The 72,089-nt window shown below is 34.8% G+C and overlaps 4 protein-coding genes, 2 long non-coding RNA genes and 1 pseudogene across 16 annotated transcripts in view; 6 read left to right on the top strand and 1 right to left on the bottom strand.

The window, feature by feature from the left end:
- LOC122293647 overlaps positions 1 to 545 on the top strand; it is a 3,501-nt gene extending 2,956 nt beyond the window's left edge. Inside the window, exon 2 of the mRNA XM_043102170.1 lies at positions 1 to 545. This exon is cut by the window's left edge and continues 2,689 nt beyond it. Coding sequence (XP_042958104.1) covers positions 1 to 545 — 545 coding nt within the window.
- Positions 546 to 19,368: 18,823 nt separating this feature from the next.
- On the top strand, positions 19,369 to 22,934 carry LOC122293428. The gene is made up of 2 exons (XR_006237274.1): positions 19,369 to 19,664; positions 20,768 to 22,934. It is a non-coding gene; the product is annotated as an uncharacterized LOC122293428 (long non-coding RNA).
- A 774-nt stretch (positions 22,935 to 23,708) lies between these two features.
- On the bottom strand, positions 23,709 to 24,335 carry LOC122293646 (annotated as a pseudogene).
- An 8,318-nt stretch (positions 24,336 to 32,653) lies between these two features.
- Positions 32,654 to 37,524, top strand: LOC122293389 (myrcene synthase, chloroplastic-like). Of its 4 annotated transcripts, none has more exons than XR_006237257.1 (3): positions 32,654 to 33,046; positions 33,136 to 36,320; positions 36,803 to 37,524. XR_006237257.1 is itself a non-coding variant. In XM_043101945.1 (3 exons), exons 1-3 carry the CDS (start codon positions 32,765 to 32,767, stop codon positions 33,588 to 33,590), a joined length of 630 nt encoding a protein of 209 aa, XP_042957879.1. In that variant the 5' UTR covers positions 32,656 to 32,764; the 3' UTR covers positions 33,591 to 36,691. The 4 variants fall into 4 exon arrangements, 3 of the variants coding, with proteins under 3 accessions (XP_042957879.1, XP_042957880.1, XP_042957881.1); XM_043101945.1 differs by lacking the exon at positions 36,803 to 37,524 and having other exon boundaries at positions 32,656 to 33,046; positions 33,136 to 33,394; positions 33,502 to 36,691; XM_043101946.1 differs by lacking the exon at positions 36,803 to 37,524 and having other exon boundaries at positions 32,658 to 33,046; positions 33,136 to 33,394; positions 34,623 to 36,691.
- Positions 37,525 to 41,875: 4,351 nt separating this feature from the next.
- On the top strand, positions 41,876 to 45,206 carry LOC122293388 (flavonoid 3'-monooxygenase CYP75B137-like). Its single transcript, XM_043101944.1, has 3 exons — positions 41,876 to 42,032; positions 43,163 to 44,109; positions 44,340 to 45,206. The coding sequence occupies exons 2-3, from the start codon at positions 43,171 to 43,173 to the stop codon at positions 44,970 to 44,972; spliced, it is 1,572 nt and encodes a 523-aa protein (XP_042957878.1). The 5' UTR covers positions 41,876 to 42,032; positions 43,163 to 43,170; the 3' UTR covers positions 44,973 to 45,206.
- Positions 45,207 to 53,142: 7,936 nt separating this feature from the next.
- Positions 53,143 to 57,997, top strand: LOC122295086. Of its 8 annotated transcripts, XM_043104120.1 has the most exons (4): positions 53,143 to 53,475; positions 53,616 to 56,066; positions 56,568 to 56,684; positions 57,236 to 57,997. In XM_043104120.1, the coding sequence occupies exons 2-4, from the start codon at positions 56,031 to 56,033 to the stop codon at positions 57,827 to 57,829; spliced, it is 747 nt and encodes a 248-aa protein (XP_042960054.1). In that variant the 5' UTR covers positions 53,143 to 53,475; positions 53,616 to 56,030; the 3' UTR covers positions 57,830 to 57,997. The 8 variants fall into 8 exon arrangements, 3 of the variants coding, with proteins under 3 accessions (XP_042960054.1, XP_042960053.1, XP_042960055.1); XR_006237844.1 differs by having other exon boundaries at positions 53,143 to 56,066; positions 57,228 to 57,997; XM_043104119.1 differs by having other exon boundaries at positions 53,143 to 56,066.
- A 5,233-nt stretch (positions 57,998 to 63,230) lies between these two features.
- Positions 63,231 to 67,691, top strand: LOC122294936. The gene is made up of 2 exons (XR_006237805.1): positions 63,231 to 66,331; positions 67,235 to 67,691. It is a non-coding gene; the product is annotated as an uncharacterized LOC122294936 (long non-coding RNA).
- Positions 67,692 to 72,089: the final 4,398 nt, after the last annotated feature.

Here is a 72,089-nt window from a genome sequence, read left to right as displayed (position 1 = left end):
AGATTTCGGCTTTGGCTCCAGTTAGACCTCATTTTCAGCTTGTGTCTTGGAAAAAACCTGCTCAAGGGTGGTTCAAGTTGAATACAGATGGCAGTAGCCTTGGTAATCCAGGTTCTTCAGGGGTGGGTGGGATTATTAGAAATGATCGTGGTCATTTGGTTCATGCTTTTTCTTCTCATATTGATTTTGGTTCTAATAATAGAGCCCAGTTGTTAGCTCTTCTGCAAGGTCTCAAAGTCTGTAAACAATTGGGTATACACTTGGTAGATATTGAATTAGATTCTCAAGTGGTTATCTCGTGGTGGAATAGGAGGAGATGTGGTGTCTGGTATTTGGAGGATTTCTGGGAAGATATTCTTGATATTACTGACTCTATGGTTTGCATGTTTCGGCATGTTTATAGAGAGGGCAATAAAGTTGCTGACTGGTTGGCTAAGAGAGGTGCAGCTGGTCACCATTCGGTTTGGAATGTTATTGGGGATATGCCTAGGTTTCCCAGAGGATTAATTCATTTGGATAAATTGGGTTTACCTTCGTTGCGTTGAAGTCATCGGATGTCGTGCTGGTTTGGTAAGGTTATTTCCTTTTTTGTTTTATTTTTTCTCCTATGCTAATGTTCTTTTTTCTTGCAGGTGGTTTCTATTTTTTGGTTTGTTCCTTGTTGTCGTGTTTTTTCTAGTTAGAGGCTTCTAGGTTTTTTTGACACCTGGTTTTGGGTTTTATTTGTTTTTTTTTTTTTTTGTAACCCCAGGTGTCGATCTGTAACCACGGTTTTCCTCCGCCATAAGTGAGGGTTTCTTAATAAAATTGGGACGGGGTCACTAATGGACAGGTGATCTTCGGCTCTTCTTTAAAAAAAAAAAAAAAAAAAAAAAAAAAAAAGGAGCCCAGGGATGGATGGAGAGTGTTCCAAGTGAGACATTGTTCTATTTTTAGAATAGTTCCTTACGCATTAGATAGAAGATGACGTAAGGTTATGTGTATGCATGTAGGTTGCCATCTGACACGCACATGAATGGACTGCATGGATTGAGTATGACATGAAGTCTGAGTAAGTATTACGTTCATACTCTTCTTGAGTTTTCTTTATACAAACGAAGAAGAAGAAAAAACTTTTTCTCTGAAAGGAAAATGAAACTTTTCTCTACGGAGACATGCATTACTTAAAAAGAAAATGAAACATAAGTTTTCAAGTATATGTATGCAGCAGCCCTCCTTGGGAGTCCCTTTTCACACATCCAAAGTATGTACATTTATGCATGTGAATGGATGTTATAAGTTGTACGTATTGTATGTATGTTCACGAAAAGAAACGGAATAAAGCTTTAAAAGACAAGTAAGAACTGTTAAGGACTGTAAGGACTGAAACTGCAACAGACTGATGTATGAAAACAACCCTTAAGAAAAGAAAGAAAACTAATTTTTTCTAAAATAACTCTCTCTTGTAAAAAAATCATTCTTTCTAAAACAACCTTTTTAGACTCTTTCTAAAAACAACTTTTAAAATAAAAGAAAGAAAACTATTTTCTCTTAAAGAAACTTCCTTTTAAAACAACTTTTACAAAATAAAAGAAAGAAAACCATTTTCTTAAAAATGACTTTTATGAACCGTAAGAATTGAAGAACCATAAGAACTAAAAGAAAGGTAAGAACTGTAAGTATTGAAATGAAAGAATGGACTGTAAAGGAAAAGAAAGGACTGTAAAGGAATGAATGGACTGAATGGATGATGTATGAAAATACATAACAGCCACATGGACTGGAATGGAAATGGTACCAATGAATGGACTGAACGGAGCAGATTGCAATACTGGGTAAGTAGTACTGGTAGTGCACCCAGTGCTGCATCCTTGACAGAATGGATTCCTAACTCGTGGCCACGGGTGGAATCAGGTCCAAAAGACCGCTAACCTCAGCACACGGGGCATAACAGTGTGCTATGACCAATGAAAGTGATAAGAATGAATGGATGCATGTTAAAAAATAATGCATGTATGTATGGATGAAAGGAATGCAGGAATGTACGTAAGTAAGAAAAGATGAACGCATGAATGTATGTATGCATGAATGTAGGTAAAAAGACATATGCCGAACACACTCTTTAAGAAATGAAGGCAGTGATGCGTGGGGAACTGTTTTAAAGAATGAAGCATGTTTTTAAAGAAAAACCTCACCTCGCAAAGTTTTCAAATGAACTAAAAGACGTATGCATGCTAAGTAAGATATGTATATACGGAATGATAAATGCATGACTGAAAATCAATGTTATTATATTTTAACTGTATGTAGTAATGCTTACGAGTCATCGACTCATTTTAGTTTTTATGTGTGCCCTCCCAGGAACAAGATGAGCATGATAGGTCATACGGGCACAACCCAAGGGGAAGAGCACGAAGGCCTAGGCAAGATATTTTGTATGAGAAACTTTAATTATAAAAATTTAATGTTTTCTCCTGTAATCTTTTAATTAAGAAAAATAAATTTTATTTATAACATGAAGTCTTTTGTATCCTGGCATGAATGGAAAAGAAATTTTAAAGGAATCGTAATTCTAGTCGATTTTTATCAAAATCGTTTTGAAAAGGGCCTACCATAAGGACGGGCATTACATGCGCAAGGATAAATTTTCTCCACAATGCATGTATCTGAATCCTAGTAGATATTACTAGAAAATGGCCCAATGGAATCAAAACTTTCTGAGTTTTTCATTGCAGCACGTGGAGACATGAAGGAAGTTGGACCACTCAATCTCCACCAAATATTCTTGAGATAATACAACTTTTAAATCAAAGAAGTAAAGACATATATCTATACAACCAAACAAATAGGGGTGGATTGTGATATGCATAAAAGAGTCAAGACATCAAACATGTAAATGCATCAAGTAAGGCAGTTATCTTTTTATCTAACTCTGTTCCTTGTCTTAGCTAATAAAAAATTGGGTTTAATTCACACCAACGAAACAGTGCCTTACTAATTTCTTAGCATGCATGAAATAAGTCAAAAGAAACTATGAATTAGAGATTTCAAAAAGTGAGTACATTAAATTGGGTTCAATTTACAGTACCTGCATTTCAATACAATTTCTGTGCTAAATCTAATCGTTAACTGCTACAACTGATTCCGATCCATTTTCTTCCTTTTACTGAAAGTTACATGATAAAGCTAATTTGGGTAGCTGCAAAAAAACATTTTGAAGTCTTATTGGACGTGAAGACATAAATTCTACCACTTCAACATGAGAAGCATTATGCTTTTGTTGAAAAGCTTGAAATAGAACTGTGAATGCATTACTCTTTGTCAGCATCAATGTTGAGGTCCGCTCGACTAAACTTCGTCTCAACATCTTGGAGTTACATAGAACAAAATGTAAGGCATTCAATGTTCATGTAGGCCTCAGCTATTGAACCTTCTGGGCGGGCTTTATTCTTAACATATTGCTTGAATTTGCAGAGATACGTCTCAAATGGGTACATCCACCTATATTGTACTGGACCCTCACGTATGGCCTCACGGGATAAATGGATAGCTAGGTGGACCATGACATCAAAAAATGAAGGAGGGAATATCATCTACAGTTTGCATAGAATGGTGATGATATCAGTTTGGAGCTGGGATAGGTGATTCACATCCAGTGTTCGAGCGTACAACTCTTTGAAGAAAGTGCTAAGTTTAGTCAAAGCAAAGGCAATGTCACTTCTTAAATATCCTCCAACAGCAATGGGAAGTAGTCTTTGAAGGAAAACATGACAGTCGTGGCTTTACAACCCTGAAATTTTGCAATCACTTAGAGAAACACAGTTCAAGATATTGGAAGCGAACCCATTTGGAAACTTGATATCAGACAGCCACTCATAAAATTTATTCCTTTCAACTTCGTGTAATGTGTACAGTGCATGTGGCATTGTTACACAATCACCTTCACGCCTCAAATGTAATTCTTTTCCATAGCCCAAGATCTCTAGGTCATGCATTGAATTGATATTATCCTTAGTTTTTCCTGGACTATTCATTAAAGTGAATATGATGTTATCGGCAATATTCTTCTCAATATGCATAACATCTAAATTATGCCGAAGTTGAAGTATTGACCAATAAGGTAATGTAAAGAATATGCTACACTTTGTCCAGTTCAACTCTTCAGTAGTACATTTTCTCTTCCTACGAGATTTGCCAAGCAGAACATCCCTAATCATCTACAATTGACTTTGAATATCATCTTCTCCTATATCCCTTGGTGGCATGCAATGATCTTCTTTACTGTTGAACAACCCTTTCCTCCTTCTCCATATGTGATATGGCGGTAAGAAATGTCGGTGTCCCATATAACAATGTTTTCGGCCATATTTCAACCAATTAGAATCCATGTCGACAATGCAAGACGAACAAGCCAATTTTCCCTTTGTTGACCAACCAGAGAGATTCTTGTAGGCAGGGAAGTCATTGATTGTCCACAATAAAGCAACATGCAACATAAACGTCTTCTTAGTTGAGGCATCGTATGTAGATACCCCATGCTCCCAAAATTCAAGCAATTCATCGAGCAACGGCTACAAGTAAACATCAATCTTTTTCCCTGGTGACCTTGGGTGAAGAATAATCAGAGATGTCATGAAGAATTAGTTTTTCATGCATGACCACGGCGGCAAGTTATACAGGATAAGGATCACTGGCCAAATGCTATGAGATTTAGCCAAGTTGTTGAAGGGAGTGAAGTCGTCACTTGCCAGACCAAGCCTAACATTGCAAGGATCCGTAGCAAACCAACTATGATGTTCATCAAATTTCTTCCAGCACTCAGAGTTAGTCGGATGTCTAATACTAGTATCTTCTATTATTCGTTGCTCTTTATGCCATCTCATATCACCTGTTATCTTTGCAGACATAAAGAGACGCTACAATCTCTGTTTCAATGGAAAATGGCACAACACTTTTTGAGGGATAACGCATGACCCGTGTGTATTTGACACCTTCCAGAATAAGATATAGTCGTTGGGGCATGCATGGATTTTGTTGTACTTGAAACCCAAACCACGCTCCAAAGACCTTGACTCCTCGTATGATTGTGGCAAGAGCGCATCAGGAAAGTTAGACTACAATAGATCAAGGAGCATGTCAATTGACTTAATTGACCATCCACTAATCAATTTGATGTGTAACAACTTGACAACAAATGACAGCTTTGTAAATTTTGTACACCCATCGAAAAGAGGACGTCGGGTATCCTCTAGTAGCTGGTCAAAAGTAGTTGCTAGTGAATCTTCAAGTATTGGTGGCCTATTTGGCGCAGGAGTGTTGTCTTGTGGCACATACATATCATCGATGTAATCATCTTCTGGTATAACCACATCACCAATATTATCGTCACTGACTCACAATGTTGTCTCCTCCTTCCCATGAAATATCCACTGGGTGTAATTTGGATCAATCCCTTTGATAAAAAAAAAATGGGTTTCCACCTCAAATATAGGCAGCCAAAGATTGTTATGGCATGTACGACATGGATATTGAATGTGATCCCTTCCACTTGCATGGTTTCGTGCTTGTGTGAGGAAATTTTTAACCCCTTCAGTATATGCAAGTGATAAAAGTCTATCGGGCTCGTTCATCTAATTTTTGTCCATCTACAAAAAGATATGGTGGGAAAGGAAGTTAGATAAGGAGAGACTGTCAATATATATAGTTGATGAAGTCAGATTTGAAATTAACACGGATGAAATGTGGAATAATAATATATGGTCGAAGGAATTGAATGGTGGAGCAAAATGAAGGCTGAATTATATTTTGTTTCATGTGATTAAATGAATGGTCTCAACATGTTATTTGTTGCTATAAAGTGTATGGTTCATCCCTATAGGACTAGCAAGTGTATAGATTTGAGTTCAGGTCATACGAGAAATGTGGGTATGTTACAAGTAGTTGACACATTCCACTATGAGTTAGTGGAATGAGTGATGTTATGCGGTTGTACATTAGACATCGAGTATAGTAGAGCCCTCAAACCCGATGGTACTCTAATCTTGATTGAGTGATTAAAAGAATCGTTATCAGTTGGATATATAAACTCACTATATGTTGTTAGTTGAGACCGGAGAATAAATGTTTAACTTGAACAGCATTTATGAAGGTGGCTAACTAACTATCTCATAAGGTTTCTGGTCATGTATGGTTTAAAGGATAATTGGCTGGCTAAACATAAATGTACCATATGAAGATAGGGCAATTGAAAAGTTAAAAATCTAAATGGGTCTTGTTTATGACATTATGGGAGTGTATATGGTCAAAAATTGGTATCGCATAAATTGCAATCTGCATTAAGGTGTTAAAAGTTTGATGATGATGCTAGCTGCGTAGTCTCTAGTTGTCTATATAATAATTTATCAAAAATAACCCCCAATATTATATTGTTGCTGGTCTGTACTAAGCAATGGCCAAGACTATCATGTCTACACATTGTAATTAGTAATACATAATAAAGCATTAACAAATGTCAATTCAAAATCGCTATGCTAAATTAAGATAATTCATCACATTGTCAAGTGAAGGGAGATGCATTGATATGATCATGTAGTGATCCCTGTAAATAGTTACCAATTAGAACGAAGAGTTATTGCAAAACAAGAGCAAGAAGCAGGGTTCCATTAATTGAAAAAAGAGATAAAACATCCATTTATGTTTTGAGAATTCTTGAAATGAAAAACAAGGATTTGCAGCTGCAGATGCAATCGTTACCTTCAATACCCAATTAAAAAAGCTTAAGCTCGCCCCTGGCTGAAATGGTTCACCAACAATTCTATCGGGCTCAATCAATTCCCATTAAATCAAAAGCACTCGATGTCCGTCCTACAATTTGCACCCAATAATCCTACTAAATTTCAGTTAAAACTCAATATTAGAATATAACACAAACAAAATCATGAAAAAAAAAATTAAGGAAAAAATTATTGGAGTAATGGTTTTAATCACAATCTTAACTACATAAACCAACTAGGGAAAATCAATTACAAAGCACTATTCAAACCTCCTCTTCACTTAGGGAAAATCAACTACAAAGCACAACCTCAGCCCACTAAACTTCTCTCCATACTTAGCACTAAGCCAAAACTTTAAAACTCCTCATTTCAAGCATGGTGAAGGAATTCATGAGCATGACTAATAGCATGCTTAATGTCCAATAAAGGCCATTGAGTTTATTCATTCCTACTAAAAAAAGAACATGGATTAAGAATGTACAAATGATAGGAATTTACTTAGAAATGGAAGGGAACAAGTTAGTGTCATAATAATCTGGAATTTTCACAAAAAATTGCAGTTTGACAGCTTTTTAGTAACTTGTTGGAACCAAATTAATTGAAGAGCTAAAGCTCAAAAGATGGCTGGTTCTTGTCCCTTGTTTTAAATACAGTTTTTCATACTAAAAAATAACTTTGGTTGAGCAAAAGATGCAAATGAAAAAAGGGGATGAAATGGACTAGTTGAAGCCCTAAAACAGAGTGCATAGAATTTGCTGCACTACTGTGGACAGCTAGCAGTTTTAGTACATTCATGCTCTTAAATATCCCTCATTTAACCACAATCTCAACTACATAAACCAATCATACTAGAGTTGAAGAAAAGTTGAGAAGAAACATCATATTTTTTGTGAAAGCATAGCATAAACAACAAAAGGAGCTTTTGGCAAACCAGGAAATTCTAATTGAACCTACCAGATTGAATAAAGTCATTGGTTGCTTACTTAGGCTATTAATCTTGAAGAAAAGTGTTCTCAAAGTACATTCCCATGATCTACTAGTTTAACACATAGTCATAAAAGGGTTAAAGGCTCTCAAAACATTCATTCAAACTCAATATTAAAAAATAGAAGATCTTCTCAATATTAGAAAGAGTAGAAATAAATATCAATATTCAATAAGCCCACATTTCAAATGATAGCAAACAATTACCCCAAAACAGACCCACAACACAGATGAATAGAAAAGAACCACAACTCAGATGCACAAAATAGAACCACAGCTGTCATGTGCACTAAAATCCCACTGCACTAAAACAAAACCACATAGCAGATTAAGTTTGCAGTGCAAGATATCACAAAGGCTAGTAGAATGCATAAAACATAAGCTAAAGGCCACTTCTCTTTCTTTTATATTTTTTATATAAGTTTTAGTAATTTGAAATATAAAATAGTTGTCAAACACATGTAGAGGATCTGAAGGCATGAACCTTATAGTTAAAAAAAAATAGAGAAATGCACTAAAAATATTAATAAATATTGATGGGTGGAAGCTCATCTAATATTCTAATGGGAAGCACTAACTTTAACAATATTTAGTAATATTATTAATCTCGAATGAATGTGGCAGCTTCTCACTACATGGGAGTTTTAAGCGATCATCATAAAAGTCAATATTTAATATATACTGGTTTTGTTTTGCTTGCCTTTAAATCATTCGATGGACTTAATCCTAGGTCGATGATGTATATGAGGCCGACTATTAGCACAGACCCTTTGTCCCTACCACAAATAAAAAAACGTAGTATATATGTAAAATCTTGCAGCTTCAAAAACAAAAACAAAAAAGAAGAATAAAAAGGAGAGCTTGACAGAGTAGGAGAAGGATGATTCAAGTTAGGAGATCCATTAGTACTCTTTTTAACTTACAAATCACATGTTTCACACTTCTCCTATCAAACCCCCAGTACTCTTTCTCCCATATCATGGTCAAGCTTTGAATATTAAAAAAAATATTTGTATGTGTGTGAGAAACATCGCTTAATTGTTAAGGCATGTAGAAGTCGATATAGATCAATGAAACAATATACATACATACATACAAACTGAAAATTAGTTGGTGAAAGGTTGCACACAAAAGTCAGTAGATATATAATTTCAATGTCCAAAGAAAAAGGGAAAAAAACCATTCAGAATCAATTAATACTGCCAACTATTTTTCTCTATTGCATTTAGAATGTAGATATATAATTTCAATGTCCAAAGAGGTAAATCTATAGATATATTGAGCCAACATCTTAATAATATCAACTTTAACTGGTAAAGAACAGACAAGAAACTGAATAATTAAACAATTAGAGCAATGTCAAATACATCACAAAAGTCAATTTAAATTTATGTAAACTCAGCAATTTATAGATGCTTGTGATTAAATTAGTTACACACAAATGTAATTTACAGCAAGGATTAACCTGTGTTCTAGAAATTTTGCAAGATAGGAGCTTTGTGGACAAATTAACATAAAAGATTAAACAGTAAAGTATATTGTTTATTAACTAATCAACATTTCAATACACTGATATGGACATATAAGAGAGGAAAGACAACAAAGAAACTAAAAATTTGGGAATTACTTAAAATGTTACATTTGATAAAATAAACAACAATTGTGTAAGGACAAGTCGTCAATTGGTAAATGGATCAATATGCAGCTAAAAGCATAGAAGGGTCAATTGGCAACAATGTAGAGGCTAATTATACTCTTAATAACCTACCTAGTTTTAAAGTTGTACTTTAATCTCTAAGTATTTATCCCAGTCACAACAGATAGGTTAAATCATAATTATCTACATGAAGTGGATTGATTTTTAAGCAACAGAGAAGCAATCAGCCATCAGGTTTTGTACCATAAGATTTAAACCCAAAATCTACTTCTTAATCACAACACCAAAAACTATTACCAGTTGAGCTAGCTGAAACAGTCTCGCAAACACAATAAAAACAAATGTAGTTTTGGACTCTGTCCTAGAATTCTTTAAAGCGAGCAAGAAATTCTCAAACAATAATTCATTTATCTCTAGAATTCTTTAATAAATTGAGAATTTAAAAAACCACATCTGGAGAAGGCCATCACGGTTATTAAGAAGTACATGAACATATTTGAGCAAATCTAGAATGCTCAAAAGTACAGTAAAAATTATCTACACTCCACTTGCCAAGACAATGGCCCCACTGGAGCATTAATGTAGTTATAAATACACTAGTGCATTAATGGAAAGCAAATATAGTGTACTAGCTCCTCTATTGTAGTACACATCATCATGGGCAGATGCCATTCACACATTCATACCTGCTCCTCTATTTAAGAATAATATCATCTGCCATTCTCTTGAACTCGCAGGAAAAGGGTTGAACATCTACAGCTATATTGTAATAAAGCTCATGTCACACAGAAATCTTAACAAAAGGTGTTTAAGCAATAGATAATGGCTTACTACAAATCTTAACATTCAATTGAATAGGAATAATCGTTTTCAAGTGATGAGATCCTATTCCAAGCTCTTACATTTATTGACAAGAATAAGAATGGGTTTATCATTGAGTTTCATGAATTAAGAGAGAGTATGGTAGAGGATGACTTTCATCCATTAACAATGCTATGGTTATCTAATGCATCTCATGTTGGATGAGAAGTGGGATAAGATAATCAAAACAAACAAGATACTTGACAACAAATTAATTGAGCCAAATATCTCCATTTATTGAACTAATTATTATGTCATTCAATGTGTTTATAGTCACAAATATTATGGTAGAATCAGCTATGATGAATTTAAGGCAATGATGAAAACAGGCATGGACACAAAAAATGGCAGCTTGGCAAATGTCCTAGGGCATTTCTAACTGCACTAAGCCTCAACATGTTCACTCACAAATCTAGGGAACTAAGGGTAAAGTAATCACTTAGCTACCCTTCTATTGAACATCATCGTAACTATTTTCCTTCCTCTTCAAAACAATGAAAACTCCCAAGGAAGGTCAAGTGTTTGCAAAAACCATTCATTGATAGGCATCATGAACAGGTTGATTTTGACTCTTTAATGTCCAAAACAACAGGGACTTTAATATACAAGCATTTGTACGCACTTGTTACAAATAAAGAGAACTCTCACTCTCACCTATAATTGAGAATTATTCTAAAATACCATCTTCATGATTTTCTGCTTTAAGGAAGAAGAGAAGAATTTATGGAGGCATTGATGAAGAGAAAGATTCTAATAAGAACCTTATGAGCAGACCTATGCAGTAAATTTAATTTAATAAACTTAATATTTAACTACATACACATTTTCTTGGAGGATGAAGTCTGCAATACAATAATCAAAAGTGATCCAAACATTCTATTACCATGTGATAATCTGTTTCTCTTTTTTCTTTAGTGAGCTCAACTCAATGCTTACTTTCGTACTATGTCTAAGTTCATTTTTCATATTTTTTTCTCATTTTCAGGAAGTAATCTCGGCATCATGACCAATTGGTTTAGGCTTATTCCTAGATGTCCTTTTAGAGGATAGGCATTATACACCAAAAATCATTTGTTCAAAAGCATTATTCACTCTGACCTTGAAGTAGGGGTTGTTATTTGCCATTATCTAATTATTTACTCTGGAGAGAATGTGGAAGTTGTAATATCCCGTATTTACGTGTATTTTAACTAAGCAAATTATTTTTATTTATTATAATTATGGACATACTTGTTTCAAGTTTTATATTATTTTAGTGGTATTATTTAATTATTTCTAATTGTGGAATTTAATTCAAAGTATTTTATTATTATTAATATTGTTCATCATTTAAAATGCTCTATATTTTAAATTAGTTTATTGTTGGATTTTATTATTTTATTTTAATAAGTCACTGTGTTTAAATTACTTTATTTAACTCACCGTTTTAAAATTTATTTTCATTGGATCAGTTTTGAGACCCTAAGTTGGAAAATGCTGGATCTCATTTCTTTTCCTTCCTTTTTATTTTTTCCTTTTCTTTTTCTCTTATATTTCTTTTCTCATTTTCTTTTTTCCCTTCCTTCTCTTTTTCTTCTCTGCCTTTCCCACGTGAACACGACACCCCTCCCTTCTCCCCCATCAGTTTCTTCTCCTCCGCCCAGCGCTATCGTGTGCTGTTCGTGAGCCACACCACCCAGCCCATCTTCTTCCCCACCTTCCGGCGACCACCCCTCTCTATTTTCAGCCCCAACTATGCCGCCGTTAGCCCCTACGCCCCATTTCAAGCCGTGGCATCTATGAGCTCCAACGCAACCATCGCACCACCATCAGCCACCACCTCCACACCACTTCATCACCTTTAGCAACCCAAACTGCCCTTCCCCAGCCCTGATCCGCCACCGGTGAAGCCCAACCATCTCACTTTTCGATTTGGCCTTTTAGGCTTCAGACCACCCTTTACGTAGCCACCCACGGCCAACCACCACTACCTTTAGCTTCACTAACACCCCTAAGCCCTACCCTAGCCTTCCCTAGTCTTCGTTTGTCTCCGTTCAAATTTGGGTATTCTGAGACCCATAGCCATAATGCATTTTGAACTATGACATTGCTTTGTCATCGCCTTTTGCAGCTTATTGATTCTCCAAAAATTATATTATAGCAATGTAAGTATTTTCTGAATAACCAACTTTGAGATTTAAATATATTTTGCATTAACAAATATTCTATGAAATTGGTTGGTTGTGCCAGACTAAGTCCAAGAAGTCAGGGGTCGGTTGGAATGTAGAACAAAGTTGTTTGTGTGATTGGTTGATGTTGTGATTTGTTGGTTGTTGCATATTTGTTTTGTGTCATACATTGCATAGTGCACGAATGTTCATGTTTATAAAATGAAAACTGGGTTTTCACATAATTGCATGCATGTTCATGTGTATATTTGACAACTGGGTTTTCATGTAATAAATGATTTTGGGTATGTTTGAAATAAACAGATTGAACGGTTTGAGAGAAAGTTGCTATAGGGTTGGTAGTAAGTAGGGATGGTGGTGGAGTCCTACTTGTGATTCCCGCCTACGGTGCATGCGGTAGGGATGGTGGTATAGTCCTACCTATGGTGCACATGGTAGGGATGGTCGTAGAGTCCTGCCTATGATTCTCACCTACAGTGCTCTGATAGATTGAAAGAGAGGTAAAATGAACTGTAGGGATGTTGGTAAGCAGGGAAGGTGGTAGAGTCATGTCTGTGATTCCTGCCTACATGCACGCAGTAGGGATGGTGGTAGAGTCTTGCTTGTGATTCCTGCCTACAGTGTAAGATGGATATTTGGGTCATTTTTTGGGAAAATGGCAGATCTGTTTTAATATATTTGTTGAACCATAGCCATAATGCATTTTGAATTGTGACCTTACTTTGCCGCAGCCTTTTGCAGCTTATTGATTCTCCAAAAATTATATTATAACGGTGTAAGTATTTTCTAAATAACTGGCTTTGAGATTTAAATATATTCTGCATTAACAAATATTCTATGAAATTGGTTGGTTGTGCCGGACTAAGTCTGAGGAGTTGGGGGTCGGTTGGAATGGAGAACAAATTTGTTTGTGTGATTGGTTGATGTTGTGATTTGTTGGTTGTTGGATATTTGTTTTGTGTCATACATTGTATAGTGCACGCATGTTCATGTTTATAAATTGAAAACTAGGTTTTTACATAATTGCATGCATGTTCATGTGTATATTTGACAACTGGGTTTTCATGTGATAAATGATTTTGGATATGTTTGAAATAAACAGATTGAAAGGTTTGAGAGAGAGTTGCTATAGGGTTGATGGTAAGCAGGGACGGTGGTAGAGTCCTACCTATGATTCCCGCCTATGGTGCACACGGCAGGGATGGTGGTATAGTCCTACCTACGGTGCACATGGTAGGAATGGTGGTAGATTCCTGCCTGTGATTCCCGCCTACAATGCTCTGATAGATTGAAAGAGAGATAAAATGAACTGTAGGGATGGTGGTAAGCAGGGATGGTGGTAGAGTTCCGCCTGTGATTCCCGCCTACAGTGTAAGTTGGATATTTGGGTCATTTTCTGGGAAAATGGCAGATCTGTTGTAATATATTTGTTGAATCCAAGATTTCAAATTTCATGTAATTATATATCTACACAATGATTTTGATGATAACAAATAAATTCAAAGAATAAAGGAGTCTCAAGCTCAAGTTGTCTACACAATGGAGTCAAGCACATCAAGGAACTAAGCATGAGCAAGAAGGGAACAAGTTCACATTAAAGCTCATAGAGTAATGTTGTAAATGTCTTAAAATTTCAAAATTAGGATTAAAGCTCAAAATTAATATTTTATCATAAAGCATTAAAATACATTTTCCACATGTGCATAACTATTTTGAAAATTTTGAAAGATGATTTATTGTCATCTTTTAAATATGCATGACATAATTAAAGTTTTGAATTTTAAAAATATTGAAGATGATTGATTGTCATCTTTCACATGTGCATGCTTTATTTGATTATTTTCAAAAGTTATTAATGCTTTATTTGAATATGAAGTCTCATATGCCTATAAATAGATCATTTGAGAGCTTCAAATTTACAATACCAAGAGCATACAACATTCATTCAAAGCTTTCATTCTCTCTTCTCTAAACATTGAGCCTTAACCCTTGTTCATTTTGATAGAGATATAGTTTGAACTGTATTGTTTTTATTTCACTCATTGAGGAGTGTTCTCTGATAACCTACCCACTATCAGCTCTTGTATCAGTAAAAGGATGTGTATAAACCTTGTGCATGTAGAAAGTGTTTTACACAAGGAATAGTTGAATTACCAAGTGTAAGGTGATTGCAAGTGTAAAGGGTGTTCTACAAGGATCCTTTGTAGCGGTATTGTTCAAAGGCGTAATAGGTTTCTATCTTCAACTGAAGGAGGTTGAATAGTGAATTTGGAGATCCTCAAGGAGTAGCTTGAGGCGAGAACGTAGGCAGTGGAGCCAAACCTCGTTAACATACTAAGTTTGCTTCTCTTTTACCCTTACTCTTTACATTTATTGCTGCTGCGTATTTTATTTATATTTTATATTGTATATTTGATTTATAATTTTTAAATACAATCCAATTTACCCCCCTCTTGTGTTAGTCATCTGGGCAATAGTATTTGGTAGATATACAAAAATTAAACCGAAAGGAAGAACATGCTTTCAGATTCAGAGAGTAAAAAAATTATTATACAAACAAAAACCCAAAATTTTTGGAAAGCAAGCTATGCATGAAGAGGGAGTGATAGAAAAAATAGAAAAGATATACTTGCATGGAATATATTCCCTAAAAGTCAGCCTCAGTCAACAATACTTGACGCCTAAAAAATGAACTCCAGAATTAAAATGGAGGCACTGTGCAAGGATTTTGTAGGGGAAGGAAATGTATGGCTAGCTTCCGCAGGAAGACAATCAAGTGAGAAAGCTGCATGCAAATTGGGGTAACTAATGGGTGGATTTGCAGGTAGGTAAAAATGAAGAAACACAAACGAAGGGGAGAAGGGTGTGGGAAAATGGGACTTCGAAAAATGGGCAAGTAAGAGCGACGGAGGAGTTGATGCAATGAAGCCTTCAAATGGAGATCAAGTCGTCGCAAACAGGGGTGACCAACGATTTGCAGGTGGAAGAAAATGGAGTCTGATCTGATGGGTTTTGTCGAAGTGGAGAAGGGTACTATTGGGGTGGAAATATGTTGGGGGGAAATAAAAGTTTGGACTTTAGCACCCCAGACTGCATCCCAACGATAGTTACAATGTCACAACAAGTTATTTCATATTGTGACGCAAGGAATTGTTGCTGATACTAAATAAATCACTGCAAAAAATTCTGAAGTGTAGCCCTTTATGGAATTTGATGTTTGATGTTAAATAAATATGGCGAATTGAAAATCGTTGCAAAAAGTGGTCATTTGCAACGATTTTATTTACAATGATTTAAAAATCGCTACAAAAAGTACTTTTTGTTGTAGTGACTAGGGGCAAAATATGAATACTCCATTTGTATACTAAGAGTATCTTAGATCATTTGTGAATAGTAATGAAATATATAGTTCATAAATAATTGTGAAATAATAGTGAATAGTATATAAATAGTAGTGAAATAGTCTGAAAAAGTCTAATAACAATTATTTTCCCAAACAAAGAGAGTTAAAATAGAAGGTAGTCTATATCATACTCTCATACTTAATTCATGAGTAATTAAGATAAATCTGAATCAGAGTAAATGTAACTTCCAAAGTCTTCCTTTAAACTCCACACATCCTCTCTCATTCTCTCCTCCCTCTGATGTACCACACAAGCCCTCCCCTTCCCATCTCTCTTCCACTGCAGCATCGCAGAGCCTCTTCATGGCCTTGTGGCCATCATTAGCCACCCCAATCGCACACACTCACGTGTTCGAGCATTTGACGTGCCCAATGGCTGCCGTAGGCAAGCTTTGTTGCAGTTGGATCTCTCGTCCTATAAATAGGCCGAGCCTCTCCCCTTCGAAATCAACTCAAAAATTACCTCTTCTCCTCTCAATCATTGTTCCATCCTATTCCTCACCCTTAAATCTCCCTTCCTATAGCCTTAGGAAGCCTTTCAACCCAACGTTGCCATGCGTCATTGTGAACCACCACCATCATCTGCATTCCAGTGGTCATATAACCATTCCTGGCCTTCTCCTTCCCACCTCGAAACAACCCAACCTGTGAACTAAGGCCCTTGTTTGGCCATTGCCCCGTCAAGCTCCGCCACCCTCCACTGCATGAATTACATCCTCCGCCCTCTACCATGTTAGATCTGCCACCTGTTAATATTCTCCTAGTCGTAGATCACCATCAATCTATCAAGATCAGCCCTTGTCACCGTGCTTTGCCCCTCTAGATGCCACAACAATAAGCCTGTTTGCCACTTACCTTGTATATTATTTTTAGGCCACATATAGTTTTGACTAACATTTTTCCCCGTCTAAGCAGTGACCCATGTGCGTGCACACTCGTAGATTTCTCTCGATTCGAGATGGATACATTAAGTCAGTGCACTTGATCATTGACAAACTGCATTTTCGTTTTCACAAGTAAAACTCTAGACTGGCCTTGGATTTCTAACACTAGGAAATTGTGTTTTATTGTAGTTTGGTTGTGTTGGATTTATGGGCCGAGGGCCCCTTGAAGTGTTGGGAATTATTATTGTAGTTGGTGATGGATTTGTGGGTCAAGGGCTGAATGAAGCATTAGGAATTGAGTGTAGTTGGAAATTGTGAATTTATTAGATTTGTGACAACTGTGATGTTTGTATAATGAGTTGTATGCTATTGGTTGTAATAAACCATGCCATCCAATATCTACCTGTCATGCATCTGCATTTCTTGTAATCGATATTTGTTTGGCATGATATTAAAATTATGGTCTATATTGGTTGTGCTGTGAAACTATGTTTTGGTGTAAAAAGGATTAAGAAATTATTTTCTGGGTGTTGTGTATCATGGCCCCAAATCGAGATAGCGTATCGTCTCGCTGGAGCTCCTCTGGTCACTCAGGAGTGCATAAAATTGAGTGACGTCCCTTGGACTGTCATTGGGTTACAATAGGTTCATCCAAGATGGTAAAGCTCTTGTTACGACTGCATGGCTCCTCTGTTGGTGGAGGTTAGAGGATGTCTGGTTATGTACATCCCGGGTGCGGAGCTGGACATCACTCGTTACGAAGTTATACGTATGGTCGTTACCCATGGTGTGACAGAGGGAGCCAGAGTATGTAGATGGTCCCTAGGGGAGACCATGGTGTACACCATAATTAAACAATTGCTGTCTAAATGGAAATGTGATTTTTGGCAAGTGGTTTAACTGATGAGTATAGTGGTTCCAATCAAATTCATATTGGTAACAATGCTAGTTTAACCATCACTCACCATGGCACATCTAAACCTTCTACCCCGAATATTCTTTTCTAATACATATATTCTTCGTGTCCCTCAAATCACCAAAAATTTACTTTTTGTTAATGAATTTACCATAGCTACTAATACTTTTTTTTTTTTTTTTAATTTCATCCCTCTTGTTTTTTTGTGAAAGATCGAGCAACATGGACCATTCTACTACACGGGCCAAGTAAGAATGGGCTTTACTCCTTTCTTGCTTCCAATAAGGATTCTCATTCCTCTACACTTGTTGAAAAACGAACCTTGCTTCCCTAATGGCACTCCATGATGGGTCATCTAGCTTTAAAAATTGTTCGTCGAGTCTTATCTTAGTTTAAATTGTTCGTCAAGTCTTATCTTAGTTTTATCTCCTTGTAGTCCCTTCCCTACACCCCGGCACTCAGACAGGGTACCCTGCCCCCACAAACCGGGGTGGGTGCCGAAGTGAAAAATCCCAACCCACGCACATGCGGGGTTGGGGGACAGGGAGGGGGCTACCCCACCCCTTAGGGGGAGGGTACCACCCCTACCCTGATTATTCTTTCCTTTGTGTCTTTGATTGCGCTTGTTTACCAACCTATGACCATATAGGAAATAGTTTTTCCATTCTAACCTGGGTCATCCTATTCTTAGTTGACCCAAAACCAGTCCCTATTGGTCCAAGGTGAACATCCTTCATAGTTTTTCCTTTCTACACTTAGGTCCATTCCTTCTTGCTCAATCGTGTAGTAGGCTAGAAGCTGAGCCCTTGTCGGTCCAATTAGAATAGTCAAGCAATGGCTTGCACATCCAACAAACCCAATCATCTCCTTCCTCACTCTCAACTTCACTAGAATCCACATCCTCAACTCAAACGTCTCCTCCTTTAATCTCAAATCCTCTTGAAACCTCTTCGTCATCACCTGAGCCTTCCACTCAACCACCTACTATAGATCCTCCACCTTCCCTACACACTATGTTCACTTGGTCAAAAATGATATCTCTAAACTCAAACACTACACTGATGGTACCCTTCAACATCCCCTTTCCAAAGCCCTCCTTGCTAAAACTAATTCAATGATGGTTGAACCAACGTGCTATTCTATTGCAGTCAAGCACTCTAAATGGAGAGCTATCATTAATTAAAAGTTTGATGCCCTACTAAAAAATGGCACCTAGAGTCTAGTTTCACTTGTAATACCCGAGTCTTACTACGTGAGTCTTTACGTCATTTTATTTTATAGCTTAATTTAAATATTTTCATGTAAAGATTTTTATTATTTTATTAATTCATTTTATTCTATTTTAAGATGGGTGGGTTTTTATTTTATGTGAATTATTAAAATAAGTTGAGAGCATGATTTTAATACACTTAATATATTTTCTCTTAAGTCCTTAACTTTAAATTATTTAAGAATTTGGCCCATTGATTTTACACCGTTGGATGTAGTAGTTAGAAGGAATATCTTTCTAAACTTAATCCTAGCCATCCAAACCATGCTTTTTGGGTAAGCTTTGATTAGTCTAAAGTAATTCTTTCTCCTTTCCGTTGGCTGCCTTGATGGCTTATGGGATAAGCTTACTTGAATTAATTAAGTCCTTATCTCCTCTTCAACCGTTGGTCTTGAGTCAAGGGTAGGTGAAGTAATCAATTCCATTGTACTTATCCAGTCCGTCCCTTCCCTCTCAATCCAAAAGAAGTTTGACTAAGTCTTTATCCTTGCTTCAATCCGTCGGTTTCTTTAAGCCAAGGAAATTTTTTTTTTCTCACTTCCTCGAGCCGACGCCTACTCTCATTTTCTCTCCTTCTTCCTTCATCTTCAAATTCAAGAGAAAATCAAGATTTCTTTCCATTATTCAAACCGTGTGATTCCCAAAAGGAAGAAAGAAATTTATTTTCTCCAAACTGTACCATATATCTCTTTTCCATACCATTTTGAGTTTTGCTCATAGTTGGGATTTCCAAGTTGCTTTCATCTTCCCAAAAGTGAAGAAGTTGGGGGTAAGAGGTTCTTAACTCATTTCTTAGTATGGGTAATATAGGGGTTTTGAAATACAAGAATTATCTGGTATATATGTATTCGGTTTTGAGGTATTATTAAGGCCAACCGAACCATGTGTGGTATTTGTGTTCAGTTTTGTTTTCTTTCATCTCTTTATGTTGTGATTTGGTATATATATGTGTATGTGTTCTGTTTTGCTTAGCTGAGTGTCTATAAGGCTATTTTGAGGCTGTGTTTCATGTATATACATATGTAAGGCTGTTTTGATGTTGTGTTTCGTGTATATACATATATGGGACTGTTTTGATGTTGTGTTTTGTATATACATATATATATACTCTGTTTTAAGTGATTAAATACATATATGAGGTTGTTTTGATGTTGTGTTTTGTATATACATATATATACTTTGTTTTAAGTGATTAAATACATATATGGGGCTGTTTTGATGTTGTGTTTTGTATATATATATATATGCTCTGTTTTAAGTGATTAAATGCATATATGGGGCTGTTTTGGTGTTGTGTTTTATATATATATATATATATGCCCTATTTTGAGTGACAAATTATATATGGGCTGTATTTTGTAGTGACTTTCATATATATATATATATATATATTTATGGACTGTTTTGGGTAATAAAGAGGGTTTTTAATAAATGAACTTATTTAAAATCTTAAATGATTATTGGAATAAATTTGATATGAGTATTTGTGTAGAGAGTTTATTTTGAAAGTGGTGTTGTGTTTTCTTCCTTAGGAGGCTAGAAATATTAGATTATTTTGGGTATAGGTAATCTTATAAACTTACTTTAAAAGGGGTGTTAAATGATTTAATTATAAATTTTGAGGTTAAGGATTTGAACTACTTAATGGGCTATTCTAGTTATTTCTATGTTATGTTTAACTAAATAATATGTGTTAACTAGGTTAAGTATTTTCTTATGTTATTATTATAAAGGTTAGACGAGAGATTAGTTAATTAAGATAACTTTAAGGGTAGAAAGGGCGTTAGATTGTAATATTATAGCTTTCTTGTTTAAAGGGAGGCTTAAAGGATATTGGATAAGTATTAACAGGCTTATTATTTATTGGAATAGGACTCATATTGACAATTGGAAGTATTGAGAAGCATAGAGGTAAATAGCTATCACCATGCTTCTTACACACAAAGCTCTCTTATGAAAGAATGTCTCTCTCTCTCTCTCTCTCTCTCTCTTCAAATGTTTTTGTAAAGAAATTGTAAATGTATATACTATGTACAAGCCTTTCTTGGTAGCCCCTATTAAGCACCCTATCGATTATGATTGTTTGTATGTGTATAAGGTAATGTATGCACGTAGATGCTAAGTCATAAGATTTTCATACATGCTCTCTCAATGTATTAACATCTTATTTATACATAGCACAACATGAAATGTTCTTTTTAAAAAATAAATGCATATGCATCGGACTAAAAAAAGGTAATGAAAATTTTTAACTACCTGAAAATCTGTTTATGGAGGAATGTTAAATAGAATGTCTACCAGGTGTTCCCTTTATTAAATTAAAAATTTAGAGTATACGCGTGTCATGTTCATGCTGATGTCATATTACTACAACAACAACAACAACAAAAAAGAAGAAGAAGAAGAAGAAGAAGAAAGGACAAGTATGTACGTAGCGATTCCACCCTACTCAAGGCGGGGTTATTACACTGCCCCTGCAACTTGAAATGTCATTGGTTGATCAAAATGGGTACATAGGATAAAAAGGAAAGCTAATAGTGAGGTTGAACTCTATAAGGAAAGTTTTGTTTCCAAGGGATATCTCCATCAATTTGGTATTGATTACTCCAAAACCTACAGTTCGATTATCAAACCAACAATGGAGATAACAATTATCTCCACTATTGTGTCTTCAGGTTGGTCAATTAGACAAATTGATGTGTGTAATGCCTTTTTGCATGGTACACTATTAGAGGAGGTTTTCATGACTCAAACTTCTGGTTATCTTCATCCACACTTTCCAAATCACACTTGCAAGCTACATAAAGCATTGTATGGACCAAAACAGTCCCCAAGCCTGATTTTCCCATATAAGCATTCCTTTATTGGAGTTGGGCTTTCATGGCTTACGTCCAAATACTTCTAGATTTATTCACAACTCTACTAAGTTCAATATGTATTTACTAATCTATCTCGAAGATATACTGATTACCTGCTCATACAAGCATGTCGTTGATGACTTATTGAATACTCTGTATTATGATTTTGAAATCAAGGACTTGGATAGTTTGAATTTTTTTCTGGGTCTCGAGGCACTCAACTCCAACGGCCAAATCCTATTATTCCATCAATGCTAGTATATCATGGATATTCTAAAAAATACCAAAATGCATGAGGCCAAGCTAATTGTTACTCCAATGGCTAGTTCCATCAATCTAAGTGCCTTTGATGGTGAGGGTTTAAGTGACACTACTCTATTTCGTATTACTATTGGGGCCTTACAATGTGTATTAGTAACTATCTCATATATTGCTTTCACATTCAAAAAATTATCTCAATTCATGCACAAACCAAAATTGTCACATTGGTAGACGACAAAGCATCTTCTTCGATGTTTAAAATAGACAGTTAGCTATGGTCTCTAGATTTGAAATCCATAAATACTATTCTACAAGCATTTTCGGATGTCGACTGGGCGAACTCCCATGATGATAGATGATCAACTAGAGGATTTTGTATGTTATTAGGATAGAATTCAATTTTAGGTAACTTCAAAAGGCAGGCTACAGTGGCTTGGCTGAGCACCAAGGTTGGGTATAAGGCGTTGGCCAATATAATAGCTGAAATTCATTGGCTTCAATCCTTACTCTAGGAACTTGGTATTAAACTCTCACAATCCCCTATCTTATGGTGTGACAACATAAGAGCATGCAACGTATTTGTTAGCAAATCTAGTTTTCCAGGCTCATAAAAAGCATGTATAAATTGATTTTTTCTTTGTCAAGGACATGGTTGCCAAGAAACTCATTGAGACCAAGTTTCTGTCTCTTAGCAGATATCTAAACATAACCCCCCCCCCTCCCCCCGGGGGTGAGATGTTAAGGATAAAGAATCCAATCGTGACAAGTCATCCAAGTTAAGAAGATATGCTCAATTAGACTTTATTATTTTTTCCACTAGTGTTTCCATTGTAACAGACTCTTAATAGAACTCCATAAACTTCCTATATATATATATATATATATATTTTTATGGAAATAAACTTCCTATATTAATAACACATGCCACACGTTATTATGTGTGGTTGATATTTTCTCAACAATCCCCAACATTGATTAGCTGAATATTTGGAATGTCGTAAAAGAAGTTGTTGGCAACTAATGAAAGAAACAAATCCCTTTTTACCAATTGCAAAATAAATATAATTAATGAATGAAAAGAGAGCGCGGCCTGCAGACTTTGAATTGAGGTTCTAATAGTAAAGGCTTCATAGTAGCCATCATACACTCCACTCTTATTTCTCTCTCTTTATACCACTAATCAAAGTTTTGGTTGCTTTGCTTAATGGTAAAAACAATTCCATTGCTAATGGTGTATATCATAACACACGATTGGTGGGCAGCAATGTGCATTTTAGCATACTCATGGAAAAAAATAATAATAATAATGGAGATGCTTTATCTATGTCAATGTTTCAGAATCGACGAAGATGATCATGCATGCAAACTTCATTTACATGATCATTACAATACAAAACACCAAAAAAAAATTGTTTACTATAAAGCCATGCACGTCATAAGGGCAAAAGAAGAAGAAAAGGAAACACCAAAGTAAGATTTTATTCATAGGACAATAATTGCTCAACTTTACATATAGGTGAGTGTACGTACAAGCCTCTTTGCAAACAAGCAAAATGGCATTATTTGGAAACCATCACTACATTGTCTATACTACAAGAAGTGAAAAGCATCAAAACCTCCTAGTTATTGTGCATAAAAATGCTTTATACAAGGTACTGATATGGAAAGCAATAGAGTATATTTCTCGCATTCTACTATTCTGTGTAGAGCTCAGAATTGGATAACCTTGGAGTTGGAATTGTAATGGTTGGATTCTTCGTCTTGGTAACAACACCAAACATGTCAGAAAATTCTATCTCTGAACCTTGTGGCAATTTCCACTCATAGGAATGCAAAAAAGAAGCCAAGATGTATTTGAGTGTCCTCTCCCCTAGTGTAAGCCTTGCGCATATTCTTCTCCCTAACCCAAATGGAAGATATTTAAAGTTGTTGCCTAAATAATCAAACCTACCAAAAGCATTATTTAGAAACCTCTCAGGTTTAAATTTCAATGGATTGTCCTAATACTTTGGATCCCTTTGTATAGCCCAAGCATTTAGGAAAATACTAGAACCTTTGGGTACATGGTACCCTCCAATGATGCTAGATTCACTTGGAGTACAAACTAATAGGAAAGGACCAACTAGGTGCAAACGACATGTCTCTTTAATAACAGCTTCTAAATAATGTAATTTGGGCAAATGAGATTCTTCAACTAAGTTGCCCAACCCTACAACTCCTGTTAATTCTTCAGTAACCTTTCTCATTATCTCTGGATGCTTCAACAACCTTGCCATCACCCATTCACACATAGTTGTTCTGGTGTCGGATCCAGCCACCACTATGTCCTATTTAAACAAGAGTAAGGTGATTAGCTCAACTGAAGATTGAAAAAAAAAAACAAACCAAAATAAAGTTTGGATGTCTATGAATTAGTTAAAGTTATTAATGGCAAAATCACTAAAGTGCTAATGAAACACGAAAGTAAAAAAGCAGACACAAACATATATATATATACACATACAAAAACCACGGCCTTGAGTTGGGTCATGCTCATTGATGGTGCACCGTCATCCTGCTCCCTTAGTTCCAAGAGAACTTGCAAAAAGTCATTTTTTCCAATCTTTGTCATAATTCCCTCTTCTTCGGCTTTGGACAAACTCTTCATCTGTTTGTCAATAGCATAATCAAGTACTCCACCAATGTTTTAAAAAATTCTCTTTACTTTCCTTCCAATCCCTTGTAAATCAAAACTTGCTAAAGCCGGGATCTTATGCAAAGCATTTGGTTTTCTAAGAATCATCAATAATTCCCCAAAGATATGCTTAAAGAATTAATTGTTAATAAAATAGTGTATTTTCTTATTTTTAAAGATATTTTTAAAATATTTAATTAAAAAAAATGTAATTACACTACTAATAAATTTGAAAATTAGTACCCTTCGAAAATTTCAGTCCCGAAAATTCAGCCTCCAACGTCAAAATCCTGACTTTGTTCTTCCCCACGTGGGCTGATTTTCGTGGAATTAAAATGAGACCCGACTACATGAATCTAATAATGAGAAGAATAATTATAACAATGATGGGGTGATTAATAAATATCTATATTAAATGTGCATATTAGTATATATAAATTTTTTATATTTTTTAAACACCCTTAACCATTAATAAATAATAAATAAAAAAATAAAAACTCACTAATAGGCATTTCTTTAACCATTAAAATATATATATATATATATATATATGAGTGAGCACATTTGATAATCATACTATCATTTTCTTTCTATTAATCTAGTTAGAGAAATAATCACGTGGGGGCTGGTGATGATGCATCTCGCCTCACCACATGATCAGCAGGAAAAAAACAAATGAACATGGAAACACAAACAAAGAATTTATGCAACAACACCCGGCACAGACCAAAGTATTAACTACCACACGATTCAAACCATGACGGTCTCTTAACATTTCTTTTCCTTTCGAAAATGTGGTTTTCATCTTAATTTTTTCATCTGACAGTTAAAAGTACTATTGAAACATTTTGACTTCAATTAAAAATGATAATAATATTTTTATTATATACTATCTAATTATAGAGATAGATGACTTGACACAATTTTGATAATCATTGACCAAATCTTATTAAATGAAAAAATTAAATGATATTCTCGAACATTTTTTCCTTTTCTTGAAATTCGGTTTGCATCCTCAATCTCCAAATTATCAAAACTAAAATATTATAGTGAATCTGGTTCCTCGAGAATAGGTTTTGTGCCATCACTGTTAAAGCATCATGACTTTTGGGGGTAGAGATGAGAATTTTGACTTTGAGATGAAAGTTTAAAATATTATTTTTTTAGTATTATTATTGTTTTGAGATTTGAAAAGGTTGAATTGAGATTTGAAAAAGTTAAATTGTTTAATATTTTTTGTGATTTTGAGTTTGAGATGAGAATTCTCATCTACCAAACCTACCCTTAAGTGCCACGAAATAATCTGAAAATTAATTAAATAGTGTAATTTTAATACATCATTAATTTTAGTAACTATTTTAAATTTAAATATTATTATTGCCAGGCACCCCATGCATGTGATTTACAAGGATTGTTAAAACACAACTTAGTTAATTAATAATATACATAATGATAAAAAAAAAAACAGAGAGAGAGAGCAATCGTTTGCTTAGGTAACATGTAATCGTTAATTTGTTTTAAAAAATAATATGTCAACTGTTATAAAATTATCGAAAAGAAGAGAGAGATAGATTTATTATAAAACTTTCTAAAAGGAGAGAGAGAGAGATAGAGCTCAGAGAAGTTATGAAACTTATGAATTTCTTAAAGAATTCAACGATATATATAGGCGTACAAAGGGAACTATGCTAGCTTACTATGCAGTACTATGCTGGCACTGTGCATATGTCGGCCATTTACTATGCTAGTTACTATGCAGTACTATGCTAGTACTATGCACTGTGCTATGTCGGCCATTCACTATGCCAGTTACTATGCAGTACTATGCTGGCACTATGCACTATGCTATGTCGGCCATTTACTATGCCAGTTACTATGTAGTACTATGCTGGCACTATACACTTGACGACTAGATAAATGTGGTCATACAATTCAAGATAGTTTATAACACTTCCCCTTTGGATGACCATATTTAAAGAATATGCCTCGTTAAAACCTTGCCAAGGAAAAACTCTGTGGGAAAAAATCAATGGCGAAGGAAAAAGAGTACAGTATTCATGTGTATCGCCGAGTGCTTTAGGATTGTCTCATTAAAACCTTGCAAAGGAAAACCCAGTGGGATAAAACCTTAGCGAAGGAAAAAGAATACAATCAGCACAAGTCTTCAAGACATTACTTCCCCTGAAAAGTGCATGATAACAGGTCTTCAAACCTCCGCATTCCAATGTTCTGCATAATCTTCTTAAATGTTGAGTTGGTAGTGCATGATAATAGGTCTTCAAACATTCGCATTCCAATGTTCTGCATAATCTTCTTAAATGTTGAGTTGGTAGTGCTTTAGTGAATAAATCTGCCAGATTTTTACTTGACCGTACCTTCTTGATATCAATTTCAACTTTCTTCTCATGAATTGCAATGATCTTCTTGTGTGTATCTGAAAAATAACTTGCATCTGTACATCCAACTAACTGTGGAATCCATGTTGATAAAATAATCTCAACTGGATCTTTCTGCTCATTACTACTCTTCTGGAGTTGTACTCTTCTGGAGTTCTTGTAAATAACACAGTTAGTGGAGAATTCATCAACATTAAACCGCTAATCTCATTTTTTAATAAAAACGGTGGCCAGCCTTTTAAGATCAGACAAGCACCGAGGATTTTCAACTCCTCTGTAAGTGTCAGGCGTGCTGTCAGGCACCGCAGCTGTCAGGCGCCGCTGAGCTATGAAACTATATTCCATCTCTTTTCTCTTGCTTCACGAGAAATGCTGTATCATAATTTTCTCTATAAAAGAGATATTCAGCTCATCTTCATTCGCATCTCATCTTCTTCACTTTTCTGTAATCATACTGCATTTTTATTCTGCAATTTCTTTCTGCATTGTTATCCTGCAATCTCTCTCTACAATGGCTCAACAATCTTCTCAGGGTCAATATATGAGGTAGTCTACACCTCGTTCATCAGCTGTTCCTGCTTTTACCACAGGTGCTATCATGCAATATAATGATCTGACTCGTAGGGCAGATAATGAAGCTATCTATGAGCTTGTGAGTCTCGGTACCCGATACTCATCATCCATTGTCGCATTTTCTCAGCGACTGCAATCCAGAACTTGTGGAGTTGACGATCTCCACGAGAATATTGCTATACTTCAGCGACTTCTTCTGGAGTCCAACATGAAGATAGAATCAATAAAGAAAGATAATAGGAATTTAAAATCCTTGCTTAAATCTTCTTTTCGATTGCCCACCCCTTTAGATAGGGATGCTATGCAGATTTTTGAAGAACAAGAGCGTTTGAAGAATGAGGCAAAGTGTCTCAAATTTTTGTAATTCTTGCTTCAAGATAATAAAATAATATTTCACAAATATTCATATTTGTGTTTCTATCTTTTGGTAGATGTTCTGTGTGCTCCCTTTTATTTCTTCTTTAATAATGAACACTTTATATCAAACCCATAATATGAATCTGAAATACTAATTGTATTAAAAGATGGTATTTCATGACTAATAACATCATCCATCTTCCCCTTGAAGCCGCAAGGGTTTCAGATTTATATTTCAAATATGTGCAGTTTTTAGGAGCTCTTCTGGAGCCTCAATGACATTTAAATCATATATATATAAACTGCAATAATAGCTTGTTTTCATTTGCGTTTGGATTGCTTTAGATTATATAAGGATCTTTGAAACTTGATAGAATACATATTTCCAGATGTATTCATATTAGAAGCTTCAGACATTTTCTATCCTTCAGGGATTTTCATATATATATCATGATCCCATGATCCATATAAATATGCAATTAATCATGCATATCCAAACTCTCGATAACTTTCAAGCTAATAAAAATCTTAATATGATTTCAACCACTTTAAAATCATATCAATGTTGTTTCTTCGAGAAACTAACTTGTGATTTCTATATCACATTTCCATATTAAAAGTTTCAGGCTTTTTATATCATGTATATAAATATCCACTGATATTTAACAAAAATCACATCTTTAGGTATTTGGACTTCAAGTCCATATTTATCACATTTTACTTAGTGATATCAATTCTGCAGGAATTGAGAAACTGACTCGTGATTTATATATCACATTTTTATTTCCTTTCCATAAATACCCACTGACATTCAACAAGCATCACCTCTTTAGGTGTTTGGACTATAAGTCCCGATGCATCATATTTTACTAGTGAATCAATTCTGCAGGAATTGTTTCTTTCAAATATTGGCCAATATTTTACGTCGATATTCTTCAACAGTTCTTGATTCACTTTCTCCATTACTTCTGGTAATGTCAATTGCCATCTCATATGGAAATATGTTGTCGACAACGATTTTATTTCTATCCATAATTTCTCCATTATTCATGAAATGTAACGAGATCTCGTTATTTTCAGGTACCTGTCCCTCTTCAAGAAGACATTTTCATGAAAAATCTCTTCAGGAGGCACTCTTCAAGAGTTTATATAGGAGAATTTTATACAAAGAATTTGGATGGACTTTATTGCTTGTTTTGTGGGTATGGCCTCTTCAGGAGCACCAAATTATTTGTGCCTTTCTCTTTTGAGATACTCTATCTTTTGTATCGATAAGTCTCACATGTCTTTATACATATTTTTAGACTGCTGAATTTCTTAATTGTCCTATAGGGACTTCAATCATCGCTGGGATTTTAGTAGCTAGAATATGAGACATTTTTATCTTATTGCATCCAAAATTTAATTATCATCTGAATTTCTGGTTCACATATGATAATCAAGATAACGTTGAATAATTTCATCTTATTTGCTTCAAGCAAATTTTTTCTTTCCACTTCTGGTGGTAAGACTTTATAGTAAAAGAATCTTCTGGTTCTTTTATGGACGTCCATATGAAAATCATTCGACTTATCGTAATTGATTTTGGATGATTAAGATAATCATGAAAAGATATAAATATTTTGAATCATATCACCTTTTGATGCATCATAATATTTGATTCAATAATTTGTATAATATCATCTCAAAGAGAAAGCTTACAGCTTTTCTAATACGAGCTTCTGGCCCGAAAAGATATTCATTATCACGTCCAATCTCTTAGTTTCTTTGAATGAAATGCATTATTCTTTTCACTTCAGGGAATAGAATGATATAAATTCATTATTATTCACTTCAGGGAATGATGTAGATCTAATAAGACGTGAATAATGATTCTTATTAAAAGCTCATTATTTTGTTCAGTCACTGAAAGACCTGATACAAATTTATAATATATTGTGAACATTTACATTTTATATTGTTACTTCAAGAGCATACTCGATATTGCTACTTCAGGAGCACATTCGAGATGTTCATTCAAATATATATTCTTTCCACAATTTCAATTATGCAACTTCAGGTGCATAAATCATAATAAGCTTTTAGTACAAGTATCACTCATATGAGATACTCAATAAAATTATTGATTTAGGGCGATCCTTCAGGGATGCTCCATTTCCATTCTCAGATAAATCATATCATCAATAATTTATAACAAGTATAAATAAATAAAACTTTCATTACTACAAAACATTGTAGAATATAAAAATATTTTATAATAAGATAAATGAAATACATTAATTAAAAAGGAACGCTTTCATGATCAACTCTACCACTAGAATCCTCAAAAAAATCAGAAACATCAAGACTTGTAATATCTTCTCCATCTATAGAATCTAAAGTATATGATGGTTCAGTAAAATTTGTTTCAAATTTCTTTGTTTTTTCTTTTATAGAAGATTGATATAAGTCAACCAAGTGCTTATCTGTACGACAGATACGAGCCCAATGTCCAGTCATACCACATCTATGGCATCCATCTTCATCTTTTTTTAAAAATTTGTTTTGGGGACTTATGCCCTTCTCTGAGTTGAACCACTTCTGGTGGTACGGTGTATATCTATTATTGTCCCTTTTAGTGTGGTCACTTCTAGGACCTCCACTTCCATAGTTTTTCCTACCACGTCCACGCCCTCGTTTTCTTTGAAAAGATGCACCATTCGCTTCTGGGAATGATGTAAATCTAGTACCATTCACTTCAGGAAATGATATAGAACCAGTAGGACGTGACTGGTGATTTCTTAACAAAAGCTCATTATTTTGCTCAGCTAATAGAAGACAAGATATAAGTTCAGAATATTTTTTGAACTTTCGCTCTCGATACTGCTACTGCAGGAGCACATTCGAGGCATGAAAAGTAGTATATGTCTTCTCTAACAAGTCATCATTAGTGACTTTTTCACTACATAATTTCAATAGCGAGCTAATTTTAAAGAGTGCAGAGTTATACTCACTAACACTCTTGAAGTCTTGCAACCTCAGGTGCATCCAATCATGACGAGCTTTTGGGAGGATTACAGTTTTCTGGTATTCATATCTCTCCCTTAAATCATTCCACAAAATAAGTGGATCTTTCACCGTTAGATACTCAGTTTTTAATTCTTCATGAAGATGGTGCCGAAGGAAAATCATTGCCTTAGCACGGTCCTGCAGGGACCCTTGATTTCCTTCTTTAATTGTATCTCCCAAGTTCATCGCATCCAAATGGATCTCAGCATCAAGGATCCAAGATAAATAATTTTTCCCAGAAATGTCAAGAGCAACGAATTCCAATTTTGTAAGATTTGACATTTTTTACATATATAAATCAAGAATATAAAAATATATTGAAAAACTTACTTGAAGTAGAGGACTATTAGCTTCAAGATCGTCAGAACTTTCGTACTGATAACGTGTTATAAAACTATCGAAAAGAAGAGAGAGATAGATTTATTATAAAACTTTCTAAAATGAGAGAGAGAGAGAGATAGAGCTCAGAGAAGTTATGAAACTTATGAATTTCTTAAAGAATTCAACGATATATATAGGCGTACAAAGGGAACTATGCTAGCTTACTATGCAGTACTATGCTGGCACTGTGCATATGTCGGTTATTCACTATGCTAGTTACTATGCAGTACTATGCTGGTACTATGCACTGTGCTATGTCGGCCATTCACTATGTTAGTTACTATGCAGTACTATGCTGGCACTATGCACTGTGCTATGTCGGCCATTTACTATGCCATTTACTATATAGTACTATGCTGACACTATGCACTTGACAACTAGATAAATGTTGTCATATAATTTAAGATAGTTTATAACATCAATTAAATAATATATAATTTTTTTACTATTTAAAATTTATATATTTTTATTTTTATATCAAAATAATATATTATTTTCTAGATAGGTTGGAGGAAATTTCTTCCAACCTAATTTAGAGAAATAAGTAGGGCGGCTAGAAAAATACAAGGTAGATGTCATGTGGGGACCGAGGCTTCAGCAATTTTCGAAGACTCATGTTGGGAAGCACAGCTTGAGAGTTATGACAGGTTTGGGGTATGAGATAAGACAGAATAGATTTTATTTATTTATTTTTAAATAAATATGCAAGACTTACACTTTTAAAAATTAGACACCTCACCCCTGGATCCATTGGATCTCAGTTTCACTACCCCTCCCTTCTCCATAGGTGTGTGAAACCCTTTTTGCGCCAGCACTGGTGCTCGCCCCTCTGATGATCAGTAATCAATTTGGACAGGTTTTTTGATATGTGACTATCTAATCAAGAATCTTGATAAAAAGAACATGAAGATCTTCATCAATGACTTTTGATCAGATGATTGCAGTTCTTCTTTTGTAAATACAGATCAAATTGCATGTGACAAATCTACAAGTTTGATTGAATTTTCCATGGAACTATAACACCTTCTCCAAAATAAATTTAATACGTCATTTCTAATTACACAATTTATTTCGTATACTAGTCTTATCATAGCCAGTACAGGCTTTGAAAAATTCTTAATGAATTATCATTTTTACTAACTATATATTAGATGCCAATATATATAAGTAGCTTCCAACCCTCTTTTGCCGCCACCTTTGACTGCTTCACCATGAGATTCATTGAAACAGCTAACTTGTACAGAGCGTGGCCTTAATATCGTCACTAAGATAGCCACCCACGGATCGCTATAAAAGGTCATATGCTTGAAGGCTTAAGCATATGTTCCACGACAATCCATTTAATCACGAAAGCAAAGCTTCCCTAATGGCTTACACAATGTGTCTTACCATTCTTGATTCAATCCAAAATTGCAGACCCGCGACATTGTTCCCATCCAAACAAACAAGAGGGAAAGGTGGCGATGCACCTCATCCTTTCCATAGCATGGCTCTCGTTGCAAACTCAAATGTTGACTCAACCAATATTGTTCGACGATCTGCAAATTACCATCCTACCATTTGGCATTATGATTACATCCAATCATTAAGAAGCAAATATGTGGTAAAGTGTGCGATTCTATTTTCTTGTTGTTTGTCTCGGTTGTTTTCGTAATTATTGTTGGATTATCCCAAAATTGGTTTAATTTGTAGGAGGCGTCATTCACACAAAAGATAGGTAAGCTTAAGGGAGAAGTAGCAATGATGTTTCATAAAGTGATGGAGCCCCTCAAGCTTATTGATATCTTGCAAAGACTTGGAGTATCTTATCACTTTGAGGATGAAATAAGGAGGATATTGGAAAACAATTACAATATTCATCATAGTGGTGATGTTTGCAAGAAGCAAAGTTTATATGCCACAGCTGTTGAGTTTAGACTGTTGAGGCAACATGGATATGATGCACCTCAAGGTAAAAAGCATACTAGTAATGCTTTAAAATATATATATATATATATATATATTGGATTCATTATCCCTCATTTATTTTTAACAATTGTTGAGTTTTGTTGATAGCAGAGACTTTCAAAAGTTTTATCAACGAAAATGTGGATTTCAAAGAATGTCTTTGTGTTGATATCGAGAGAATTCTAGCTTTGTACGTATGAATGGAAAATTCTTTTTATCATCCTCACACTTCACACACTACACTTATTTTAATTTTTTTTTCATTTTTTCTATAATAAATATGTAGTGTGTAGATGATAAATAAAATAATTTAATTAGTTTAATAAGAATAAAATGAAATAAAAAATAAAAAAAATAGAAAATATTATTTTAATATATAAAGTGTGTGGTGTGGGATGATGTGTAGCATTTCTTTGTATGAATTCCCATTAAAAACTCACTAATAGTCATTTTTTTAACCATTAAAAAGATAAAAATATATAAGTGAGTATATTTGATAATCATACTATTATTTTCTTTCTATTAATCTAGTTAGAGAAATAATCACGTGGGGGCTGGTGATGATGCATCTCGCCTCACCACATGATCAGCAGGAAAAAAACAAATGAACATGATGGAAACACAAACAAAGAATTTATGCAACAACTCCCGGCACAAACCAAGTTATTAACTACCACATGATTCAAAACATGACGGTCTCTTAACATTTTTTTTTTTTCCTTTCGAAAGTGTGGTTTTCATCTTAATTTCTTCATCTGACAGTTAAAAGTATTGAAACATTTTGACTTCAATTAAAAATGATAATAATATTTTTATTATATACTATCTAATTATAGAGATATATAGTACTGGTCGGATCCCATCAATAATTATTCTGTCGTAGTAGTGAAGGAATGATAATTTTATTTATATATTTTACCAATAACCCTTATATTATGAAGAAATTCTCTCAATTCATTTAAAATTTAAGTTCTCACATTTTTTTGTTCTCAATTTATTTAATTTGAATTTTTTTTAAAACGTTAAATTCTATCAATTATTCTCATTTACAGTTGTTGTCCCTGTATGAATATAAAAAATTTATTCTTGTTAGTAGTCTTGACCCAGTAAGATAGACCATTTGCCTTGCCCCCTTTCCTTTCAATTTTATTCTTGTTAGTAGTCTTGAACCACCAGAGCATAATTGTCTTAATGGTAGGTCATGCAGACTGTTTTATTTTTTGTTTATATAGGGGAGAGGGGCCGAATCTGGTTCTCCGAGAATAGGTCTTGTGCCATCACTGTTAAAGCATCATGACTTTTACGTGCCTCACCACATGATCAGCAGGAAAAAAACAAATGAACATGAAAACACAAACAAAGAATTTATGCAACAACTCCAGGCAGAGACCAAATTATCTACTGAAACATTTTGACTTCAGTTAAAACCAATAATAATATTTTTATTATTTACTATCTAATTATAGAGATAGATGACTTGACACAATTTTGATAATCATTGACCAAATCTTATTAAATGAAAAAATTAAATGATATTCTCGAACATTTTTTCCTTTTCTTGAAATTAGGTTTTCATCCTCAATCTCCAAATTATCAAAACTAAAATATTATAGTGAATCTGGTTCCCCAAGAATAGGTTTTGTGCCATCACTGTTAAAGCATCATGACTTTTGAGGGTAGAGATGAGAATTTTGAATTTGAGATGAAAGTTTAAAATATTATTTTTTAATATTATTACTGTTTTGAGATTTGAAAATGTTGAATTGAGATTTGAAAAAGTTGAATTGTTTATTATATTTTGTGATTTTGAGTTTGAGATGAGAATTCTCATCTACCAAACCTGCCCTTAAGTGCCGTGAAATAATCTGAAAATTAATTAAATAGTGTAATTTTAATACATCATTAATTTTAGTAACTATTTTAAATTTAAATATTATTATTGCCAGGCACCCCATGCATGTGATTTATAAGGATTGTTAAAACACAACTTAGTTAATTAATAATATATATAATTATAAATATATATAAAAAAGAAAAAAAAAAGAAAAAGAAAAAGAGAGCAATTGTTTGCTTAGGTTACATGTAATCGTTAATTTGTTGTAAAAAATAATATGTCAACTAAATAATATATAATTTTTTTACTATTTAAAATTTATATATTTTTATTTTTATATCAAAATAATATATTATTTTCTAAATAGGTTGGAGGAAATTTCTTCCAACGTAATTTAGAGAAATAAGTTATGCGGCTAGAAAAGAATTTGGAAGTTTACGTACGACCGGAAGAAATTTCAACGGCTACTTTTATTCAAGGTAGAGTCTATGTGAGGACCGAGGCTTCAGCAATTTAGGCGGCTAGAAAAAAGTTTGTAAGTTTACGAGCGAAAGAAATATCAACGACAATTTATACAACGTAGAGTCCATGTGAGGACGATGGATTAATTAAAATGATAAAGTCTCGTTAATTATTTGAAGAGAATAAAATTATTTAAATTAATTTAAAATTTTTAATATAAATTTAAATCTCGTACTATTTTAAATAATTAAAATATATTAATTTAAAATAATTTTTCACAATTATGATATTTTTGAAGCTCATCAAAATATTATAATTGTGTTATTTTAAAAACAAATTTAGTCCGTTATTGGAAATATCATATATAAATAATTAATTGCTTTAAAATCTGCTTGATTTCATTTTTAACACGCCATCGAGACTCAGCACGTAGATCGAAACTCGTAATTAAAGAAGAAAGAATGAGCGGGTTATCACAGGTACCCCTCTTTTTGACCCCCGAAACAGAGGAAGTAGTCTTCCCCACCATGGGCCTCAAGCCAGCCACCCCACACCGCCAGTCTCCTCCACGCCATCGCCACCTGCACAAAGAGCGTCGCCGAGCACTCACTCTAGGCTCGCCGTCTTCCTCAAGGTAAGCCAGCGGCACTCTCTCTTCCTCACATTTTACTATCAAAAGTAACTATCAAAGAGTAACTTTTAAGTTAAGTTGCAGCTCAAAACCAGAGAGAAAAACAACCAAAATAAGAAACAGAGTGAAAAGTCTTGGTGATTCTCAAGATTAGTCTCCCGACTAATATTCTTATAATGCTGCGTGCGTGTGTTTGAGCTTGTGTTTGTGTTTGTGTTTGTCATAACTTTAGCAGAGAAAATGGGTTGGACCTGGTTGGTATATGGCTCATTTTTTGCCTTAAATCTGGTCAATGTTCAATGGAGTTTTATATCACTGTTATTTCTTATATTTCTTTTTTACTTGTAATGTCATTATCTTTTGTTCTTGTAGGACATGTCATTCTATTTTTTGCCTGGACACTTTCTTTATCTTTACTATTATTATTGTCGTTGTTGTTGTTAGTATTATTACTATTATTTTTGCTTGGAACTTTTAACTTTTAGGTAAGTCCAGTCCATATGGTTAGGGAAGTTGGAGCATATACTGAAGTCAACAAATTGGATTTGGAGACCCAAAGTGATATATCTTTTATGTTTAAATAGTGGAGTATACATATAAGTGTTAATGGGGATGGTGAAAATAGACCCATCGCAGAAGATGCAAATGGAGCAGCGAAGAAGTAGATGCAGAGTATTGCAGAAGCAAAGACGCGCGCATTAATGCATGCTAACGTACACGTGACGATCATATATAGTTACATGCACGTTTCAGAAATGAAATCGGCTTGATCTGCATTGTATGTAGTGATGTCAAACTTGATCATGTCATCAAACTTAACCTCAATTTCCACCACCCGTTCCTCCTGCATGCGGACGTTCCTGGTCCACACTCTAGCTAGCTACTTTCCAGTACACAATTAATAATTTTGTTTAAGGAATTTTAAAATTAATTACGTACAGTAGTACAACACCAATTTGACATAACATATAATTATATATATAGTAGTTTTTGGCAACTCTTCTCACCGAATTTTCTCTGTATTCCAATCCAACGTGCAATTTAATTTTCCAGTCTAGAAAAAGACGTACCCCAACTCTTCTCACATCTCGGCTCAGCACATCAGCACATGATGATGAATATTCAAACAACATACGAACGAACAAAGAATTTATGCAGCAACTCCCAACAATTAAAAATATCGAAAATGTGGTTTTATTTTTAATTTCTTCACCCAACAATTAAAAATATTGAAACGTTTTGACATCTATTAAAAACGATAATAATATTTCTAATTAAACTAATGTTGTTTCATATGAAGTAGATAAACTTTTATAACATACCAAAAGGAGATTAAATAACTGCATAATTTAACTAGAAAAAATAAAAAGAAAAAAAATCCAAGCGGTTGATGAGAAAGAGAAAAGAAAAATAATTGTTAAAATATATATTTAGTTTATTTACAATAACTTTTAAATTTATAAATTATTTTAAAAGTTACTGTAACTAAAGTCTAATTATTTAAAAATTAACTAATTCATTGTGATTATATTTTATACTCAACGGGTCTAGATTAATCTCCATCCATTGACTTGATTTGACTTTTTTGGATGAGTTTTCAAATTGATTGTGGGTTCAAGGGATTCCAATTCTGTGGATTCATATCATTTGGTATTTAGAGCAAGATTTTCAATCAGGTCTAATTCTATCTTTTAATTCTTGCATTGCTTATAAAAAAAGAAGAAAAAGAGCAAAAATTTCCTTCTTCCTAGGGCTATCAAATTTCTCATTGTTTTCTAGGGTTTCCTTATTATTTGATTAGGGTTACCTTATTCTTTGATTAGGGTTAAAAAAAAAATAAATTCCTTATTCTTGGGCTGCTAAAATTTGCTTCATTAGGGTTTCTAAATTCTAGTGCTTCTTGCATCTTTGAATTGTCAATTGCTAGGAGTTCCGTTTCATTGTTTTCTTCTAGTTTTTTCTGTTCTTGTGTATTTGAATTTAGTTGTTTGATTTACAAAATTGAATATTACTGATTGTATTTGAATTGGTGAGAAAAGAAAAGAAAAGAAAAGAAAAAAAAAAGGAAAGGAAAAAAAAAATTCGAAAAAAAAAATCCAATTGTTTTTTATTGAGCTTTATCATCGAAGGGTCTGCATACATCATTATAGTTGGTATCTTATCTTATAGTTACTCATCCATTCCTATAATTTTCATGATTCTCTTGTCGTTTTATTCCTTCCATGTTTCTCTTGTCCTTGTTTCTTGGAGGGATAAAAAGTCATATGGATATCTTATATGACTTTTTATGAGTTTCTTTTTCTTGATTTGTTCACATATTTCTTTGTATTCCAATCCAACGTGCAATTTAATTTTCCAGTCTAGAAAAAGACGTACCCCAACATTTCAATCGGTCTGGCACATGCTATGAATCTATACTTTTTGATCCATTCTTGTGGATTGATTTCTTCAATGTCATTAAATTATACAGTCCATATATAATTTCTATACAATCTATTATTAAAATATTACTTTATTTTAAAATTATTTGAAAGAAAAAGATGGCAGAGAATTGAATTATTTTACAAGGAATTAAGATGTTAGAGAAATTATCACATTGCCGCGGCCGTTGGTGCATGCATCTCGCCTCAGCACCTCGCCTCAGCACATCAGCACATGATGATGAATATTCAAACAGCATACGATCGAACGAACAAAGAATTTATGCAGCAACTCTCAACATAGATTAAGATTGTGTCATACATATAATTTATTTATATATATATATATATATATGTATATATTTATATATATCTTAATTAATATAATTGAGTATTATTTATTATTTTCTCCCCTTAACTATAAGCTGTAATATTTTAGTTTAGATAATTGTAAGAAAATATCATTTAATTTGATCTATTTTTCATTTATTAAGATTTGATCAATGATATTTAAAATTGTGTCAAGTCATCTATTTTTGTTTGCTTTTATATCTATCTCTATAAGTAGATAGAATATTATAATAAAAATATTATTATCATTTTTAATAGATATCAAAATGTTTAGATATTTTTAATTATTTCAGTCAAGAGTAGGAATTGTTAACAAAATTTGATGATCGTTGAGGAATAAGTGCCAGAGTGTACAAGTAGTTATTTGAGAGTTTTAGCTAATAGATTTATGATTTATGTTACTTTGGTGTTTTGAGTTACTGATAGTTATGAGTGATTGTGGAGATTTTAATTTATTTTATTGAGGTATTACTTTAGTGTCTTGATGGAAGAACAAGTGTACTTGGTTTGAATAAATGAAATGTTTATTCTTATGGAGCCTTTGGATTATATATGGTTGTGTTATTGGAGATGATTTCAAATCATAAGAGTTAACTCTTACAGTGTATATAATTTTGAGACTAGGGCATCACAGAAAATGAGCTTATTTCTTGTAGTGTATATAATGTATATAATAGATATTTTCAAAAAACTGTTTTAATAATTAATTATCTTTTAGTATAATGGATTTCTCTCTCATAGTAAATATATAATATTCACGCATACGATGTAAAAATTCATATAATTAATTAACTTGTGACAAGCTAGGATTTAAACATTTAAACAAAGACGCGCGCATTAATGCACGCTAACGCACACGTGACGATCATATATAGTTACATGCACGAACCATGCACGTTTCAGAAATGAAATCGGCTTGATCTGCATCGTATGCAGTGATGTCAAACTTGATCACGTCATCAAACTTAACCTCAATTTTCACCACCCGTTCCTCCTTCATGCGGACGTTCCTGATCCACACTCTAGCTAGCTACTTTCCAGTACACAATTAATAATTTAGTTTAAGGAATTTTACAATTAATTACGTACAGTGGTACACCACCAATTTGACATAACATATAAATATATATGTATGTATCAAATATATTGTACACCAAATAATTAAATTATGTAATTAGAAATGACGTACAACGAGTTTTCCAACACGAGTCTGAGAATTTTCATCAGTTTTGGCAACTCTTCTCACCGAATTTTCTCTGTATTCCAATCCAACATGCAATTTAATTTTCCAGTCTAGAAAAAGACGTACCCCAACTCTTCACACATCTCGGCTCAGCAAATGATCAGCACATGATGATGAATATTCAAACAACATACGAACGAACATTTATGCAGCAACTCCCAACAGTTAAAAATGTCGAAAATGTGGTTTTATTTTTAATTTCTTCACCCAACAATTAAAAATATTGAAACGTTTTGACATCTATTAAAAATGATAATAATATTTCTAATTAAATTAATGCTGTTTTATATGAAGTAGATATACCAAATTAAAGGAGATTAAATGACCGCATAATTTAACTAGAAAAAAGAAAAAGAAAAAAAATCCAAGCGGTTGATGAGAAAGAGAAAAGAAAAATCCAGGGTGGGAAAATCCTAGACCGAATAGGTCAGGTCCGGTCCACAAAACCTCCCCGGACCAGACCGAGCTCCCCCCTTAGTGCTGAGGCGAGATGCATGCACCATCGGCTGCCACATGATTACTTCTCTAACTAGATAAATAGAAGGAAAATGATAGTATCATTATCAACAAATGGAAAAATCTTTTTGTAAGCACACTTTATGCACTAATTCGCGCATCGATATTAATATATAAGACATATGTTTCACAAAATGATGTGAATTAAAGACATAAATAATTTTCATGAAATAAGAAATTTTCTTCTTCTTTAAATTCTTTTTATATTTTTTAAAATAAAAAATGTCATCGGTATGCGAATTAGTACACGAAATCTACTTATATATCTATTATTTTTTAATTAATGGTTGAAGATGTTTAAAAAATACTTCAAATAAAGAAAAAAAATAAAAATAAAAAGAAAATTATTTATACTAATGTGCATAGTTAATGAAAACATTTGATAATTACCTTGACATTGTTAGAAATGTCTTGTTTGGAATTAGAAAGCGTTTCATTTCATTTTATCTCATTATTACAATTTTATTAAATTATCACACAAATATAATAAATAATTTAATTTTTAAATCTCAATTCATCTATGCAGGCATCATTTGAATTCCACGAAAATCAGTCCACATGGGGGAAGAACGAAGTCAGGATTTTGACCTTTGACGCACTTAAACTTTGAGTTTGAATTTTCTACGGGTACTTTACTTTGTCCCTTCAAATTTATTGTCAGTGTAATTATATTTTTTTTTCTTAAATATCTTTAAATATTTTTAAAAATAAAAAATGTATTATTTTATTAATAGTTACTTCTTTAATTATTAAAATAAAATAAAATATCTAAACAGTAATTTTGAGGGGGCAAACTCAAGGGCTCAAGTATTATTTTCCTTGGTAATAATATTTGAAAAATAAAGAGATATCGGGTAGCATTAATTAGAGCTCTTTATAAAAATTATTTTGAAGACTTTTTTTTTCGTGTTTTTGAAAATATTGAGGTGTTTTTAGATGTATGTTTGGGAATAATAATATATATCTTTGATTTAAAAAAAATCAGCTAACTTAATTTAACTCGCCAAACATCACCTAGTTCAGGAGAAAGTAGACAAATCCGAAGCAAATATTCAAGACTTCAGGCTCTATATAAAGGTGGGCTCAAGGTACAGGAGTTGTACAGAATTCTAACAACTTCATATATATTTGTAAAACTCTTGTTCTCAAAGATCAAGCGGTGACTTTCGTCCAAAGTTCCAACTTGTAAGTCTCTTCATTTATCAGTTCTGAAACTATTTCCTCAAATCTTATTATCTTTTAGCTTGTTTTCTTATGTTATGGTATGGTTTACATTTTTGTACCCTCCATAATAATACTCCAATTATATCATGGTATTCGATTTCTTTTTGCAATCACTAAATTAAACTAAAGCTAGCTTATCTGTGAACGGGGAGATGAACAGTAAAAAATTGCTTATCGCATATTAATCCCTCGAAAAATACCACATGCCTATATTATTATTGCTCTTTCGTTGTATATAATTAATATATATGGCCTCCTAAACCCCTTTCACACTAGAGTTTCTTTCTAACAAGCTCACAAGATCTATCGAAATATATTCTTACTGGCACAAAATTTGCTTCTAAGCTATAAGGTCGGCAATTTTTTTATCATGATTTGTAAACTGATACGAGAGTAAAGACTTGATACTTATTGTAACAAAACTTGGCTTAGATTGGCCAACTGATTTGTTCAAAACGATTACAAACATATCAATATCTTGTCAACATGCTTCACTTGAACAATTTGTACAGGCATCTATTTACTATAAGGAGTCCAATCAAGGTTGATATATTTGACTAGTCAAATGAAGATTGAGCAATATACAATTAAAAAAAGATTGATGTATGGTTTAGATAGTGAGATGAGATGAGATGAGATGGTTTTAGATGAAAGTTGAATAAAATGTTATTAAAATTTGTAAAAAGCTGCAAGAAAATTAAAAAAAATAAAAAAAATTGGGAGGAAAAGAGAGAAACCAAACCTCCACAAACCACCTAACTACCTAAATAAAATGTAAAACATCCACATGTTGATAAGACTTCTTAAGCCCAGGTGACTCAAACTGTAACTGCCCATGTGATTTCCTTCCCAATAATCAATGGTAAAGGTAAGGCGTAACCACAGAGTAATATGTGAGCATTATTTTATGAGAACCTTTTATAAATCTAACACTTCAATTCTCTGTAATGAAATATCTATACATGCTCAAATCCCACCGTTAAGTCGCATTCTATCCCTTGCCTTTTAGGCCATGCTTCAACCAAACACACATAACATACATATTCCTAATTTTGACCCCTTTTCTCACTTTGCCCTACACTTGAATGTAGCTTAAGCAATGGGATGGTGGAGGTCCTATACTGGTGACGAGAGATTTTCTAGCTCAACTCTCACTATTTTGATCAGTATATTTGTGGTGTTATGGTTGGCCGTCAAGAATCAAAGAAAGGCTGCAGTACCTCCATTGCCACCAGGTCCCCGTGGCTTGCCAATAGTTGGGTACCTTCCATTTGTAGGTACAGAATTACATACGAAATTTCATGAACTGTGTGGGATCTATGGCCCCATCTATAAGGTTTGGCTTGGAAATAAATTGTCCATTGTAATTAGCTCACCCTCGCTAGTTAAAGAAGTTGTTCGTGACCAAGATGCAATATTTTCCAACCGTGATATTAACATAGTTGGACATATTGTCACATATGGGGGAGCCGATATTGCTCTTTCCTTGAATAGTCCTGACTGGAAGATGTTGCGGAAGATATTTGTGAGAGAGATGTTAAGTCCAGCAAATCTTGATGGTACTTTCCCTTTAAGGAGAGAAGAGGTAAGGAACACCATTAGAAATGTGTACAACAAAAAAGGCACCCCTATAGATTTAGGGGACATGGCGTTTGTTACGGTGATGAATGCCATCATGAACATGTTGTGGGGTGGCACTCTACGTGGAGTGGAAGGGGCTAAGTTTGGAGCAGAGTTTAAGCACATCTTTGCAGAATTAATGATAATTCTTGGAAAACCAAATGTTTCAGACCTTTTCCCTGCTTTAGCAAGGTTTGATTTACAAGGGATCCGAAGGAAAGCAAAGAGAATTTCCGAAACCATTGATGGAGTACTTGATTATGCTATTGACAAACAGATCAAGAGTTTGGCCAAAGCTAAAGAAGAGGGAACGACAAAGACAGGAAAAAAGGACTTTTTGCAAGTTCTCTTGGAACTAAGGGAGCAGGACAACGGTGCACCATCAATGAGCATGACCCAAGTCAAGGCCATGCTTCTTGTAAGAGTGTGTGTGTGTGTGTGTGTGTGTGTGTGTGTGTGTGTGTGTGTGTGTGTGTGTGTGTGTGATTTTTTACTTTTGTGTTTCATTAGTACTTGAGAGCCGAACAGGGGGGTTGATTTTGCCATTAATAACTTTAACTAATTCATAGACATCCAAACTTTATTTTGATTTGTTTTGTTTGTTTTCAATTTTCAGTTGAGCTGATCACCTTACTCTTGTTTAAACAGGACACAGTGATAGGAGCAACAGACACCACAACGACCATGTCGGAGTGGGTGATGGCAAGGTTGTTGAAGCATCCAGAGATAATGAGAAAGGTCACTGAAGAATTAACAGAAATTGTGGGGTTGGACAACTTGGTTGAAGAATCTCATTTGCCCAAATTACATTATTTAGAAGCAGTTATTAAAGAGACCTTTCGTTTGCACCCACCTGGTCCATTCCTATTACTGCGTACTCCAAGTGAGTCTAGCATCATTGGAGGGTACCGTGTACCCAAAGGTTCTAGTATTTTCTTGCATGCTTGGGCTATACACAGGGATCCAAACTATTGGGACAATCCATTGGAATTTAAACCTGAGAGGTTTCTGAACAATGCTTATGGTAGGTTTGATTATTCAGGCAACAATTTTAAGTATCTTCCATTTGGGTCCGGGAGAAGAATATGCGCAGGGCTTGCACTAGGGGATAGGACACTCAAATACATCTTGGCTTCATTTTTGCATTCCTATGAGTGGAAATTGCCACAAGGTTCAGAGATAGAATTTTCTGACATTTTCGCTGTTGTTATGAAGAAGAAGAATCCAACCATTGCAATTCCAACTCCAAGGTTATCCAAGTCTGAGCTCTACACAGAATAGTACAATGCAAGAAGTATACTCTATTGCTTTCCATACTAATACCTCGTATAAAGCATTTTTATGCACAATAACTGTGAGGTTTCGATGCTTCTCACTTCCTGTAGTACTATAGACAATGTAATGATGGTTTCCAAATAATGCCATTTTGCTTGTTTGCAAAGAGGCTTATAGGTACACTCACCTGTATCTAGATTTGCGCAATTATTGGCCTATGAATAAAATCTTACTTTGGCATTTCCTTTTCTTCTTCGTTTGTCAGTCGGATGGTTTTTTAGTAAACAAAGATTTTTAGGGCGTTTTGTATTATAATGATCATGTAAATGAAGTCTGCATGCATGATCATCTTCGTCAATTCTAAAACATTGACACGTATAAAGCGTCTCCATGATTTTTTTTCCATTAGTATGCCAAAATGTGTTACAATATACAACATTAGCAATGGAATTGTTTTTACCATAAACCAAAATAGCAAAAACTTTGGTTAGTGGTATAAAGGGAGAGCAATAATGATGGGAACCAAGGTAGGCCTAGTCCTAAAGATCCTTTGCAAGTTCCAGATGGGCTAATTACAAGATCAAGAGCCAAGAAGATTAAAGAGACAATGCAAAGATTGGTGCAATCCACTTGGGATGAAGCTAGCAAGAGCCCAACATTCAAGATGGGCTTGAAAGAATGAAAACCAGTTTTGATTCATTTGATACAAGCTATGGAAGAGAGCAACATGACTTAACGGCTTTGGGCACTTGAAGGCTTTCAACTTATTTAATTTATTTAAAAGACTTATTTTAGCTTAGAATAATTGGGTTTATTATGAGAATGAATTAAGGATATGTTGAGAAATTTATGATTTTGTTGAACTAGGGTTTCAAGGAGTTATTGTAGCGCGGCACTATTTACGATATTGTAGCGCCACACTGTTCACTTAGGGGTATTTTTGGGAAGGGCCCTTGTTTTTGGCCTTGGGTTATTTTTATTGGGGAGTATTTAAACATCTTGTGACTGCCCACTTCAAGTTAGACAATATTGAATTTTCATTGTGAGTTGAGTTTACTACTCTTGTTTTTGATTGAACTCTTGAACTTATCAAAGGTAAATTACTTTTGTAGCGTTCCTTCTTGTAATCTGGGTTCTTGAGACGGGTTCTTCAACGGGTCTAGATTTTAATATAATCTAAGTTCTTGAAACGTGTTATTAACGGGTCTAGATTCTCCATCCATTTACTTGATTTAGCTTTCTTGGGTGAGTTTTCAAATTGATTGTGGTTCAAGGGATTCCAATTCTGCGGGTTCATATAATTTGGTATTCAGAGCAAAGTTTCCAATCAGGTTTGATTCTATCTTTTAATTCTTGCATTGCTTATAAAAAGAAAAAGTGCAAAAATTTCCTTCTTCCTAGGGCTGTCAAATTTCTCATTGTTTGAATTTAGTTGTTTGATTTACAAAATTGAATATTACTGATTGTGATTGAATTGGTGAGAAAAGAAAATAAAAGAAAGGAAAAGAAAAAAAAATTTGAAAAAAAAAATCCAAATTTTTTTTATTGAGCCTTATCATCAAAGGGGCTGCATACATCATTATAGTTGGTATCTTGTCTTATAGTTACTCATCCATTCCTATAATTTCCATGATTCTCATGTCATTTTATTCTTCCATCCATTTACTTGATTTGGCTTTCTTGGGTGAGTTTTCAAATTGATTGTGGGTTCAAGGGATTCCAATTCTGCGAGTTCATATAATTTGGTATTCAGAGCAAGGTTTCCAATTAGGTCTGATTCTATCTTTTAATTCCTGCATTGCTTATAAAAAAAAAAAAAAGTGCAAAAATTTCCTTCTTCCTAGGGCTGTCAAATTTCTCATTGTTTGAATTTAGTTGTTTGATTTACAAAATTGAATATTACTGATTGTGATTGAATTGGTGAGAGAAGAAAAGAAAAGAAAGGAAAAGAAAAAAAAATCGAAAAAATAAATCCAAATTTGTTTTATTGAGCCTTATCATCGAAGGGGCTGCATACATCATTATAGTTGGTATCTTGTCTTATAGTTACTCATCCATTCCTATAATTTCCATGATTCTCATGTCATTTTATTCTTCCATGTTTCTCTTGTTCTTATTTCTTGAAGGGATAAAACAAGGTTGTATTGTCTTGATTGAGTTCAATTAGTTCTTAAAGAACTTAAGTGGGGAAAGTCTTGAGGTAAAAGGCAAGAGAGTGTGAGATCATTACCAGGAAATATTGACAGTTTCACCATTTGGAAGAGTTACAGAATATTTGGCAACACTTTTGATGGTGGTGAAAAGGCAAGGGAGTGTGAGATCATTACCAGGAAATATTGACAGTTTCACCATTTGGAAGGTTGGTGGTGAAAAGGGAGGTTGAATAGACCATGTGGTTTGTTGGCCCTGTGTCTATTATCCAAAGTGCATCAAAGGTGTTGTGTGTGTTTATGCTACAAGCTGAGAGACAAAGTGAGATACCAAATATTTTTGGCATGGCAGATTCAAAATGACTGAGGGAATGAACTTGATTAAGTGAAGGTGTATGAGATTTACTGGGTTGTGATTTGAGCAAGGCAATCAGGTGTGAATATTGCTCTTGAGTGAGTGATGCTTGGTTCTTGTCTACTTGCTTATGTCCAGATGACATAAGGGTAGTGAATTGATTGACAAATGCTGGTCTACCCTTCCCATGGAGCTTGTGGCCTGGTGAATAACCATGAAGTTTAAAGCACTTTTCTACGACATGGCCAGGCATTCTGCAATGGTTGCACACTGGTTTCTTAGTGTTAGCTTTAAAACACCTTTCTAAGGAATGTCTAGGCACTTTACAAAAAGTGCAGTAATACTTTCTCTGAGATGTGATATTCTGCCTTCCTACATCTCTAACAGTTGCTAATCATAGCCATGGAACCACCAACTGAAGTGTCTATAGAAATCTGTCACCTCTTTTCTTCTTGTTGTATTATGGAGTACACTTCATTTAGACTAGGGAAAGGCTTTTTTTTTTTTTTAATTAAAAGGAGGACAGAACCTCCATCAACTATATATATACCCTCACTTTTAGCAGAGAAAAACCTTTACACAAAAAAAGCCTTTACACAAGAGAAAGACTTTACAAAAAGCTAACAAAGAATATACACTATCATGTGCATCTAAAATAAGCTGTCCCCATAGAGTCTAGTCTCGCCAGCCCTCTCGTTATCCTTGGAAGTTGCTTCCATTCTGAGAAGAAAGCTGACTCACCCAAGGCACCCCTTCTAGCCAAAGAATCTGCCACTTGGTTGCCTTCTCTGTAGTAGTGTGATATTGTGAAGTTAAAATTCTGTAAAACAGCCTGCAGTTCTTCCAAGTAGTCCCAAAGGTACCAAGCTATGCAGTTTTGCTTCCAGAACTAGTTCACGAGTACTAGAGAGTCACACTCAATGTCTATAGCTGTGTGTCCCAGTTGTTGACATAGTTTAACCCCTTCTAGTAAACCCCTTAGTTCAGCTTCCACGCTTGAGGCATTCCGTGTCTAGAATAGAGTTGCTCCCCACCTTACGCATCTCCCCTTCTTCCATTTGTTCAACTAGTTTCATGTATTCTTCTAGAGAGTTGTCCTCTCCCACCACCTCCTCTATTCTTATGGAGTTGTCAGTTGCATGCGCTCCACCCCTATCGGGCCCCTCTTCAACTTCCTTTGAGACTCCCGCCTCTTGTTCCTCTCCATCTTCCACTACCATTCTAATATTAGAAACTTGTTTTCCTCTTTCCCCTCCTAGTTGAGAGTCTTGTTTCTCTTCTGGCATAGGATCCACACTTTCTTCTCCCCCCAAGATAGAATTCTTTTGTTTCTGTTCCACTTCCTTCCATACTCTCTCCTCTCCCTCCTTTTCCAAGACTTTCTTTCCTTCCCTTCTACTTATTATGTTCACTGTCTCTCCCATTCTACAGACCATTTCCATGTGCCCCTGTCTAAAACATTTTTTACAGTAGTATCCTTTTTTCTCATAAACTACACGTTGCCAGTTCTGAGTTTTGCCTGTTACTAGCGGAAACCCAGCCATTGGTTCTTCTAGTAAATCCACTTCAACACACATTCTAGCCCCTGTCGCCCTCGTCCTATATAAGGTCACATTATCCGTTCCTAAAAATCTACCAAACCGAGTAACTAATATCTGCAAAATATCCATTCTGTAAAGATATGTAAAGGCAAACCTGGTAGATAGATCCACTGAGAAGCTATGGACGGTTCCTTTTTTCACGTTGAAATCCGCTGTCCAGTTGAACAAACTGAAGGAGCATCCCGCCACATATCTTCCCTCCCTCGCCTAGGCATAAAGGTAGTCTTTTTTACTAGCTAGGTGGAGTAGCACATGGAGTTCATCCATGAAGCTTATCATCGGCACTTTAGAAAAACCCCAAGATTTGATGATTTGCAGTCTCAGCAAATCATCAAATCTTGGGAAAGGCTTGATTAGAAGGATCTAAGCCTTAAGAGCTTTGTATGTGTCATTTAAACCCATAAGAAACTTCATCACCTAGTCTCTTTCTTGGTTATCCACTATTGTTTTCAAAACCCCACATGTGTAGTTAGGAATAGACTCATAGTTCATCAATTCATCTAACAGAGCTTTTAACTTAGAGTAATACATACTTACAGTGTCTTCGTTTTGCATTATTCTAGCAATACCTTGCTTTACTTCATAAATCCTTGGAGCATTTTGCTGTGCAAGTCGTTGTTCAAGTTCCTTCCACAGTTGGTGAGAAGTCTCAGCATAAAGGGTGCTACTCTTAATGTCAATAGACATGGTGTTTTGCATCCAGGTGATGACTATGTCATTGCATCGAAGCCAATGATCAATCAATGGACTATTAGCCTTAGATGGTTCACAAATGCTTCCATCAACAAACCCAAGTTTGTTTTTGATGCGAAGAGCTCTTTTCATTGAATGTGCCCAAGAATGATAGTTGTTTGAATCAAACATTTGAGTGACAAGAAGGACTCCATAACTGTTTGGAACCAATAAAATAGGGGTTGTTTGGTTGGGATGGATCGGAAATATTTGAGTTTGGATTTGCATTTTGATTGGCATTGAAGTTGATGGAATCAGCCATGCTCTGATTCCATATAAGAAAAGGGAAACTAGAAAATTGCAGACACTATGCTGCTATTGAAGAACATAAAACAAGTAGGGAAATATTAGAAAAACTTTTCTCTGCTCTTGTCATTGAACTGTTTCTATTGTAATGTTTTCTATACATTTGAGCTTGGCATTTATACAGAAGTAGTAGGGACACTTGATGACAAAGCCTGTACAAAAGTAACAAAAGAAAACAAAGTTCTGTGCTGTACATGGAAATAGAATAGAAAAGAACAAAAAGCAGAAATACGTTGCTGCCTCTGCATATTGCAGCTTTAATCCATTATTCCAATTGCTCCCACCTTCTTTCCTTTTCCTTTTGAGCCATTTTGGACTTGTTGGCTATCCAATTCAGTTGGATCATGGTCATGTTGGTGGCACTCACCTTTCATTTCCTTTTGTGCTTTCAACACAAGCAACCAAATATTCAATCAAATGCAAAGAAAAACTCATCCAAAAACAATCCCTATTTTTCAAATCAACTATCAGTTCAATCATGAGAACAAATAAGAACAAAGACATTTCAAAATTCCAAAAAAAAAAATGAAAAATAAGTAAAATTCAATGAAGTCCAAACTTATTTGCCAAAATAGCTTTCCCACGTCAACCATCCATCAAATAAATCAAAATAGTTATAAGAACGCTAATAAAAAAAAATTATTAGTAATAACACTAAATAATCTCATTGAATTTTGGTGGTTACAATGGTTCCTCATCATCCAGTATGTCCTCAATAATGGTTCTGGGTTCATTATTCTTTTCTATAATTTATATACCACCACCTTTCCAAGATAGAGAGGTTAAAAAACAGGGAGAAAAAGAAAAATGAATCAACAATACAAAGTCACTAACCTGAGAATGAAGGTTCTCTATTTTATTTTGCAGAAGCTCAATCTTTTCTTCATGGTCGAGAACCTATACAAAAAAAATTGTTAATAAAGGTGAAATGGCAACATAGTTCCAACAAAAAAAATATATACATATATATATATATATAGGCTTCTTGAGTTTAACAAACAAAAGATTCTACAAAAAAGAATATAACCTTGGTTCATTATTCTTTTCTATAATTTATATACCACTGCCCTTCCAAGATAGAGAGGTTAAAAGTAGGAAGAAAAATAAAAATGAATCAACAATACAAAGTCACTAACCTGAGAATGAAGGTTCTGTTTTATCCACCAGAAGCTCAATCTTTTCTTCACAGTCGAGACCTACACAAAAAAATTATTAATAAAATGAAATGGCACTATAGTTCCAAACAAAAAAAAATTAAATAAATTAGGCTTCTTGAGTTTAACGGACAAAAGATTCTACCAAAGAGAATATAACGTTTGAAATTGACATTTTTTTAAAAGTCTTTGTTGCATACATATAGAAGAGAAAGCAAAACCACCTTACCTTCTCTATATTTTCCATCATAACTCCTTTGACTTCCAAAACCTGAGCGCTCACTTTAGCCAGCTTGCTGATCTTTGGATGATCTACACAACATCGCACCTGCTCCTTCAATTTGGGCCAAAATCACTGAGACCAGAATTTTGGCATTAAAGTAACTTATAAAATTTAAGATGGATATCCTATTTTACAACAACAATATGATACACTTCAAAAAGAAAAAAAAAAAGAGATAAACAGAAGAAGTGGAAGAAGAAAAGATTACCCAAAGTCCTTGTTGAGACTATTGGCAATTGTTGTTGCAGCTTTTCCTCCACCATTTCTCTGGGTGAAACCCTCCTTGATTCACTCAATGAAGACAATTGGAATCTGCTACTTTTTTTATTCCATAAAAACTTACTCCCTATATTTTCTTCACTTTTTATTTAAGTTAAGAAGCTAGTTGCAGCCCAAAAAGAAAAAGAGTAACTCATCCTATATGCAGGTACATGATTTAGGTACTTTGAATTAAGCTTAAAGTACATTAATCTTAGTTCTTAAGGCTACACTATAAAGTACATTACATTCTGATTTTATGGGAACAAACTTTACATAACAATTTATGATGTTTACTGCGTAGTTGAACAGAAAAACTTTCAACAAAACATACCTTAGACAGAAGCTTTGTATCATCCATATCTTGGAGATCCAAAAGCTTAGCACCAAAATCACCCCTAAACTCCAGAGAATAAAACACCCATCAGATGTAGCTACCCCACTTGAAGTTTGGGCAGTACGCGTGTATGGCTCAGAAGCACAAAAAAAGAAAAAGAAAACAACACAAGCACATGAAAATAAAGCCATTCTAAACTAATCAACAGGATCCTATTGCATTGAAGGACTATGGTTGTGGCAGGGGCATTGAACCTGGCCAAATTTCTAACCATAGTTGTGGCTGGGAGTTCAGATACCCTCTAAGTCTTCACAAATGAAGTACATCAACATCAGTTAACATCTTTGGTGCTCATGAATAAAGAGCTTCGGTCTATAACAACTTTGAAGTCTATAAAAGGTCTTGCTTAGGTTAGTCTGATATTTTTTACAAGCTGCAACAGCTCACAATTCAATTTTATGACATGAATATAAAACTTCAATCAATCAATTCAAGCAATAGAAATAGATTTTTTGGAACATTAAAATCAACATTTACAGTTCTTTATTAATGGGATCACATCAATCCAATAATCAATGCACTAATGCCTCTACACCAAACACAACAAAATAATCAAAAAACAATGAGCAATGCTACCCCTATGAAAATAATTTGCACCAAAGATGCCTCTTCTGCAGTGCTTGAGGCCAAAAGAAACCCAAAAAAAAAAAAAAAAAAAAGCTTATGCTAAAGTAAAGGTATCAAGGAAAAGGAGTTATTATCGCGAAAAGGAGTTATATATCTTTCTTTTGAACTAACGTGGCAGGCGATTTATTTTGAATGTCTACTAGGTTTGCTTCGTTTTCTAGTGGGGGAGTGTCGCGCCGCATGGTTGTGCCTTGTGGCCCTCCGGTGATGGCCGGAGGGGTGGGTGCTGCTAGGGGTAAGGGAGAGCATATGGAAGTGGGTTGTGGTGATGGTGGGGGTTGGGGGGGGGGGGGGGGGGGGGGGGGGCAATTGCTCATGGGGGGGGGTGGACGCACGTTTGCTCAGGCCCTTCAACGGCACCTGCCCACAGCCAAATTTCTTTTGCCTTTGAGGAAGCCTGAACTGATCATTGGGGCCCTGGGCTTTATCTTCTTGGAGGTGGAGATGGACAGGGCGGTGGAAGAATTGAAGTTTGCCCTGGTGCTGAAATTTGTGGCGAAGAGGCCTTCCATCTATGTGCTTCGTTTGTAGATTATCAAGACTCGGGGATTTACAAAAGTACCAATGATTAGTTTCATGGATGGGGTTCACATGCTGCTGCATCTGGCCAATGAGAAAGACTATCTGCACGCGTGGACAAGGGAAGGTAGGATGGTTGCAAGCTGTCAATTTCGCTTGTTCAACTGGTTGGTGGAGTTCGATGTTAATAAGGAGCCTTCTATTGCGCCACAATGGTTATTTTTGCTTGGTTTGCTGTTACATCTCTACCGTATGGATTTTCTGCAGATTCTGGCTTCTCGGTTTGGTCATTTCCTTGGAACTGACAATGTGACGTTATATCGTACTCAGGCCACTGGGGCGAGAATTTGTGTGGAAGTTGCCCTCCAAGATGAACTGCTGGATGGTTTTCCATTGCTTGTTGGTCAGAAACAGCTTCGGCAGCAGGTTAAGTACGAGAAGAGGGGCTTTTACTATATGAAATACTTCCGGCAAGGCCATATAGCGGTTGTTTGTCGAGCTAGTGAGAAATCACGGGCTAAAACTAGTAAGAAGGAAGGGATGCGAGGACTAGGAAAGGAGCGAATGGAGGATCATGTGTGGAAGGAAGTGGGGCGGTAGGAGGCAATGGGGGCTCCATCTGAGGCCATGGAACAGAGGATTGCTGAAACAAAGGAAGTGGGGATGGATGTGATGGTGAGGAATGAGCGGAAGGAAAGTGAGGGTGGTGAGCGGGTAGAGGAGGACGTGCAGATAGAGGAAGGGGAGGTATCGTCATCCAAGGATGTTCCAATTACTTTAGGGAGGGTGGGGAATGGTGAATCTAGTGAAGTGATGGTGGAACCTAGCAATTAGATGATGGCTCTTGATGTGGTTTCCAAAGCCCCAGCTATACCAGTGCATCACGGTTCAGAGAATTTAGTTTCCTTTAATATCGAGGCCATGCAACACCGTGTGGACCAAAGTGATCGGGTTAGAGACAATGCAAGCGAGGAGGAGGACTGTGAGGAGGTATGGTGTGATGAAGAGATCAGATGCCCACGTGAGGAGTCTTTGTTGTGTGTAAAGGAGACTGGGGAAGACTGCTTGAATCAACCCATAGAAGGGCCACGGGTCTGTAGTCAGGAGATGGGCACGATGGGTTATTCATCTGAGAGGGAGGTCAGTGAAATATCTTTGTTACGGGGTAAAGAAAGAATGTATGACTCGGACTCAGAGTATCGTTTGACATCAAAAAATAAGATTGAGGAAAAAGCATTAAGGAAGTCTCAACGGGTGCATACCTGGGCAAATAAGTTGGATTTATGATTGATACAATTCTTTATTGGAATATTAGGGGGTTAGGCAGATCTAAAGGAAGGCTTAAAAAATTAACGAGGAAGGTTCACGTGGATTTGTTTGCGATTTCAGAGTTGTTCGCTGCTGAGGATCGGATGGTAACATTGGGGCATTTTTTGGGCTTTCATCACTTTATGTCCAATGGATGTCAGGGTGGTAAATTGTGGATTTTTTGGAAGGAGGTGAATGCCTTTGAGGTGATCTCTTTGACGACTCAAATGGTAACCGGTTGGTTTACTAAAGATGGCCAGCGATTATTGGTGACTTTTGTTTATGCGAAATGTTCTTACATGGAAAGAAGAGAGTACGGAGGAGTTTGGAAGAGAGTCAAGTTTCTGATGCACCTTGGTTGGTTCTCGGGGATTTTAATATAATTCGAATAGACGCAGAAAGAATTGGAGGAAATCCAAGGCCTCTTGTATCTATGGCAGATTTTAACGACTGCATACATCATTATGGACTTTTGGATTTATTAGGCACGAGATAGTGCATGTCGTGGTGCAATGGCCACGAAGGGGTGTCGCGCAACTGAGCGAAGCTTGATAGAGCCCTTATTAATACTGCTTTTTTAGAATTATTCAGTTCGGCACACTTTAAATATCTAAGTCGGAAGTCTTCTGGTCATTGTCCTATGGTCATATATGTGAATCAACCTTTTTCGAGGTATGGTCCGGCCCCATTCCGTTTCTAGAACATGTGGTGCTCGCATGATAATTTTTTGTTGTGTGAAAGACGCTTGGTGTAGGACTGATTTGGGGTGGGGTCTTTCAAAACTGGCCATTCGACTAAAACGCACCAAGATTGCTTTACGTGTGTGGAATATAAATGTATTTAGGAGGGTGGATGCACATATTCAGGCCCTTGCAGAGTGGTTGGATATCCTAGACAATAATTTACAATCATGCTATTCAGTGGAAGAAGAAGATGATTTTCTGGCTACAAAACTGAGGTGTGGGAAAAGAGAGAAGCATCTCGCCTGGGGCAACTTACCAAAAAAAAAATGGTTAGTTGAGGGAGACCAAAACTCCAAGTTCTTTCATTCAGTTATCAACTAGAGAAGTAGAAGGGGGCGTATAGAGAGAATGGTGTTGTCCGATGGGAGGATTCTGAATAGTGCAGAATTGGTACATGAAGGGGCCACAAATTTCTTCCAGCAGTTTCTTCAGGAGACATCGATTATTGAGCCTTGTGATCTCTCGCCGTTAATCACACGACAACTTTCAGAGGTTGATAATAACCTCTTGTGTGCAAGACTGAATGAAGAGGAAGTTAAACGAGCAGTTTTCTCTATTCTGGAAGACAGCACCCTGGGGTCCAATGGCTTCGGTTCAGGATTCTATAAGGCTTGCTGGGAAATAATAAAGGATGACCTTCTTGAAGCGGCGAAAGATTTTTTTTAGGGTACTCCTCTTTCCAGGTTCTATTCTTCCTCGTTTATAGTTTTAATTCCGAAGGTGGATAATCCTTCGAGCTTTGATAAATTCCGGCCAATCAGTTTGTGCTCGGTGGCGTATAACATATTTTTGAAGAGTATTATTTTCAGACTCATTGATATTTTTGTGAAGTTGGTAGCACATGAGCAAAGTGCTTTTATCCCGGGATGTAGTATTTTTGAAAATATTACGTTGGCACAAGAAATGGTTCATTCTTTGCACAACCGAGTATTGCTGACTTGCTTCAGCTGCAACCGAAGTCACTTGGCTCACTCGTTTGCTTCATGATCTTCATATTTCTCTCTCGGCTACTCCTACTATTTTCTGTGATAATTGAAGTGCCATTTCCATGTTTGCTAACCTAGTCTCTTATGCTTGCTCCAAGCATATTGAGCTCGATTATCACTTTGTGCATGAGAATGTAACTACCGGACTGCTTTGTGTTAACTTTCATCCCTCTAATCTTTAGATTGCAGATCTCTTCACCAAAAGTTTCTCTCGGCTTCAATTTCTTTTCTTCCAAGCTGAGCTTTCTGTCTCATCTTGCCCCACGGCAAATCATACGCATCATCCTCAAGTCAATGCAGTAAGAATACTCAAGAAGGAAACAAATAAATATCTTTGTATATCCCTTTTTTGTTGCTTTAGAATATTCTGTCATTAAGTCTCTTGATTGTAATTCTTACAATTTATAATATAAATAAAGTCTTCATCCTACAGCAAACGTATACTGAGGAGTTCTCACTTCTGTGTCACTAAATCTTTTGAACAATATTATATCAGGTAAAAAGCATGAAAAAAAATGTTGCAAGACCATTTGTTTCTTTGGATCTTGATCAGGTCGTAGAAGGCTGAGTCGGGATAAGGGCTGTTCTTGTAGATCAGTTGCAGTCTTTTTCTCTATCCTCGTTCATATCTGAAATATATATCTAGCACTATATAACATTCAATATTGGAGCTGACGATTTTAACATGGACGTGGTAGATTAATCACAACTTGGAAGCATTGACCTTATTATGTTAACTCTTTCTTCTGTGTAAGGTTAGATTTGAAGTCTTCTAGAATACTTTATATCCAAGTAAATGGTTTTGGTTGCATTCTTGATCTAACATTTTCTTTCTATCTAAGAAATGCAGGAGGTAGAGAAAATGGTCCATCCCAAGGCTAAGGAAAGTACCAACAAAAAAGGTTTAACTCCCCGACAAGTGTTTACGAGGAACCATGAGAACTTGATGGAAAAGGGAGAGAAACGGACGAAGGATACAGCAACTTCATGCACTGTGGTGGCTGCTTTCGTTGTTACCATTATATTTGCCGCGGCCTTTACCATTCCAGGTCGTGACGACAATAAAAACGGCTTGCCAATTTCCAAAAAAACAGAGCCGGTTGACTTCTTTATGATATGTGATGGCCTATCCCTCTGTTTTTCCACAGTTTCAGTCTCGATGTTTTTGGGAATCCTCACATCACGCTATTCAGAAGATGATTTTCTTGAGAAATTGCCGAGGCAGATGATAATAGGCCTCATCAGCCTCTTCTGCGCTATTACGACCATGCTGGCAGTCTTTTTAATTGTCATTTTAATCGAGCTACATACGCGATTATGCACTGTATACGCTTTCGGTTGTTTGGCCTTCGCTATAGCGACCCTCTTCATTGTGGTGATTTTTCGCCTTCTTGTAGGCATGATCAGGTCAACGTACGGGCGAGGAATCTTTGATAGGAATTGAAGGATAATACAACTGACTGATCCACTGTGCAATATGTGGTATGTAAAAAAAGATGTTTTATGTGTGATGGACTCCCTTGGATGATTGGCATATCAGCCAGAATCGAGTGTTTGTTCCTTTTCTGTTGAACCAATAACTGATGAATCTGTATGAAGTTTAATTTGTTTACTTTCAGTGCTTTCAGTGACAGTATTGTTGGAATTAGTGTAGTCACCAAGACTCTATTTTCTACTAGTAGTTTATATTTCTTTCAATTGCTCGGATAGTTTAGTTTGAACTAAGAAAAAAAATAAATATTTTTATTTTTTTACTTTTTAATGATTTTGAGATTTTTTTTATTTATAAAAAATATTTAAAAGTATTAAAAAAATACATTAAAATTTTTTTTGTACTTGTAGGCACCCCAGTTGGGTCCCTGTGTCGTAGAGCCACTTCTTTTATTTTTTTTTTTAATTTAAATTTATTATACCTTCACTTCCTCTTCTCCCCAATCTCTTCCCCTTTCCTTTTCCAGAGCACCCCAAACAGAGCAGTGCCAACCACCAACATGGTTGAAAACCGAATCTCTCTCCCAAATATTCAATCTCTCTTTCTTCTCTCTCTCTAAATCTTTGTTAATTTAAGGGAATCAAAGAGAACTTGAAAAGAAGAGGGAGATATGAAGTTACTGGTACATAAGAAATTTTTATCTCACGAGTAGAAACTGAAAAATGCTCCTATAATTAAGTCAAATAAAACCCAGGATGGCATAATTCAACAAAACAGTATTCGTAAAGTATTTATGCTCAGTAAATTACTAAGAGGCTCTTTGCAATATTGTCTTTTGCATCTTGAATTACTCCCAAAAAAAGTGGACGACTAAAGTATAACTTTTACAAGCAAAGAATCCATAAGTTTAGTCCAAGCTGCAACGTGCCAACATACCAGTAATAGTTTCTTTGTTTTTACGGGGCTGTTTGACTTGCTTTTGACGAATCTGACTGATCCATAGGACTCCGTAAATTTCCAGGAAAATAAAGCCTCTTCACTCTACAGCGGAACGATTATTGCAGTGGCCAACTTCAAATAAAATCTGAATGACAAATTATTCTTATACCTACAATAGCTTAAAAGTACAACAAATAAATTATATATAATCACAGTTATTAAATAACCAATTGCAAAGTTCCTCTTAGATAAGATTAAGGCCCGATTTGAATGCCCAAAGCATCTCATCTGGACTGTACGGTCCCAGATTTCCTCTCTGAAAGATTGATGTCATCTTTCACTTCAGAAGTAGAGATCCTCTCTCCAAAGGGATGAAAACATGTTTAAAAGCAAACGGACAAAACCATGATAAAAATATTAATCCATGAATACTTTAGCACCCGGTTATTTGGCAGTAATTAAATCATTATTTTCAATGTGAGCTTCTCTTGCAAAGACAGTGAGCATTTCTCTTCCTCAATATATTTAATTCCCTCTTTTCTTGCTGAAGACTGCTTTGCATGACAAATGCGGGATTGGCCACACTCACCTGTTTCTTATGCCAACATCATATACTCCTCTGGCTATGTTTTAAAAACTTGTTTTTGGGAAGAGGACAGAACCTCAATTTTAGAGAAGAAATATAGTTGCTCGAATAGCATGTTCAGGAATAAAGTCTTGAGGTCCATCACCAACTTCTCACTATCTTCATAACTACTTCCATTTCTCTGTCTCTCTCTCTCTCTAGATACAATACATTAAATGTAAAGGTAAAAGTTGGCTAGGATTATATGATTAAATGATAAGGTTTATCTTATTATTATATTTGTAATTTTTTTATGAATGTAAAATAATTATCGATTTTATCTCTAAACAATATTGAGTTTGTCTAGAAATCTTAGAGGTCGTTTAGATAAGTCATTTAGGTAAAAATCAAGTCCATCAGGATCTGTATTTATCCATAACAGAAGCCGAACATAAATCAATCACTGCAGAACAGAATTATCGTGAAATGTCAGCAATTTGTCAGGAGACATCCTCGTTCAGCAGAATCCTATTTCAACTTGAACTCTTTCCAGTTTGTTTATTTTCTTTAAATATTTGATTCGTTTAATAATCATAATATTGAGATCCAACCAATTTGTTCAAAGAAATTGGTAGACAATTTTATAATTTTACAGGGATACTTGGGGAATTTCAATTGGCATCAGTGCGTGATTCACTCATTCGAGTGTGATCTGTGCTCTTGTAAATTATGTCGACGTCATTATATGTTCCATCATATTTCGATGGGGAAAACTATTCTTATTGGAAAGTTCATATTAGGGCTTTTCTCAAGTTTTTGGATGAACGTGTATTGCATTTGGTTGAACGAGAATAGATTAAACTCGAGACATCTATAGATGCTTGGACAAAGGATGAAATCAGCAATTGCAATTGGAATACCAAATGACTTAATGCTATTTTCATGGCGGTATCCCCCGAAGAATTTAAAAGAATCTCTATGTGTGAAATTGCTAAAGAATTTTGGGATATTTTGAAGGTTATACATGAAGGCACAAGAATAGTAAAAAATTTAAAATTACAAATGCTAATCTCAAAATTTGAAGAGATTAAAATGTTGAAAAATGAGAGTTTTAATGATTTTTATGCTAAACTGAATGATATTGTGAATTCCAGATTTAATCTCGGTGAAAAGATGGAGGATTCAAAGGCTGTGAGGAAGATTTTGATGTCTCTACCTGAAAGATTTCAGCCTAAGGTTATTGCCATTGAGGAAAGTAAGGATTTAGATACAATAAAGGTTGAAGAACTGGTCGGTTCCTTACAAATGTATGAATCATCACTTCCTCAAATAAGAAAATGTAACTCCATTGCTTTCAAAATAGTTAAAGAGGATCAAGATGATTTTTCTAATGAAGTAAATTTTAACAATGAAAATATATATCTCATAGTAAGAAAGTTCAGAAAATTCACATCTAATAAAAAGTCTAGTGAAAAGAAATAAAGAGTTAAAGAATTTTTTGCAAAGAAAAATTATTATGAAAAATGGAATAAAGAAAAATCTGATAATCATAATAAAGTAAAGTGTTATGAATGTTTTGGTTATGGTAACATAAAAATTGAATTTCCAAATTTCAAGAAAAGTAAAGGAAAAACATTAAATGTCATACTTAATGACAGTTTAGATTTTGAAAGTTTAAGCTCATCACTAATGATGAAAAATCTTTTATAACTTTTTCTACTATTGTGAATGATTTTCCTGAGATTGCTTTAACAAAATCTAAAAGTGGTTGTGATTATAGTAATTCAGATGTATCACTTATTGATACTAACCAATAATTAAGTTTACAGGAAGCATACGATGATGTGTGTGAAGAAGTGAATAAATTAAAGAAACTCAACAAGAAACTGTACAACAGATTTACTGCTGTAGAGAATGTGAAAAACAATCTTTTTGAGGTATTAAAAATTTATGGTATTGAAGTATCCAGATTAAAGGATCAAAAGGCTGAACTAGAAAAAAAAATTGGAAAAGTTTCATATGTGTAAGCTATACCCCATTTTTAGGTGCATTTTTAATGAATAATTATTTAATTTATTATCAATAATAGTTCTCTTATTTTAAATTTAATATGTTATTCGTTGGATTTATTTTATGATTTTTAAGTTATGCAAAATATTTTAAAATGCTTTATTGATATTAATTATTATTTTACATTTAAATTGCTCTTTGCTTTAATTTATTTTATTTTATTTTTGGGCTTTAAAAATTTTATTTTATTAATTGTGAGTTGTACTATTTTTATTTAGCTTTTATTTATTTTATTGTGCATTTTTCCTTTCTTAAATCTTTGATTTCGGTTTGGGCTTAGTTTAGTGGATTTCTCTTTTGTTTTTGGGCCAAAATTCCCTTCATTCTCCGGCTCAGCCCGTGAGCCTTGAAACCCAGCCCTCTCTCCTTTGCAATACGGCGTCATTTTGGCTTTAAGCTCTTAGGGCTTGACTTCTTCTTTCTTTCTCCTCTAGCGCTATCCACTTCTTCCCCTTCTTTTCCCATTCATTTTCGTTCTTTTTCTCGTCTATTTTGGCTGCTGCTGTTGCTTCTTCTTCTCTTCATTTCTTTTGTTTTCTCTCCTTTTCTTCTTCTCCTGTTGCGCCGGCTGTTCTTCTCCTACATTGGAAAATTTTCTGCTTCATCTTCAACCATTGTGCCGAAGTCCTTCTCCATTTCATTTGGGTATTAGCTTGCATTTTCATCTCCAAACTTTCTTTTTCTCTTTGCTGTTAAACCATGCATTACCTATTCTCTCTTGCATTTATATTTGTTCCTCTGTTTTTGCTGGTTTTTGCAGGTGAATCCGTGGGTCATGCTCTGTTTTTGGCCCCACTTTCATGCTCGGTTTCCTCTAGCATTTTCATGATTCAAGCTTGTGGTTTATTCCTTTTCATTTCCAGTTGTGTGGCCCCTTTTTGTGCTCTATTGTAGCCAAACCCGTGCCCCTGTTTTGACCCCACGCCGTGAGCTTCACTTTGGGTTTTCTTGATTATTTTGCTCTTGCCGTCAACCTCATTTTCCTAGCCATCATCATCTAGATTTTTATTTCAGTAAATCAACATTTTATGATGAAAATATCCCTTTAAAATTTACTTGTTTTCGAAATCCATTTCCGTCCCAAAAATTGTAAATTTTGGAAATTTATTTTTGAGCTAGGTTTTGACGTTAAATTAGGTGTTCGTGCGCTTCTACTTACAGATTTTATTGCCTTTAAATATATTTTTGTTTTAACAAATATTTTGTAAAATTAGTTGGTTGTGTCGGGCTGAGTTCGAGGAGTTGAGGGTTGGTTGGAATGGTGAACAGAGTTTGTGTGATTGCTTGATGTTGGGATTTATTGGCTGTTGGTCGTTCTTGTGTCATGTCATTATATTGCATAATTGCATGCATATTTATGAGCAAGAATGAAAACTGGATTTTTATATGTAAAATAGATTTTTAGGTGCGTGTGTATCACGACCCCAAAGCGTGATGGAGCATTATCTCGGTGAAGCTCGTCTAGTCACTTGGGAGTGGAATAGACTGAGTAACGTCTATGGGTTGTCGCTAGGTGACAACGAGATCGGACGAGATGGTAACGCTCTTATGCCGACTTCATGGCTCCTCTGCTGGCAGGGGCTAGAGGATATTTGGCTACGAACACGCTGGGTATGGAACTAGGCATCGCTTGTTACGAAGTCACACGCATGGTTGTTACCTATGGTGTGGTGAAAGGAGCCAGAGTGTGCGGATGGTCTTTAGGGGAGATTATGGTGCATACGGATTCAAATTGGATATGTGGGTCATTTTCTCAAAAAATAGTGAGATGTGATTAATGTATTTTATGTTGGGCCATTTTCTGGAAAAATGGCGGATGTGTTTTAATGGATTGGATTTTTGGGCCAAATGGAATTTTTGGCCTGCGTGGAAAATTACTTATTTTTGAGAAATGATAATTTTGGGTCTCATGCATATGGTATTATGTTCATGCATTTTGTTATTGCATAAATGTATTTTTATCTCGTGGTTTATTTGGATTATTGCTTACCTGTGATACCATTTCTTGGTATCATAGATTTTGATGCAGATGACGAAGAAGTTGAGCCCAAGGAGGCAACTTCGTCGAATGAGTAAATTGGTGGTTTTTGCTTGATTTTATTGGGAATTAGTTCCCTGCTTTTTAATTATGTATTTTGGATTTTTATGATGTTGTTACTGGATATTTGTAACATTTTTGTTACGCTTGTATTTAAGTGAGTTTGTATTTTAACAATTCTGGTACTTAGTTGACTGATTTTAATTATCCGTTGTGTTGTTTTGTTGTACACATGTTGCATGTACATACACTTGACACTTGGCGATGTGATGCATGACCCATGTTGTCATCATCCAGACGCCTCAATTTTCACGTGTCCATACTTGGGAGTTGGGAGCATCACACAAGCAAAAAATAGCAATACATAAATTAGATGAGATGTTGAGTTTTCAGAAGTTGAGTTGTGAAAGATTTGACCTAGGATACACAACTTTCCAAGACAAAGAGCTTACAATGTCATCATCCGCTGCCACTACCTCTAAGGGTATTGTCTTTGTCAAAAGAAGCCAAGTTGTGGATGATCCAAAAGAAGTCGCTTCAAAGTCAAATATTTTTAGAAAACCTCGTGGAAAATCAACCTCAAAAAGGCTGATTCAAAGTAAGTTTATTCATACTGTCATCATTGTGGTGTTGTTGGTCATATAAAGCCATATTGCTTTAGCTTGAATAAAGTGCATAAAATTAAAGTGAAAGAAACCCAAAAACTAAAGGGAAGAATCTAGAGAGTCAAGTTTGTGATATGAGTCAACAAATCAACTTGTTAAGTCTCAAACTTGATAAACTAGCAGATTTTTGCTTTCAAAATAAAGAAAAGATCATACAAAGTTATGTTGATGAAAAGAATAGACCAAAATTTAAAGCAAAGTGGATGGTCAGAGAAGATGTCATGTCACATTAATTGATAGGACTCCTTGCATGTTTCTGCATTCTTTTTATTATTGCATTTTGTTTTGTTTTGCTTTTATGTTTTTGTTTTTCTGTTTTAAATAAGAAAAATATATTATTTTTTCCCGTGTCAAAATTTGAGAACTTGTGTGCTCACTTAATAAATTCTTGTACCTATACATCTCTCTACATTGTGCATATTAACACTATGGATTATCGTGACAAAGTTTATTTACAAAGTACTGTGAGGTACTTATATATATATATGCATATTATAATCGAAGTTTATCTTGATGCTCATCATAGAGGGAGTTCATGCCTTGAATTGACTAATACTAATTGAACCTAGTACATTAATAAATAGTTCTCCCATTGCCAAACACAAAGAGTTGATCTATAGAGAAAAAGTTGGTGTTAAATTATTCAGAAAAAGATTAACACCCTACACGGATCTATTTCACTAAGTTCTTATAGAAAGAATCGTTGCTCTTATCATTATGGAAAAAGATAAGCAACAAAAATTGATATAAAAATGGAGAAGGTTATGCAAACTAGTGTTTGGAGGAGATGCTCATGTATCTAGGCCCTAGCATAAAGTTTGATTTTTAAGGTGAGTAATGAACTCTTGTGAGCATCCATAAGAAGAAAATACTCTCAATAATAGTACCATAAATATATTGAAGAATAAAAAATATATATTACTAATAAATGCTATGGTATAAGTTTACTCCATCACACACTCACATGAGCTTTGACATTAATGATCTTATGACGAGTGAACATCCATGATAATTGTTGCAAATAAGAGAGTGTACTCTAATTAATTTGTTTTGTGAGTGACACCACGTTTGAATTGAGATGCATCAAAACATGTTATTTTCCTCATTGTTTATATATATAAGAAAAATATTCATTTTTTAGTTTTTTTTAATTTTTTAATTTATTATTTTATTTAAAATAAAATAAATAAAGTGATAAAAATATAAAATATATTTTGTGATTGGGTCAGTATTGAGTATTTGTGATTCTAAAGTAGAAGTCTGGAACTTGATTTCTGGTCTATTGGCATAAGTTCTAGTGGGACTCTAAGGCACAAAGCACATGCATGGTTTAAGTGATTTCAATCACAAAGATGCGCCCAGCCCCCCGACATAATTACCCCTTCACTTGCACGGGAACTCATCTAAACACATGGCACTCTTTATACACAAGCCCTAGCTCTCCTTATCTCATCCACATCTCATTCAATTTTCTTGGGAGAAATACTTGGTCCGAAGTTTGTTGACTAAAGATTCTCCATCACGGTAAGATTTTGAATTTATTCAAATCATTATCTCCTTCCAATTTTAAGTTTCGGTACCTACATATATGGAGATTGAGATTTTGATTTTTGTTTAGATGTTAGGACTAGAATATCTTAAAATTTGAAATATATGCTCATATGGTTCGATTTTATGCATGTATTGATGACGATTTTTAGTGCATTATGTGATTATACAGTTCAGTTTTATCCCAGTGCATACCAAGTGTTTGCTTTTTTGTCTCAATCATTTGCTCATTGTTTGACATACATTCATACCTATACATCAGGTGCATTTAATCTATGAAAAGTTGAGACACATGAGAGTTGTTCATCATGTCTTTCGTCTCGACACACATAAATAATATTTATTCTCTTATGAGTATTGTTAGATTCATGACAAAAAGGGGGAGTATTGGAAGAACAAATTGAAATATGTTAAAATATTTTAGTATTGTGAAATTTAGGGGGAGTTTCAGTAAGTGTGTTATTGAGGGGGATTTTAATGAACTTGCTTAAATGAATTCGTTAAGGGGGAGTTGAATAATATTGAAGGGGAGAAAGTTTATTTTTGCTGGACATAAGCTTTTATTCTTGATTATTTGTTTGTAATTTCTACTTGGTTTCTTGGTTCGTTGTTTGTGTTTTTGACAGGTTTTATATTACATTTATCAAGCTGATTTTGTCACCAATTTGCCAAAGGGGGAGATTGTAAAGGTAAAAATTGGGTAGGATTAGATGACTAAATGATAAGGTTTATCTTATCATTATATTTGTAATTTTTGGATGAATGTAAAATAATTATCGACTTTATCTCTAAACAACATTGAGTTTATCTAAAAATCTTAGAAGTTGTTTAGATAAGTCATTTAGGTAAAAATCGAGTCCATGGGGATCTGTAATTATCCATAACAGAAGCCGAACAAAATCAGTCACTGTGGAAGATAGTTATCACGGAATGTCAGCAATTCGTCAGGAGATATCTTCGCTCAGAAAAATCCTACTTCAACTGGAACTCTTTCCAGATTGTTTATTTAAGAGATCCTATTGGTTAAGATCTATAGAGATTCAGATCTATATATTTTCTAGAGCACTTTCTAGTGCATATTTTGGTGAAAAAATTATTTAGTGAATTTTCATATTTGTAATCTCTCTTTAAGTGTGATCGTGCTTCAAATGTGAAAGATCTTTGATTGGATTTCAGCCACTAGAGTTTCAGGAGGGAAGTCAATAGTTTGAAGATAGCCAGAGGTTCTGGCTACTACTACAGTAGAAGACAAATGGTTCATTTGTCTGGACAAGTAAGAGAGTCAAGTTACAAAGGTCTTGTAATTGATAATTACTTATAATTGATTTTCAAATAATAAGATTGACTTTCTTGAGTTTGGTTGCTCTGTAGGGTTTTACCTTTAAAGAGTTCTTTAAACAGTTTTCCTTTGTAACTAATCGTTGTGTTATATAAGTTTGTTTATTTTCTTTAAATATCTGATTCGTTTAATAATAATAATAATATTGGGATCTAACCAATTTATTCAAGAAAATTAATAGACAATTTCGTAGTTTTACAGGAGTATTTGGAGAATTTCATTAAACAACGCTGAATTACTTTCCATTATATAGGGCTCACGGTTCATGACTACCGATTGAATGTTCGGTTTGCCAGCTACTCTTCTAGCTGTCCACCTGACATGATAATGCCCTTTATGTCACGGTTTCCACAAGTTGAAGGATGCCGTAGATCTTTGCGATCCCAATCTCACTCCTAATTTTTGTGGAAGTTGGTGGATTGTTTAAAATGGAGGCCAGGTACATAATGAGATTGCCAACATCTTAGCAGTAAGTTTCTATCATGCTCAGGATCACATTTTTCTCACTTGACAACATCAAGTTCTTTATTGGGATTGGGGGGGAATGGGATTGGGATTGGGATTGAGATTAGATATGTTTGGGGTTTTATCCATTGAATGCATGCCTGGAGAGTGGAGTCCCCACTCATTGTACCCAGTTGTTTGCGTTACTTTAAATTACAGTTGCCAAGTCTTTAAGATCTTTATTAATGCATGTCAATTGTTACAAAGGCTTTTTATGGGTGGGACTGGGTATTTGTTTTTCTTTTTGTTGGGTCAGAGGCAGTGGAAATGTAGTAAGTTTGAGTTTTGATTTCGTTAGATATACTTGAATTAAGTTGTATTGACATGTTGTTATAAAAATAAAATTAAAAAAAGAAAAAAAAAAGAAATGGTTCCTTGTGATTATAGTCAACTTCCTCCAGAGTAGGGACAGCTCACTATCTTGCTCCATGACTTTTCCTTATGGTAAAGATCATTTCATAGCCTTCATGTATATATGTATCAACCGCAATCCACTTTTATATGTCCATAATTCATAGTGTGATTTCATTGCAATGCCATTCTCTGCCGCAAACTCAAGAACCACATCTGCTAAACATTCACTTTTGCTAATCATCTCTGGCTCAAAGAACTGGATCCACCACACAAATAAACTTTTCTGTTCATTATAAAGTGCAATTTTAAGGCTCCTCTCAGCTACGAAGCTCCATAACCATTCTAAAAAATTGTTATAAAATGCCCCATGCTGCAACAACATTGAATATAACCCTCGGGAAAAAATCCAACTCAAAATAACAACACTTTTAAAGTTTATTTTTATATTTGTATAACTAATTTACTTAGATAGTATCATCACATAGGCATAAATACACATGCTAAGCTTACTCAGTGATACCGTATTTAATTTTTTGACAAGGAGAGAGAGAGAGAGAGAGAGAGAGAGAGAGAGAGAGAGAGAGAGAGAGAGAGAGAGAGAGAGAGAGAGAGAGAGAGAGAGAGCTCAAAATAATTTAATTTATATTTAATATATCTCAAAGATCAAGATATCGCTGTATCCAATTATATATGCTCAAACAGATAAGTGAAGTTCTAAGCTAGTAAAGACACAGGACATAATACACCTGCATTTAAATTATAGTTAGAAATAGATATTATAAGGATGTGGAAGAATTTTTATTAAATGTCAAGAGTTTCATAAACTGGAAATGAAAAAAGTGAAAACAAAGAAGATGATGAACTTAATCTATCTTAAAGGAATTGTACTGAATGAATTAAGTAAACTGATCATTGTATTTACATCTATTTATACTGAAAATCAAGATAACAAAAAATAACTAAGGTATATTGTCTACTTTAGCCTTGGCCGTTTCTTGTTTGGACTTTAATTCCATGTTTTCTATATGCGATGCTATACTCCAACACCCCTCTCAAGATGAACATGAATATTGAGAATGTTCATCATGTGGAGAGTGTGATGAAAAGGCAATGAACCCAGTGGCTTGGTGAGTATATCTGCCAACTGTAGCCGAGAAGGAATGTAAAACAGCTTGGTAAGCTTCTCTTGCAATTTCTCTCGAACCAAGTGACAGTCAATTTGTATGTGCTTAGTTCTTTCATACTAAACTGATTTGGTGGCAATAGACATTGTTGATTTGCTATCTGTGTATAGAGTTGTGGGCTGTTGATGATTGATCTGCAAGTCTTGCAATGCATAGACTAACCATTGCACCTCACATGTTGTAGCCGCAAGAGCTTGATACTCTACTTCAGCAGAGGATCGACTAATTGTGGCCAGTTATTTGGACTTCCATGAAATTAGCAAATTGCCCAAAAATATTGCCAAGCCTGTCTTTAATACCATGTCAAGAGTTTCATATATTGGAAATGAGAAAAATGAAAACAGAAAAGATGATCAACGTAATCTATCTAAAAGGAATTGTACTCAATGAATTAAGTAAACTGATCATTGTATTTACATCTATTTATACTAAAAATCAAGATAACATAAAATAACTAAGGTATATTGTCTACTTTTGCCTTGGCCTTTTCTTCTTTAGACTTTAATTCCATGTTTTCTATATGTGATGCTATACTCCAACACCCCCCTCAAGATGAACATGAATATTGAGAATGTTCATCTTGTGGAGAGTGTGATGAAAAGGCAATGAACCCAGTGGCTTGGTCAGTATATCTGCCAACTGTAGCCGAGAGGAAATGTAAAACAACTTGAGATTAATCTGCAAGTCCTGCAAGGCATCGACTAACCATTGCACCTCACATGTTGTAGTTGCAAGAGCTCGATACTCTGCTTCAGCAGAGAATCAACTAATTGTGGCCTGCTTTTTGGACTTCTACGAAATTAGGGAATTTCCCAAAACTATTGCAAAACCTCTCTCTAATACCATGTTGAGAGTTTCATTAACTGGAAATGAAAAAAAAATGAAAATAGAGAAGATGGTGAATGTAATCTATCTGAAAGGAATTGTACTGAATGAATTAAGTAAACTGATCATTGTATTTAGATCTATTTATACTGAAAATCAAGATAATAGAAAATAACTAAGGTATATTGTCTACTTTTGCCTTGACCTTTTCTTCTTTAGACTTTAATTCCATGTTTTTATATGTGATGCTATACTCCAACATTAAACAAAGGGACAACCTCCATAATCCTTATTCTCTGATCCAAAATTTTTATCTAGCAAAACAATAATATAGTCGGTACACCTGCAAATTTGGAAGCATTTGTCCTCAACCTACAAATGCATCGACATGACAATTGTGGGAAAAAATAAATTAAATGAAAATGCTAACTAGCTAGTTCCCTTGCACTTTCATCATCAAGCTCACAACAAAAACCAAAGTTTGACTGCCAGGAAACGTGATATATACACATCTAAGCATCCTTCTCTCTACAAAATTACTATTTCATTTTCAGGGTATGTTAGAAATACTAGATCAGAATACACAATGGAAACGATCTTATCTCGTTGGCAAATTGTAGATCTAGTGCAGTTGTTTCATAGATTCTCCATTGTCGTTGTTCATCCAAAATCCTCTCGTATCAATGGTGGAGTGTGCTACATGGTAATACCAAAGCAACACTCACATATTTCACAGTCTAAGTGCCAGAACTAGAGAACCGACACATTGAGAGAGAGATCATGTTTATGGTGCAAATCGCTGATCCAAAGGGGGGAGGGGCTATGTAAATAGCATCTTTTAGTGGAACTCCTGACTGGTCATTAAAGGCAAACCATCAAGGCTTATGAAGTAAAAAAATGATATTTGCAGTCTTAGAGTAAGCAAATCTCGCGTAGTTCGTTCGAAAAAAGTAAATAAACATGGGACCCATATGGGTAAATCACTTTTTTATGATAGATTCTGTTTTTTATTCAAAATGAGTATGTGGAGCTTGCGTATCTTAGGACTCTGTAAGTAGCATTACTCATGAAGTAATAGCTAGTTCATAAACCCCAAAAGAAGGGGAAGGGTGCCACTATGGGTGCCCCCTTTATTACTGGGTGAAAGGAAACAAGGTGATTAAAGAATACCAAATTGAAGCTATGTTGGAAAAGGAAAAATAAAATGAAAAAAAAAAAAAAAACACAAATCTTGTTTACTCCCTTCCCCAACACCTAATTGGTCATGCTTGAGCATAATAATTAATCAATTGAGCCTTGGACTCTAACTCCCGGTTTGGACATCCGAACAGGCCAGTGTTTGGCATTCCCCACAAGAAACAGCCTAGTACTTCCAGTTTGTGCGCTTGATAGATGCAGTACTTGATTGAGTACTTGAAGAGCTATATATATTTTTAACAGAACTATAATCCAGGTTGGGCCTAACCGACAAAACCTCGGGTACACCTACAAGATATTCGCTGAACATAAGTAGCAATGAAAAGACCGTCCTTTCACAATTCCCCTCCTCAAACATAAAAGAATAGAGAGATTCATAACTTCCTTCATTGCCTCACGAGTTTAGTGTGTTTGTAAGACTTGGATGTATTAAGATTTTAGGTTTTAGAGTTTTTTGTTATCACTAGTACTCTTTTTAACTCCATTGTTTATTTAGTATATCAATTTCTTGCTATTCGTCTTCACTAGTGCATAACCAAATTACTGATTTAGTGTTTGCAACTTCAACAATGAAAGGAAGATCCGAATGAAAAATTGGAGTCTGGGAGAAGCGTGAGAAATAACCTTGCCATTCTTCTCTTTGAATGCCTCTGATCTGTAGTGTTCTATGAATTTATGAGGTTTGGACCTTTTAGGAATACTTTCCATTATAAATTTTAGCTTCACTCACGCCTTCTTCTTGTACTAAACCACTCTCCTATCCACTTTACATTTCATTAACTGACGGTTGACACTCATGTTTGCATTGCATTGCAAGGTCATGCTTGGCATGATCTTCTATATTATTTCCTTTTGCCATACATTACAAAGACTTCGTTATATGGTCCAAAGCTTCTATATGAACAGAGCACGATAATCCTTATTTCTTTTTCTCATTTACAAGTAATGAAAGAAATTACGAACTATAAAAGAAATTGAAATGAAGAATATCTAGAGAAAATAAGGGAGAGAAACTTTGAGGGCTACATCTTTGCTATTCTCAAT

Source organism: Carya illinoinensis, chromosome 14, assembly GCF_018687715.1.
Source record: "Carya illinoinensis cultivar Pawnee chromosome 14, C.illinoinensisPawnee_v1, whole genome shotgun sequence".
Classification (NCBI taxonomy): Eukaryota; Viridiplantae; Streptophyta; class Magnoliopsida; order Fagales; family Juglandaceae; genus Carya; species Carya illinoinensis.
Note: the sequence above shows the minus strand (reverse complement) of the source record. Positions and strands in the feature narration are given on the sequence as shown.

What these genes read in the sequence shown, in the direction of transcription:
- LOC122293389 (XM_043101945.1), top strand. Translation starts at nt 32,765, where the DNA reads ATGTTCCACGACAATCCATTTAATCACGAAAGCAAAGCTTCCCTAATG. An exon ending in CATTAAGAAGCAAATATGTG is followed by an intron (nt 33,047 to 33,135) that starts GTAAAGTGTGCG and finishes TTTAATTTGTAG; the next exon opens with GAGGCGTCATTCACACAAAA. An exon ending in TGGATATGATGCACCTCAAG is followed by an intron (nt 33,395 to 33,501) that starts GTAAAAAGCATA and finishes TGTTGATAGCAG; the next exon opens with AGACTTTCAAAAGTTTTATC.
- LOC122293388 (XM_043101944.1), top strand. Translation starts at nt 43,171, where the DNA reads ATGGGATGGTGGAGGTCCTATACTGGTGACGAGAGATTTTCTAGCTCA. An exon ending in AAGTCAAGGCCATGCTTCTT is followed by an intron (nt 44,110 to 44,339) that starts GTAAGAGTGTGT and finishes TTGTTTAAACAG; the next exon opens with GACACAGTGATAGGAGCAAC.
- LOC122295086 (XM_043104120.1), top strand. Translation starts at nt 56,031, where the DNA reads ATGACCTTCTTGAAGCGGCGAAAGATTTTTTTTAGG. An exon ending in GGCGAAAGATTTTTTTTAGG is followed by an intron (nt 56,067 to 56,567) that starts GTACTCCTCTTT and finishes TCTAATCTTTAG; the next exon opens with ATTGCAGATCTCTTCACCAA. An exon ending in ATCATCCTCAAGTCAATGCA is followed by an intron (nt 56,685 to 57,235) that starts GTAAGAATACTC and finishes TAAGAAATGCAG; the next exon opens with GAGGTAGAGAAAATGGTCCA.